This window comes from Bos mutus, chromosome 9 (assembly GCF_027580195.1).
Source record: "Bos mutus isolate GX-2022 chromosome 9, NWIPB_WYAK_1.1, whole genome shotgun sequence".
NCBI classification, from domain to species: domain Eukaryota; kingdom Metazoa; phylum Chordata; class Mammalia; order Artiodactyla; family Bovidae; genus Bos; species Bos mutus.
The window spans coordinates 102887136-102957820 of record NC_091625.1 but is presented as its reverse complement, the minus strand read 5'-3'; the positions used below and the strand labels follow the sequence as shown (position 1 = coordinate 102957820).

At 51.9% G+C, this 70685-nt stretch overlaps 1 protein-coding gene across 3 annotated transcripts; it reads left to right on the top strand.

Moving 5' to 3' along the window:
- Window positions 1-29675: 29675 nt before the first annotated feature.
- On the top strand, window positions 29676-58825 carry THBS2 (thrombospondin 2). 3 transcript variants are annotated; one of them, XM_070377064.1, is made up of 23 exons: window positions 29676-29863; window positions 31162-31332; window positions 32488-32562; window positions 34703-35259; window positions 36511-36595; window positions 39380-39576; window positions 41644-41784; window positions 42472-42568; window positions 43575-43739; window positions 43910-44086; window positions 44256-44429; window positions 44933-45060; window positions 45140-45292; window positions 45617-45835; window positions 46467-46574; window positions 47715-47874; window positions 49292-49410; window positions 50042-50276; window positions 51625-51852; window positions 52244-52515; window positions 53411-53508; window positions 54665-54804; window positions 57070-58825. In XM_070377064.1, exons 3-23 carry the CDS (start codon window positions 32511-32513, stop codon window positions 57075-57077), a joined length of 3513 nt encoding a protein of 1170 aa, XP_070233165.1. In that variant the 5' UTR covers window positions 29676-29863; window positions 31162-31332; window positions 32488-32510; the 3' UTR covers window positions 57078-58825. The 3 variants fall into 3 exon arrangements, with proteins under 3 accessions (XP_070233165.1, XP_070233164.1, XP_070233166.1); XM_070377063.1 differs by lacking the exon at window positions 31162-31332; XM_070377065.1 differs by lacking the exons at window positions 29676-29863; window positions 31162-31332; window positions 32488-32562 and adding an exon at window positions 33232-33243.
- The last annotated feature ends 11860 nt before the right edge of the window (window positions 58826-70685 follow it).

Below are 70685 nucleotides of genomic sequence, written 5' to 3'. Positions count from 1 at the left end.
AAGGATGCTGGTCACCTCCGGGGGGTCTGTGGTGACTCACCACCGGTCATCCTGCCCTGGAGCCGAAAGCCCGCCCTTGTCCCCTCGGCCTGTGGGACTGGTTTGTGGGGATGAGCCATTTGGTGAGAGCCATTTGGAGGCTTCTGGGCCGGCGCCTGAGAGAGCCGATTGCTGCCGGGAATGTAGCGAGCACATTGGTGCAGATCTGATCGGTGTCGTCAGCGACAGATGCTCTATTCTCCTTCAGGAATCTGGAGGGATGGAGGAGTCACATCGTGACTTCACGAATTATTTATGTGACTGAACGATTCACTACTGTGTACAGTCACGGACGACCAGTGACGGCAGAGGCTGCGTCTAGAGCTCTTTTACACTGAAGCCTTTGACCGTGGGCCTGAGAGCATGATGGGAAATTCTCTGGCCCTGCATCACACCCTTGAGACTTCCAGTGTGGCTCTGTGCCATTGCAAAGGGCACTTAGTTTCCAATAATAGAGTTTCTGATGATATACATTGAGAGCTCGTGTTTACTTTGCAAAGGTTCTGAGACTTCTTCTTTCATTTTAAATCAAGAAAATCCATCCAGGGATGTCAATTCTGGCTGTGAAACAACTGGGCCCTCGGCTAATAAACGGGTAGACGGTGGTTTGTCCTCCTGAGTAGGAACATGTGACTTCAAAACACAGAGAATGCTGAGTGTTCCTGTGTGTGCGTGCATGATTGAATGAACTATTCTCACCTAGATGGGAAGTGGAAGTGAGATTGTGAAGGAAAGGCGTGGACCAGCAAGTGATCCTGGAGCTGATCTTGGTGAGTGGGCGTCACCTCCTCAGTGCTGGAGGCTCACACTTCTGCTCTGAGGTTGATGAGGGGGCCGAAACCCAGAAATCGCAGGAGGGGAGACAAGCGTCACCTGACTCCACCAGCAGACTGGATGTCAGCCAGGGCAGGGCTTTCTGGTTGGCTTGGGGCTGCCGCAAGTGCCCTTGTCCAAAGCCTGAAAGGGCGTCTCTCTGTGCATGTGGATCCCACAGCCTGCTCCCCACCTGTGGGGTCTTACCACCTCCACTGGTGCACCTCTCAGGATGCCAGAGTGTGACCAGCCTGCCTGAAAGTGGTGCCAGAGGAGCAAGGTGGGAAGTGGGTTGGGGGCGAGGTGGACGTCAGCGAGCGCCCCACGGATGGAGGAGGAAGCCACTCCCGGATGTGGGATGCTCCGTGTCTCAGCTCTCGGGGTCCTGCCTGGAGGTCATGACAGATTCAGAGTCCTGGACTCTGACCCACCTGCCTCTCGAGAAGGGTAAGGACAGAGTCAAGGAGAAGAGTGTTCCCTTTCCCCACAGAGGGGTTGACAGGTCAGGTGACTGGACTTCTAACCATGTTCACACTCTGCTTCTCTGTCACCTGGCTCAGAGCCGCTCTGTCTGAGAGCTTGGGGTCACACACGATGGGAAGTGGGCCAGCTGTCTTGCGTCTTGCCTGGGTCCATCCTTCAAGGATCAGTGGCAGGATAAGGGTAAGGGTGACACAGAGCCAGCATTTGCTGTTAACTTTTGCTATTGGTTATTCCGTGTTATTGAAATACCATTCTGCACACACTTATTTTAAGTTGCACGTGATATGCTTCAGGCATCCTGTTGAGAAGGGGGTGCCTGAGGCTCCATCCTCGGTGGGCTGGACACAGCTGCACCCCACTTTCATCCTGGATGTGACCAAGTCCTCTTTTCCCATATTTAGGGGCCCGTGGAGGATTTTAACACTCTAACTAAAAGAAACAAGTAAAGAGAAGAAGCTCTCTCTTCTGATTATTAAATTCTCAACTCAACCCGTTTTCTGAGCCACCCAGACTCCATCCCTGTGTCTGTAGCATGGACCCGCTTTTCCACGAGGCCCATTTGACAGGAATTGATGGTGAAGATCTTCTCATGGATGCAGATTGTGACGAGAACAAAATCACAGGACTCAGCGTGGTATTAACAGGAGAAATTCTAGTGGCTGATGAAGTCACGGGAGACGCCAGCCCAGGAGGGTCAGCCTCGTTTCTGTGAGCCAACAACTGCCTGTGCTTGTTTGGAGACTGCGTTTAAACCACGTGTGACTGCACCACATGCCGCCCGATGTGCTTTAATATCAGCTAAATATTAATTACCATCAACTGAAAAATTAAGCATTAAACATTAACTACCATTAATTGAAAAACCTTATATGCCAAGTGTCTTCAGTTTTATATAAATTATTTTATATAATCCTCAACTCCATCAGCTTGAGTTATTGTTTTATATGTATCAATTTATTTAAATGCAGCTGAGGTGGTGTAACTTGCCTGAGGTCACCCTGCTGGTACAGAGGTCTAGGCGAACCTGCTTTCAGGGCTGCAGAATCTTAAACTTCCCAATGACACTCCTCTTGTGTGTTAATTAAGAAATAAAGAAAGACGCTTTGTCATTTGCAGCAACATGGACGGACTTGGAGGGTGTCCTGCTAAGAGGAGGGAGTCAGAAAGAGAAGGACAATACCGCACGGCATCACTTACGTGTGGGATCTAGATCTGCTAAGGAGGAGTCAGAAAGAGAAGGACAATACCGGTGTGGGATCCTTGGAGGGTGTCCTGCTAAGAGGAGGGAGTCAGAAAGAGAAGGACAATACCGCACGGCATCACTTACGTGTGGGATCTAGGACTTGGAGGGTGTCATGCTAAGAGGAGGGAGTCAGAAAGAGAAGGACAATACCGCACGGCATCACTTACGTGTGGGATCTAGGACTTGGAGGGTGTCCTGCTAAGAGGAGGGAGTCAGAAAGAGAAGGACAATACCGCACGGCGTCACTTACATGTGAGATCTAGGACTTGGAGGGTGTCCTGCTAAGAGGAGGGAGTCAGAAAGAGAAGGACAATCATGCTCACTTACGTGTGGGATCTAGGACTTGGAGGGTGTCATGCTAAGAGGAGGGAGTCAGAAAGAGAAGGACAATACCGCACGGTATCACTTACGTGTGGGATCTAAACAATAAAACAACGTGAACACAACAGAAAAGAGGCAGCCGTGAAGATCTAGGAAGACTCGTGGTGCCCAGTGAGCAGAGGGGAGGGCGGGAGCAGTAGAAGGCAGGAAATTAAGACGGACGCACTGCTGTGGATAAAATAAATAAGCTACAAGCGTGTATCATGCAGCAAGGGGATGTAAGCAACATGTTGGACTAACTGTAGATGGACGGTGGTTTTTAAAAATTGTGAATTACTGTATTGTACACCTATGCCTCATTTGAAAAATTCTTTTTTTTTAAAAAAGAAAAGGAAATAAAAAAAGAGAAATAAATTGTTTGGTACTTTTCTTGTTTATCTGGCATGAAAAATTTAGCAGGAAGTTATATACCTACTATCAGGCTGCTGATTAGGAAAGGAAATGTCTCAAAACTCAGAGACTGGCACCAGGCCCCTCACCTACAACATGCATTTTGAGATAACATTGGCACAAGGGGAGTCATCTCAGGCCATAAAACGATTGGCATGAATCTTGAAGAAGGCATAAAGATAGCTTAAGCATAAAGAACAAACAATGCTGAGATGTCTTATGGGAAATAATTATGCAAAGTGATGTCATTGCTGGTGACTTAAATGTCTGGTGTACGCCTATTTCTGGAGGGCTGACTCATTGGAATTGGTGAATCAGGGAGTGGGGTCACTGTTTTGATTTAGCTTCAAGGTCACGTGTGGTGCTGTGCTGTGTGTCTAGTCATGTCTGACCCTTTGTGACCCCATGAACTGTAGCCCACAGGGCTCCTCTGTCACTGGAATTTTATAGGCAAAAATACTAGAGTGGATTGCCACTCCCTCCTCCAGGGGTTCTTCCTGACTCAGGGATGGAACCCGTGTGTCTTGTGTCTCCTGCATTGGCAGAAGGATTCTTTACCAACTGTGCCACCTGGGAAGCCCCCTTGAGGTCACGTAGGAAGTTGGAAAAATAATCAGCTTGGAAAAAAAAGTCAAACCATATATTTTTATTGCCTCTCAAGTGAATGGAAGCCAGTGTGGGGGTAACAGGCAGGGCCCCCAAGCGGGGGAAATAGGCTGCAAGTGTCAGATGGTTTTTCCCTCTCTCTTAAGTAGCAGGAGGAAGCAAGCGACAAGTGCCAGATTTCTCCCCATCTCTATTCAAAATTAAAAGGAGGTTTCTTTTAAAATTCTGTGTTGCCATGATGACACCTGGTTCCACCTGAACTTAACTTTCTCAAACCTTGAGCTAACCAATGCATTTTTCTCATGGAAATGTTTTTCTTAAGCTATGTTAGTGAGACAATGTATTTGCTTAGAAATCTGCCTTTCTTCAAGATTCACGTCAATTGCTTTATGGCCTGGGACGACTCACGTTGTGCCAACGTTGAGGGCCCTGGTGCCAGTCTCTGAGTTTTGAGACATTTCCTTTTTCTAATTAGCAGCCTGCTAGTAGCCGGAGAAAGCAATGGCACCCCACTCCAGTACTCTTGCCTGGAAAATCCCATGGGCGGAGGAGCCTGGTAGGCTGCAGTCCATGGGATCTCGAAGAGTTGGACACGACTGAGCGACTTCACTTTCACTTTCCACTTTCATGCACTGGAGAAGGAAATGGTGACCCACTCCAGTGTTCTTGCCTGGAGAATCCCAGGGACAGGGGAGCCTGGTGGGCTTCCGTCTATGGGGTCGCACAGAGTCAGACACGACTGAAGCGACTTAGCTGCAGCAGCAGCAGTAGCCACATAACTTCCTGCTAAAAAATAGCAGGGAAACCCTTTCTGCCCCCTTCTGATCTCTATGTCGGAAGCCTTCTCTATCTCTTTTATACTTTGATGAAACTTTATTACACAAAAGCTCTGAGCGATCAAGACGCGTCACTGGCCCTGGATTGAATTCCTCTCCTCCAGAGGCCAAGAATCCTGGCATTGTTCACGGCTCAGCAACAACCTTTCACCAGGATGGTCTCACACTGAACTGGCTGGAGGACTAAGTCAGGGGTCAAGGTGTGGAGACCCTGGAAGGTGCCGTTCACAGCAGAGTGCAGAGGTGAAAAGCCACAGAGGCAGTGTCATCTGGGGCTTGCTTTATAGATTAAAGCGTTGGTTAAGGTGTACACACATAGTTAAATGTTGAATAATATGCTCCCCTTTTTGCCATCTGCTAAGAACTTAAAGGACGGGACACGCTCGCCTTGCAGGATTGATGAGGCTGGCTGCCCAGCACCTGGGGGGTTCCCGCCCTGAGATGCAGAGTCTGTCTTTCCAAGCTCAGGCTTATGGATGGACTGGATTCGGAGCCTGCTTACTGGAACCTTCAGAGCAGTGGGTGTAGCCCCTGGAAGCAGCAGGGTGAAGGAGGCCTGGAGATCAGGACCTGCCTGTGGTCGGTTCGGCAAAGGGCACCCGCCATCACCTCTCAGGGGGACTCTGAGGGCTGCTCTCCATTTCTGCCCAGACCAAGGGCGAGGCTCTGACCCCTAATAAGGGCAGTCCTGCATCACTCCCATGTGGCTGGGGGAGACCATCCAGCACCTGGTCCCCTCCTCCGCCCCACCAGGCTGCGGCCGCCTCTGCTCCTTTTCAGCTTCCTTCCCCAGTTCCCGCTCCTCTCACCCACTGGCTGTTTCCCCCAGGCTTTGGTCCTCTTTTCTCACCCCCCTCCCCAAGGGGGAGCCGACAGAGGTGGCCTCTGCAGCCCTGGCCTCTTTTCTGAGCCCCTACGCTCGTGTCTGAGGCCTGAGCCCCTCTGGAAGGACATCTAATTCAGCACCCCGTCCTCATTTATTTCCTGATTGAATCATCACTAGCCCGCCTATCAGCACGGTGAAGGTTCTGACCGTCTTGAGTGCTCAGACCTTGCCCAGCCTGTCCATCACCACACACAGCCTCCACGCCCCTGGCCTCTGCATCCCAGCCTCCCGGGCACCTCTGCTCCACCTCAAGGAGGCCTCCACAGCCTCCCGCCTGGACCACGGCCTGGGACGTGTCCTCTGGGTTTCTTCCCGACTGGTCAGCTCACGTGGTAGCCTGTCTAAATGCAGAACTTCTCAGGGGGCCAGTCTGGTTAAAAACCACTGATGACTCTCACCCTTTGTTGGAAGAAGAATAAACTGGCCCACATCCTGCAAAGGAGAATTTGGCCAACTTTGCAAAGTTACAAATTCACCCACCCATTGAGCCCATGTCCTGTGGCCACCCTGTCACTCGTGTGTGAAGGCCACCACTGGGGACAACCAGTGGGGACACACGTAACCACAGGCCTGGAAACGCCCGACAGGCCCGCAGGGACACTGGCTAAAGGAGGAGTCCCCCGGAGGTGGGGGTGCAGTCACTGCAGGGACGCAGCAGCCGCTTCCAGGCGCGTTCAGGAAGGCCTCAGGGATACATCCCCACAGACCCCTCTGTCCCCTGCTCTCCATCACCCGCGCCCGTGGCCTCCCCCACCTGCCAGCACCTGCTACTCCTGCTGGGGGTCCTCCCGGCCACTGGGCAGGACCAGCTGCGGGCAAAGGGCCGGCATGCCGGGCAGGACATCCCCCAGGCTGGCCCCGGGTGGCCGATGGAGAGGTGGGCCGAGCGGGCAGCTCCTTGCCCAAGTTCAAGACAGACTCTGAGGGACCACTTGCATCCTGGGGCTCCTGCAGAACCAGGCTTGGGCAGGCCCAGCTGGGCGGGCTGCACGGCCCGTGGTCAGGCAGGGCACTCAGTCAGAGGCCTCATAGCTGGTTGAAAGCTCAGCCGTTCCTCTCGTGATGATTTCCCCTTTGTGCAGCCAAGCCTGGCTCTGAGGAGCTCTGCGTGACCATGCGCCCGGCTGGCTGGGTTCTTCCCTGACCAGCCCCTCCCTGAGGCCCGTGGGGCCCACCCACACGTCACGATTTGAGCAACCTGGCCAACCTCGTGTGCACATTTGTGCTTGTGTGCTGTGCAAGTGTGTGACTGTGTGTGTTTGTTGGGTCACTCTGGGAGACACGCAGGACACCGGGGGCAGTGCCGTGTCCTGGAAGACGAGCCGGTGACGGGTGGGGAGCTTAGGAGGCAGACGGGGCGCGAAGAGAGAGGCTTCCTCTTCACAAAAACGTGGTTTGGGATTTGCTTTTAATTTTGTACCACATGCATTTGTTATGCTTGTGAAGCAAGCTGAAGACAATCAAAGCCGACAAGCAGAACGCAGAACCCCGATGTTGACATAACTGTGGCTGAGCTCCTCAGAGCTCGAGTCCTTTGATGTCTGGAAGGGCCGAATCCTGCAGTCTCCTCACTGCTTCCTGTTCACCTGTGTTCCAGGAACACGGGCTCTGTGGTCTGCTGAGACATGCCACGTGCCTCCTCGTCTTTCTCTTTGTAATTTCTCTCCTAGACGGCTCTCCTCTTGTCAGTAACCTGGAGTCCTGGGCATCTTTTAAGGACTGTTCTGGTTGTCATGTCTTTGGAGCCATCCTGACCTAACCCTGCAAAAATTAGTTGTTCTCCCTTGTCTAATTCCTTTTTTTTTTTAATTTGTTACTTTTTTTATATAATCTTTTTTAAGTTGATATATTGTCTTTTTATCTTTATTCAGTTCAAGAGACTTTTTTTGTTTGTTTTTTTGGCCACCGGCAGGCAGAATCTTATTAACAGTTCCCCGACCAGGGATTGAACCTGAACCCCTGCAGTGGAAACATGGAGTCTTAACCACTGGTGCCAGGGAAGTCCCACCCTTGTCTAGTTCTGAGCCACTTTCCCTCATAACTCTAGTACAACAGGTTTTCAATAATATACTTTAAAATGTAAATTTAAAAACAGCTGAAATTCTCAGTTTCTAACAGCATATCCTGACCACACTGTGCTTAGTCACTCAGCTGTATCTGACTCTTTGTGACCCCATGGACTGTAGCCCAACAGGCTCCTCTGTTCATGGGATTCTCCAGCAAGAATATGGAAGTGGGTTGCCATACCCTCCTCCAGGGGATCTCATGACCACAGTAGGTATTTATAACCAGTAAATGAACCCAATCTTAGGTTTTTACCTTCAGGGACTTGAATATATGGACCAGAAGTGGGGACCCTCCAGACCCATGTGATAGACGGAGATGCTGCTGCTCCTCGGGACCTGCGCTGGGAGGTTACGCCAGCGTACAGGGCGCCGCGCGGAGGACTGCGCTGGGAGGTTACGCCAGCGTACAGGGCGCCGCGAGGAGGACTGCGCTGGCTGTGCCGTTCCCAGTGTGAAGGTCATGGAGAAGGCGTGAACACGTCACAAAAGATGTTGATGATCTAAGACGCCATTGATGGCTTCTCCTGCTTATTTTGTGTATCACCATTTTGTATGTTTGTATTTTCTTTTACAAAAAAAGCACACTGTCTCTGCAAAGACCTATGTTCAGAGATTAACTTTGGTTTTGAAAAAATTAGATCAGAATAAATAAATGTAATCTGAACAACTTTCAGTCAGTGTTAACTGTTAAAATCAGTTTTGAAATATGGTCAGAATTACATATAAAAATATGAACAGCAAAATGACCAAAAAGAGATATCCTTAAATCTCTGGAATATGGAGACAACAAAGATTATCTCTGAATAGTGGGGAGGCAGTGATTCATCCATTTTAAATTATTTCTCCTATTTCCCCATTTTTCTATGGTACCCATTATGCAATGGAAAAATTCTAAAACCAGATAATTGAGACATTGTTCCAGGGGTTGCCTGCGGTAGCCCTAATCTTTTAAAAAAGGGTGATTTTTAGCAGCTTCTGAATATCCAGGTGTCTTGCAATATTTAGCCAATTGTGCTAGTCATTTTTCTAAGGTTTTCATACCTGATGGATCTAATTGCTTTGCGTCATCTGACTAACAATTCAGCTCAGTCTCCTTCATGCCTTTGCCCAGGGTCTGTGTGTGCTGACTAAGCAGTAGGGACAGAGGCCCTCTGGTCTATGAAGCTCCCACAGTGGAGTGGCCACTGTTCACCACTCTTCCCGACCAGACTGGAAATGTGAGTCTGGTTCTGCTATGTGGGCGGTGCGTTTCCCACCCTACTGACACTGGCTTGGCTGTGGGACTTGCTTTGGCCCCAGAATAAGAGCTCATCTGAACTAGACCATGGCTAGTTCAGATGAGCTCAAGGGGATGGTGTGTCCCTGGTGGGTGTGGGTCCCAGGAGATGGGAGAGAGTGGAGCAGATCCACACCCAGCCCCTTCCTGGTTCCAAACCCAGCTGGGCCCACCTGAGACCCAGCGGAGGATCTGTGCTGCGGTTGGTAAGCCACTGGGATTTCGAGGTTGACCAGCAACCCCTTCCTCACATGCCCCACACAGCTAAAAATAATAGTTATTTAACCAGACCTGTGTGTGTGTCTCAGTAGCTGAGTTGTGTCTGATACCTTGCAACCCCATGGACTGCAGCACACCAGGCTTCCCTGTCCTTCACCGTCTCCTGGAGTTTGCTCAAACTCATGTCCACTGAGAGGGCTAGTTGCCATCCAACCATCTCATCCTCTGTCATCCCCTTCTCCTGCTCTCAATCTTTCCCAGCATCCGGGTCTTTTCCAATGAGTTACCTCTTCACATCAGGTGGCCAAAGGATTGGAGCTTCAACTTTAGTTATCAATCCTTCCAATGAATGGGCTTCCCTGGTGGCTGAGATGGTAAAGAATCCACCTGCAATGTGGGAGACCCGTGTTCGATCCCTAAGTTGGGAAGATCCCCTGGAGACGGGAATGACCACCCACTTCGGTATTCTGACCTGGAGAATTCCATGGACTGTATAGTCCATGGGGTTGCAAAGAGTCAGACACAACTGAGCAACTTTCGCTTTCACTTTGTCCAGTGAATATTCAGGGTTGACTTCCTTTAGGATGGACAGGTTTGATCTTCTTGCAGTCCAAGGGACTCTCAGGAGTCTTCTCCATTACCACAATTGGAAAGCATCAGTTCTTTGGCACTTAGCCTTCTTAGAGTTATGAATAACCATCCTATCTTGTAATGATTTTTTGGAGTAAAATTAAACAGGATATTAGAAGACAGCAATCCAGCTTCTTTGACAGGCCTTGTAGAACTCACATTTCCCAGAGAAGCCATAACTGTCCCACCGTGCGGTTTCCCTGGAGAGTCCTCTGAGGCAGGAAGTGTGGGGACGCAGGCAGACCTCGCCCGCTAAACGGCAGTGTTGATTCAAACACTGAAAGTGACATTGCACTTATATACACACAATTAAAATTAAAGCTCTTTTAATTAAGAAATAGGCATCACGGTGTACTTGAGTTTGGTGAATTCCGGTGATGTTAATCACCTCCCACAATTTACGTGTTAGTGATTTAGGGTCAATATCAGGCAGACTGCCCACTGGTTGAATCTGTTGGTCACCACAGAAATGAGGCAGATAGATCATGCTGGTACTCAGGGAAAAGTATCTGCTTCTAACCTGAAAACACTGAGTAGAAAGCTAGGGGCCAGTCTGGTAAGAGTGAAGAAAACATTGCCACGATCACCTTCTGTTGCTACGTGCTGTGTTTTATTGTAAAATTCTGGGCAAATGCACAGAGTTGAGAAATCTGGAACGAAAAGAGAAAGGGCAGCTCACCTGCCACTGGTGTCATTTTAGTGATGAGGGTGTGAGCACCGGAGTGTGCATCAGTTATGGGGTCATCCAGGGCACTCGGGGTACCCCTCACCCCTCTGTGTTTTTCCCCACGTCTGGCCTGGCATCCATACATCTATGCGGGTGTGATCACAGGTTAGCCTCAGCCGACAACGAGAGCCTGCATGACCAGGCCTCAGAGAGAATCCTGGAAGGTAATGTGCTCACAGCAGTGAGTTGGGAGGGCGTAATAATAGGCAAAGGGAAGATTGCACTGCTGGAGGAAACCTTTATTCAACCAATGAGCCACGTCACCCGACTGATTGTAAAATGCACGTTGTGGAAAACCACAAGCACGCTCTAGATCGCGGTGTTGGATCGCGCTGAGTGTGCTGATGCAGCTGTCTGCGGACCCACTCTTCCGGCTCGGTGGTTCCCATGACAACGCCTTCCTGCTCGGTGGTTCCCACAGCAACGCCACGTGTGCCTCCCTCGCAGGACTCTACCTTTTAGATTCAGGCGATCCCACAGAGACGGTAAACTCCAAGCCCATCGAAGCAGTGATGCTTCCCCTGGCCCCGACCAACAACGAGAGTCACACCCTCACCATCACAGTCACCCCTGGGGATCAGACCTCGTCCAGAATTTAGTGCTAGATGTATTGTCTCATCAGTTCTAAGGGTGACCTGATGAGCTAGATACCATTATTTTGGCTATTTATAGTGAGGGAGCAGAGCCTCTGAGAGGTTACAATCCCACCCAGTAACGTCAGTCTGAAGGCAGAGTGCTCCCACTCGTCCTCACTGGGCTAAGCCTCACCAGGAGCAGTGGGGGGGGCAGGGCGGTGCAGATTTAAGACGGCATGTCCTCACTGTGTTCATAACCCCTGTCAGTTTGTTAAATGTTTGCAGGCTTCACTCCACGCAGGCTGGATTGCCAAGGTCAGGGAGATATCTGTGCTCTGTTTAAAGCTGAGAATGTATTTGTGGACTCAAAACTCTCTTACAAATCAGGCACACAGACTTGCTCTTTGGCAATGCACTCAGGGTATTAATGGGCTTCCCTTGTGGCTCAGCTGGTAAAGAATCCACCTGCAATGCGGGAGACCTGGGTTCGATCCCTGGGTTGGGAAGATCCCCTGGAGAAGGGAAAGGCCACCCCCTCCAGTATTCGGGCCTGGAGAATTCCACAGACTGTGTAGTCCTTGGGGTTGCAAAGAGTCGGATGTGACTGAGCGACTTTCACTTTCTTTTTCACAGTCATTAACATTTTACTGTTGGAAACTAAGTGTTGTGAACAGGTATCTCACCCCATTCAGATGTTTGTGAGCTTACTCATAACCATGCTAGCAGAGATGTCTAAATGTACAGTATACTAATTAGGGCGTTAGACACGATATGGTGACTTCAAGGGCATTGTGCCGAGTGAAGTAAGTCAGACAGAGGAAAACAAATCCTGTAGGGTCTCACTTATATATGGAATCTCAAAAAAAAAAAAAAAAAAAAAAATGAGGTCAGATTATCTGTGGTCACAGAGGAGTCTCAGGGAGTGAGGGGTGGGGGGACTCGACGACGGTGGGCGAGAGGGACACGGTTCCCCTTACATGAATGAGCACAGCCTGGGGACCATGGCAACACTGCTTCCTGTGTATGTGAAAACTCCTGAAGAAAGGGCACCTAAAATTTCTTATTACCAGGGAAGAAACTTTTTTTTTTCTTAATTTCCTTGAGATGACGGATACTAACGGAGCTTGCTGTGGTAATCATTTCCCAAAACATGTAAGTCAAGTCATTATGCTGGATACTTGAGACTTATTCAGAGATGTATGTCAACTGTATCTCAACAAAACGGAAAACAAAAAATAATTTGAAGCTTGAAATATGCATGAGTATCTAATGAGGGTTGATTATAATAAAAAGAAATAATAACAAAAACTATAACATTTAAAACACACCTACAGAGGATGAACTGCATTAAAAATGTGCAGAAACACTGGGAACACAGCATCTGACAAAATTTTAATATTGCACGTTTTTGTATACTTTCCCCTGTTGTTTCATAGAAAGGAATTCCTTTAAAACTGTAGAAAATGTGGTTTCACAGTTGTTGGTACAATTTTACAAATGTTGGTACTTTCAATCATTAATCTGCCATCAACTCAACAAATCATTTTTACTTAATGAATGTGCCACCAATGTTAACAAAAATAAATTTAAATATCAAAATTAAAAGTACTCTATCAGAAGTCCTGCACATAGAAGTAGTTTTTTAAAAAACTGATCTTCTTACTTATTTTGATTATGTAAGACAATAACAGAAGCTGTATTGCTACTGAGAATATTAAATTTTTATCACTACTCTCATAAGAAAGTAGTTTAGGTAGACAAATGCTGAGATCCTTTTGAGGTCGTTCTATGTAGAAAAATACATTTATATACTTAACATATAAGCAATTTCTATTATTTCAAAAATAAAAATTAAAAAGAATTATATTTCTTCCTAAAGAGCTTAATGGGCTTCCCTTGGTGGCTCAAATGGTAAAGAGTCCCAAAGACTTTGGCTTAGGCCTTATCTTGGATGAATATTTTTTAAAAATTTAGTTTACTGAAATATATTTGACTTACAATGTTTTGTTAATTTCTGCCATACAGCAAAGTGATTCACTGACACACGTATGTACATTCTTTTTCATGTTCTTTTCTGTTCTGTTTATCTCAGGATGTTGAGTACAGCTCCCTGTGCTACACGGTAAGGCCGTGTTGCTCGTCCGTTGTATACATCATGGTTTCCATCGCCAGCCCCAGACTCCTGTCCATCCTGCCCCCACCCCCGCCCCCGGGCAACCACACAAGGCTAACAAGGCTAATCTCTCTGTCTGTGAGTCCATTTCTGTTTCATCGATTGGATCATTTGTGTCATGGTTTACATTCCACATACAAGTGATATTGTACGATCTTTTCCATTAATATTTTACCAAATTTAATTTGGTAGAAGATGAGAAATTTAGTGAATTCAGTTCAGTTTAGTCACTCAGTCGTGTCCGACTCTTTGCAACCCTGTGAATTGCAGCACGCCAGGCCTCCCTGCCCATCACCAACTCCTGGAGTTTATTCAAACTCATGTCCATCGAGTCGGTGATGCCATCCAACCATCTCATCCTCTGTAGTCCCCTTCTCCTCCTGCCCTCAATCTTTCTCAGCATCAGGGTCTTTTCCAATGAGTCAGCTCTTCGCATCAGGTGGCCAAAGTATTGGAGTTTCAGCTTCAACGTCAGGCCTTCCAATGAATATTCAGGACTGATCTCCTTTAGGATGGACTGGTTGGATCTCCTTGCAGTCCAAGGGACTCTCAAGAGTCTCCTCCAGCACCACAGTTCAAATGCATTCATTCTTCAGTGCTCAGCCTTCTTTATAGTCCAACTCTCACATCCATACATGACCACTGGAAAAATCATAGCTTTGACTAGACAGATCTTCATTGGCAAAGTAACGTCTCTGCTTTTGAACATGCTGTCTAGGTTGGTCATAGCTTTCCTTCCTAGGAGCAAGCGTCTTAATTTCACGGCTGCATCACCATTGGATAATTATTGCCATTTAACTAAGTAACATCATGCAAATATACAATGAAACATGTTAGTGGAATAACTGTAAGTTCTTAAACATCAAAAGAGAAATATTTCTCCGAGTAGCTCTCTTCTCTGACCACATTGTCTCGCTCTCAGTCCAGCGATGCGCTGGTGAATGTTTGTCAACCAGTTTTCAGTAGAAATAGACACATAAACACTATTGTTTCCAAGACAAAGCACCTCCCAGCGTGGAGGACTACAGCCTGCTGGCTCCTGAAACCCTGACTGACTCATGAAATTCTGAAAATTTCACAACTGGCTTTCACAAGGTGGAACTGGCCAATTCTAGTATGTTGTTACTCAAGCTCTGCTACGTTCTAGACTGGTGAGTTATAATCACATATAATAAATTTCACGTATCTAAACCGTAAGATCTGATAATCTGCAACATTTATACACTCATGAAACCATCATCACACAAGGACAATACCCCTGACATCTTCTTCACTGACTCTTCCTCCTGCGTCTTTGCAGTCCCGTCCTTCTCTCCCCGCCGTCCACTTTCGCCGCCCCGGCCCGTCACTCCAGATTGTCACGGAGCGCCAGGTTAAGCGCCTGTTGCCGTTCGGCAGCTTCCCGGTGGCTGTCGGCTCTATCTGCCATCCACTGTGGACAGCTTCCCGCTGGCTGTCGGCTCTATCTGCCATCCACCGTGGGCAGCTTCCCGCTGGCAGTCGGCTCCATCTGCCCTCCACTGTGGACAGCCAGCGGGGCAGCATGCAGGCGGTGTGTGTACGCCAACGCTACTCTCGCAGTTTGACCCGCACTTTCCTTTCCCTGCTGCGCCCCGAGTCTGTTCTCCATGTCTGTGTCTCTCTTCCTCTCCTGAAAACAGGCTCATCAGTCTCTTTTTCTAGATTCTGTGTATATGTGTTAATATACGAAGTTTGTTTTTCTCTTTCTGACCAACTTATTTTTAATGAATGAGCAGCGTTTCACTGAACGGACATCCCACTTCCGCATTCAACCCCTCATCTGTCGGTGGACATAGGGTTGTTTGCAGTCTGAGGTTATTGCCTAGGGCTGTTATGAACATTCTTAAATAAGCAGAAATACGCTTTCCTTTATCCAGTCATGGACTAGTCAGGTCATAGGTCAGGTGAGAGCTTAACATTTGAATAAATGGACAAACTATTCCAAATTGTTCCCTAAAGTGGGACTTGACCTTCCCATCAGTAGTGTATGAAAGCTTGAGTTCAGTTTCCCGACACCTTACCGATATTCAGTATGGTCAAGTTTTTTAACTATTCTGACAGATATGTAGTAGAATCTTATTGGCATTTAAATTTTCATTAACCTGGAAACTAACAGAGTCGGGCATCTTTTAAACCATATATTTTTTGATGATATGTCTGCTCAAATCTTTTGAAATGTCCCCTCTCATCATTCAGAAGGGACATGAGTCCTTTATCATGTAACATTTGCAAGTATATTTCTTGCAGTCTGAGGCATATCTTTTCATTCTTTTAACAAGGTTTTTGATGGATGGATGGATGGATGGCTAGATTGAAAAGTAGGATTATTTAATTTTCATGAGGTCCAGTTATTGGTACTCTCATGGTTTGTGGTTTTGATGTTGTAGCAAATAAATCTCTGCTTCAAACAAAGTCACAAAGCTATTTTCTTACTTTCTTCTAGAATTTTTAGAGTTTTAGGTTTTATATTTAGGTCCATTATCCATTTTGGATTAATCTACATGGTACAAGATATAAATCAAGCATTTAATTTGTTTTTGTTTTGTTTGATTCTTGCACATGGATATTTAATTGGTCCAAGATCACTTGTTGGAAAGACTATTTTCTTCTACACTGTTTCCTGTAAAGTTTTTTGTCAAAAATCAGTTGTTCATATGTGTATAAGTGTACGTCAGAACTCTTTTTCTGTTCTATTGACTTAACTTTCTATTTTTCAATAGTACCATACTGTCTTTACTACTTTTATAATGAGATTTTAAATCAAGTAGTATAAGTCTTCTTCTTTTGCTTTTCAGAGCCATATTGTCTATTCCAGATTCTTTGCATTTCCAAGTGAATTTCATAATCAGTTTGCAAGTTTATACAAAAACACATGTCAAGATTTTAATTGAAATTGCATTGAGTCTGTGAATTTGGAAATAATTGCATCTTAAAAAATACTGAGTCCTCTGATAAATGAACATGGTACATCTTTCCATTTATTTAGGACTTCCTCAATTATTCTCAATGTTTTATAGCCATAAGTGGATAGCTATTGCCCTATTTTGTCCGACTAATCCTGTAGTATTTCATGTTTTTGCTGTTGCTGCATCTGAAAATTTAAATTTCTGGTGATTCATTGCTAACATACATAAATACAACAGAATTTTGTATATGGATTTTTATTTTCTGTAACCTCACAGAACTCACTGTTCCTAGCAGGTTTTTGTAGGTTCCACTGGATTTTTACACAGATGCCCATGCATGTAAACAAAGGGACAGTTTTGCTCCCACCTTTCTAGCCTCAGTACTCTTTTTCTTGCCTGGTTGCACTGGCTAGAATTTCCAGTGCAGTACTGAGTAGAAGTGAGTGACGAGAGGAGGCTTTCACACCTGAGGGGGAAGCATTCAGTCTTTTACCATTAAACTATAGGTTTTTATAGATGCCCTTTATCAGGCTGAGGAAGTGTTTTTATACTCTTATTTCTCTTTGTGTTTCTAGTTTATTTCTGGCAGATAGACTTTCTTTAGCATTTTGTATATTGAAGTCCATTGGTGATTAATTCTTCCCACTTTTGTATGTCTGAAAAAGTATTTGTTTTACTTTTGTTTATGAAAGATATTTTGGCTGAGTATAGAATTCTAGGATGACATTTTAATTTCAGTACTTTAAATGTTGGGGAGGCTTCCCTGATCGCTCAGTTGGTAAAGAATCTGCCTGCAATGCAGGAGAACCTGGTTCAATTCCGGGGCTGGGAAGATCCGCTGGAGAAGGGAAAAAGCTACCTACTCCAGCATTCTGGCCTGGAGGACTCCAGGACTATACAATCCATGGGCTGCAGAGCCGGACACGACGGAGCGACTCTCACTCTCATAGTGCTTTAGCATTTTACTGTGGGAAACCAGGTGTCTTGAACACATGTCTCATCCCGTTCCGATGTTTATAAGCCTGTTTATAATCAGGCCAAAAGAGATGTCTAAATGTGCAGTATGCTAAAGTAGGGCATTATAATTCATGGTGCTCTGTTAAATTTTCTAAATCCCTTGTTCTCTGTATGTTTTCTTATGGATAGTAACTTTGCTAGGTCTTCAAGTTCACTAATTCCTCTTTTTTCAAAAAAAATCAGCACACATCTGTTTCTCATCTCACACATTGTATTTTTCATGTCTACAAGTTCTATTAGGACGCATTTTACATTTTAACTGTATCTACTTAACTTTTTGAACATACAGAAGACAGTTATAAAAACTGTTTTTATTTTTGTACTGCCATAATCTTCTATTTTCTATCATCTGCATCAGTCCTTGGGCAGTTTTACTGGTGGCATTTTCTTCCTATTCTCAGTTCAGTTCAGTTCAGTCACTCAGACATGTCCGCATGGGACTCTTTGTGACCCCATGTATCGCAGCACGCCAGGCCTCCCTGTCCATCACCAACTCCCGGAGTTCACTCAGACTCACATCCATCCAGTCGGTGATGCCATCCAGCCATCTCATCCTCCGTCATCCCCTTCTCCTCCTGCCCCCAATCCCTCCCAGCATCAGAGTCTTTTCCAATGAGTCAACTCTTCACATGAGGTGGCCAAAGTATTGCAGTTTCAGCTTTAGCATCAGTCCTTCCAATGAACACCCAGGACTGATCTCCTTTAGGATGGACTGGTTGGATCTCCTTGCAGTCCAAGGGCCTCTCAAGAGTCTTCTCCAACACCACAGTTCAAAAGCATCAATTCTTCGGTGCTCAGCTTTCTTCACAGTCCAACTCTCACATCCACACATGACCACTGGAAAAACCATAGCCTTGACTAGACAGACCTTTGTTGGCAAAGTAATGTCTCTGATTTTGAATATGCTGTCTAGGTTGGTCATAACTTTCCTTCCAAGGAGTAAGCGTCTTTTAATTTCATGGCTGCAGTCACCATCTGCAGTGATTTTGGAGTCCAAAAAAATATAGTCAGCCACTATTTCCACTGTTTCCCCATCTATTTCCCATCAAGTGATGGGAACAGATGCCATGATCTTAGTTTTCTGAATGTTGAGTTTAAGCCAACTTTTTCACTTTCCTCTTTCACTTTCATCAAGAGGCTCTTTAGTTTCTCTTCACTTTTGGCCATAAGGGTGGTGTCATCTGCATATCTGAGGTTATTGATATTTCTCCTGGCAATCTTGATTCCAGCTTGTGCTTCTTCCAGTCCAGCGTTTCTCATGATGGACTCTGCACAGAAGTTAAATAAGCAGGGCGACAATATACAGCCTTGACGTCCTCCTTTTCCTATTTGGAACCAGTCTGTTGTTCCATGTCCAGTTCTAACTGTTGCTTCCTGACCTGCATACAAATTTCTCAAGATGCAGGTCAGGTGGTCTGGTATTCCCATCTCTTTCAGAATTTTCCAGTTTGTTGTGATCCACACAGTCAAAGGCTTTGGCATAGTCAATAAAGCAGAAATAGATGTTTCTCTGGAACTCTCTTGCTTTTTCCATGATCCAGCAGATGCTGGCAATTTGATATCTGGTTCCTGTGCTTTTTCCAAAACCAGCTTGAACATCTGGAATTTCACAGTTCATGTATTACTGAAGCCTGGATTCGAGAATTTTGAGCATTACTTTACTAGTGTGTGAGATGAGTGCAATTGTGTGGTAGTTTGAGCATTCTTTGGCATTGCCTTTCTTTGGGGTTGGAATGAAAACTGACCTTTTCCAGTCCTGTGGCCACTGCTGAGTTTTCCAAATTTGCTGGCATATTGAGTGCAGCACTTTCACAGCATCATCTTTCAGGATTTGAAATAGCTCTACTGGAATTCCATCACCTCCACTAGCTTTGTTCATAGTGATGCTTTCTAAGGCCCACTTGACTCCACATTCCAGGATGTCTGGCTCTAGGTGAGTGATCACACCATCGTGATTATCTGGGTCATGAAGATCTTTTTTGTACAGTTCTTCTGTGTATTCTTGCCACCTCTTCTGAAAATCTTCTGCTTCTGTTAGGTCCATACCATTTCTGTCCTTTATCAAGCCCATCTTTGCATGAAGTGTTCCCTTGGTATCTCTAATTTTCTTGAAGAGATCTCTAGTCTTTCCCATTCTGCTGTTTTCCTCTATTTCTTTGCATTTATCGCTGAGGAAGGCTTTCTTATCTCTCTTTGCTATTCTTTGGAACTCTGCATTCAGATGCTTATACCAGACTTCCCTGTCCTTCATCATCTCCCAGAGCTTGCTCAAACTTGTGTCCATCGAGTCAGTGACGCCATCCAACCATCTCATCCCCTGGCATCCCCTTCTCCTCCTGCCTCCAACCTTTCCCAGCATCAGGGTCTTTTCTAATCAGTCGGCTCTTCACATCGGTGGCCAGAGTGTTGGTGAGGATGTGGAGCCAGTTCAAGCCTTGCGCGCTGTTGGTGGAAACGTGCAATGGCACAGCTACTGCATAAACCAGAACGACAGTCCCTTCAAATTAGAAACGCAGTCACCATGCGCTCCAGGAACACGGCTCAGTGGTAAAGAATCTGCTGCCAAAGCAGGAGACAGCGGTTCAGTCCCTGGTTCGGGAAGATGCCCTGGAGAAGGAAATGTAGCACTCCAGGATTCTTGCCTGGGAAATCTCAGGGACAGAAAGCTGGTGGGCTACAGTCCATGGGGTTGCAAAGAGCTGGACACATGACTTAGTGACTGAGTACGCATGCCAGCAGTTCTGCTCACCATGGTTATGTCCTAGACAGAACAATTTAGGCAAAAAAGAGAAATACAAGTCATCCAAATCAGAGAGGAAGAAGCAAAATTATCTCTGGAGATGGCATGATCTTACACATGAAGAACCCTAAAGACTCCACATGTACACACAAAACTGTTGGAATTAATAAACAAATTTGGCGTATGTCAGGATATAAAATCAACACACGTCAATCAATATACAAGTCAGTTGTGCATATATACACTAAATAAGTTATTTGAAAAAGAAATTAAGAAAACAGTCTTATTTATAATAGACTCAAAAATAAAAATAGTGAAAATGAAATTGTATAGATAGGAATGTGAGCATGTTTTGAAGATTCTGAGAGACATCTTTAGATAAAAGCACTAAATATTAGGAGAAATGCAAAGAAAACACTGAGATTTGAGTTAAATTGTGTTACTTTCGTGCGATGCTCTTATACCGCAGCCCAAAATCTCGTTTGGTTTTCCTCATTTTTCCTTAGACTTTGGATCACCAACTTCACTTTGAATCAACAATTCAGTTTAAAAGATGTGCATTTCTGTACCTCAGGATTCTTCTCACTGTGACAGGTGCTTTATCAAGTTCATAGGACTTTAAATTAACTAAGAGCCTCTTCTGTGGACTTTGTGACTGCTCTTTTGAGTGGATAAAATAAGATACTTTATACAGATTTACAAGCAAAGAAAATTTCTATGTCTTTTTCTATTTTTCAATAGCTTCAAATGTTGAAAGTATGAAACTCTCAGGATAAGAAACAGTCTCAGGATGAAACATTTGAGTTAGAAGGATTTCTTTTTATACTCTCTTAATAACATCAGGTCACTTGATGCATTCTACTCACTGAGGGTCAAGATGATCCCTGAGGAGTGAGTCCATTCTAGATGTGTGTGTTCGTACACAGCTCATTACTAACCTGTACCTATTGTGAAATTCCACTCATCCAAGGACTCCTTTGGCTTTCTCTCCTTTTGGTTTTTAAGTTTTGTCCGTATAAGTTGTGACAGCTAATCTTTTGTGCCCTCTGTCCATGGGGGGCCCAGCCACTTGGCCATTGTTCCGTGAAGGTGTTTTTGGATGAGAGTAACATTCGAATCTGTAGGCCGAGTAAAGCAGGTTGTTGAAGGCCTGAATAGCCCAAAAGTGCTGACCCTCCGTGGATGTGAGGGAACTCTTTTCGCCTGACTGCCTTTGAACGGGGACACTGGCATCCCGACCTCCGTTCGGACTCGAGTGAAGCGTCAGTTCTTCCTGGGCCCCCGATGGGAAACACACCCTCCCTTCTCCTGGCACCAGGCCTTTGGACGAGGGCTGGACCTAAACGATCAGCTTTCTGGGGCCTCCAGCTCAATGGCTACAGAGCTCGTCAGCCTCCCTGATTGTGTGAGCCAGCTCCTTACCATCAATCTTTATATGTGTACAGCCTATTGGTTCCGTTTCTGCAGAGAGTTCTGACTAATGTATAAAGTTTGCCAAAGGCTTTTTGAAATGACTCAAAGCTGAGTAGAAGACGAAGGCCCTGAGCCCTTCTTTCGAGGTCACACAGCTTAGGACATCTTGCAAAATTTGTTCCTATCATTCACTTGCAAGGACATTGAAAAGAAAGAAGATACTGCTAAACTCTTTTCTGTGATTGCGCTTTGCAAAAGGTTACCCTTGCTCAATTTTGGGTGTCATATTTACATCTGTCATGCTAGCTGGGATCTTCTGTAACCACTGGATTCTTCTGCCCTTCCTTCCGGTCTGAATTCCACAGCAACAATGCACACACACACGTGTGCACACACCGAGCGAGCGGCAGGCACAAGGCCGCCGGGCCGGAAAATCTTCCTTTTTGGTCTCTTTGCTCCGATTCCTGCTCCTTAATTACAAAAACATTGTGCAAATGTCAGTCAGATGAATCTGTTTGCGAAAACCCATGGCCATGTGTGCGTTCTCCCAGGATACCACACAGAGTGACTCAGCACGAAGTCTTTTCACCCGAAAGACATCTTGAGCAAAATGCCCCAGAGGTGAAGCAAATTCAGGGAAAACCCCACAGAAACACCATGCTGACACAATACCCTCCGCTGACCGTGGGTGTGGACGGCCCAGGGCGACTGCCGCGGTCGTGTCCATCTGGGGTCCTGGGGGCCAGAGACCCTGGTTTCCTGTGTATCGTGGATCAGAGCTCAGATGTGTTTAGGGCTTAAGAGAAAGAAAAGCCCTAGCTGTCTGCGTGGAGTTGCTCGACTTCAATGTGCGTGCGAGATCCTTATTGGAAGAATTGAGGCGGATGATTCCTCCTCGAGGCCCTACTGCGGGTGGAGGCTGGTCTTCGGTGTTGAGAACAGGGGACCTGATGGGTGGGTTGGGCCCAGCTGGTGTTGGAGGCTCTGGGTGGAACGGAGCCAGCTGTCGCCACCTTCCAGGGGCCCCTCCGTAGACACCTGGAGTCCCGTGTGGAACCGGAGACAACGCTCCCTCCGGGCCCTGGGCTGGACCAGCCCCCACTGCCCTGGGGAAGAGGAGCCTCCTTCCCGGCGCCCAGTCACAGAGATGCCCCCGGACTTCTGCTCCTCGCCCCTCCCTCTCCGTGCTCCCTGCTAAATCACAGCCCACACATGCACCGCCTGTCAGGGCGGCTGAACGCCCCCGGGGTCCTGCTGGAGCCTTGGCTCCTCATTAAACACCTTCTGGCACTGACCACGGACTGATCCGGAGCCTGGGCTGGGAACATGTTGCTGATGGAGGGTTTCTGGGGCAAAAACAGCCTTCACACCACTGTACATTCTTCCCAATCCCCAGCAGCACAGGCAGAGACTCGGTTTTCAGGCTGCGGTCGAGTCTCCCCCGGGGTCAGCAAGGAATTCTGTGGGAAGAGGTCCTTTGAAGGCTGCTGTCCCTTCAGGCCTCAGCGTCACACCTAGAATAGTCCCAGAGACTGGCCTGCTCCAGGCACGTGGCGTTCACTGACGTGAACTGTCGACTTAGCAAACGAGCAAGACGCTCATTAGTGAACTTCTGCGGGGTAATCAGAAGTCCCTGAGGGACAAGGGGAGGAGCAGTGGAGTGTGGACGGAGCCACCAGGGGAGCCCCCGTCCCTCCTGCAGTCACGGCCCCCTTCGGCCAACCCCCTGGGGCCCTTCCCCCGGGCTGGGGTCACAGCCCTGTAGGCAGGAGGCCAACCCTCTGCTAACTCCCAGAGATCACAGGCCAGTGGGAGAGACACAAGCTCCAGGAATCCGAAGGTAAGCTTGAGTGAATGGGGTCCTGAGAGACACGGGACACAGGTCAGGCCAGGGAGGTGGAGGTCTTGGTCAGCTGGGCATGGAGACCTTGGAGCTGAGGTCTGAGCTCCTCCAGTGGAAAGAACCAGCCATCGGGCAGCCAACAGGAAACGGTTTCGCAGAAGAGGTAGCAAGTTCAAGGTCCCTAAAAAGAGCACTTGGGGCACAGAAAGGCGGAGGGAGGCCCAGAGGGTGTGGTAGGGGGAGCGGCAGCAAGGACCACGGGAGGAGGTAGGGGTGGAGGGTGTCTGCTGTGTCCCTGTGGTCACTCTAGGGGCTGGCAACAGGGGATGGCATGGTGGTCAGGGTGTGGCTGACCCTGCAGGCAGCTAACCAGGGCTTCCCAGGGGGCGCTCGTGGTAAAGACCCTGCCTGCCAATGCAGGAGATGTAAGAGACGTGGGTTCAATTCCTGGGTCAGGAAGGTCCCCTGGAGGAGGGCATGGCAACCCACTCCAGGATTCTTGCCTGGAGAATGCCCTGGACAGAGGAGTCCGGCAGGCTGCAGTCCCTGGGGTCACAAAGAGTCAGACGCGACTGAAGCGACTCAGCACACAGGCAGCTGACAGCTATCTCGCGTCTGGGGGCACCCAGCACTCCCTGGGAGAAGACAATGGTACCCCACTCCAGTACTCTTGCCTGGAAAATCCCATGGACGGAGGAGCCTGGTAGGCTGTGGTCCATGGGGTCGCTAAGAGTCGGACACAACTGAGTGACTTCACTTTCACTTTTCACTTTCATGCCTTGGAGAAGGAAATGGTAACTCCAGTACTCTTGCCGGGAGAATCCCAGGGTCGGCGGAGCCTGGTGGGCTGCCGTCTATGGGGTCGCACAGAGTCGGACACGACTGAAGCGACTTAGCAGCAGCAGCAGCACTCCCTGAGCCGTCCTGGGCTCCCAGGGTCCCCGGAGAAGGGACTCTGCGGTGTCTCACTTCACTGTCCTGCAGGCCGTGCGGAAGGCTGGCTCCTGGGGGCGGGCGAGGCCTTGGGGGCTGGGACCCCGCGTCCCAGGCGCAGGCAGAGGCTGGAGGAGGGGGCGGGACAGACGGGATGAGTGAGGCCAGGAGGCCAGCCTGGAGGAGGCCCCACACCAGGAGCTGATGTCAGCTGTGGGGGTGCTGGACACGGCGGAGGCGAGCGGCAGGCGACCCAGGCCAGGCGCCCCCACTGCTGGTGCCAGGTCCCTGCGACCCCGTGGTCGCCATGGGAACAGGAGTCTGCAGCCCGGGGGGCGGCCGTTCCCAAGAGCAGGGAAAGCACAGAGACCGGAGCTCCTAGGCACCCCCGCTGCCCAGCTGAGCCGGGGCCTCTGTGGTCACTGGGGTCGCTGGGCCCTCCGGCCTGGACCCGCAGAGCCGCGTCCCGCTCCCAAGCACCCCCCGAGTGTGGGGGCTCTAGAGAGGGCCCTGGTTTCACCCGCTGATGGCGGCAGGGCACAGAGCCCCAGGGCGGCTCAGAACCGGTTCTGACCCAGCGGGCTTTGTGAGTGCGCCCGTTTCACATGGGAGGGAGCTGGGGTCCAGGAGGGTCCCGGCTGGAGCCGGGCTTCCCGCTCTGGACGCCCCCTTTACTCCCCCCAGCATCTGCCGGCCTCACTCCCAGCCCGGCCCCCAGCGTTGCTGTGCGGCTACTCAGTCCCCGCCAGGACTGGAAATAACCCGCGACCTCATCCTGCCTGGCCTCCATCCACAGGAGCTGTTTAAAGGAATCTTCTCCTCCCGCGACCAACCCGGGCGCCCTGGAGTCGGAGTCGCAGGCTGCAGTTTCTCCTCTGCTGTCGGTCAGGGCAGAGCGAGTTCCCGGAACCCTCCGCCCACCGCGGGTGAGAAAGCCCGGCAGCGGGCGGAGGCCGAGAGCAAACAGATGTGGCCGCTTCGCATCCAGGGCTCCCAGCGCCTGCCTGGGCGGCCCTGCGCCCCGACGGCGCCGCCGCCCTCACCTCCACCCGCCAGGGACACAGAGCTGCGGGGGGCGGTGCTGCGCAGATGGGGACTGTCCGGGCGCCCTCACCTCCCCCTGGGATGGAGGGGTTCTGTGAACAGGGGAGGGTCCCAGGCATCCTCACCTCCACCCCCCAGGGACAAAGAGCTGCGAGGGCGGGGGGCGGTGCTGAGCAGATGGGGACGGTCCGGGCGCCCTCACCTCCCCCTTGGGAGGTGGGGTGGGGGCTCCGTGAAGACAGGGAGAGTCCGTGGGCCGCCCTCACCTCCCCCTGGGCTGGCGGGGATGGGCTCTGTGAACACGGGGAGGGTCCCGGGCGCCCTCACCTCCATCCCCCAGGGACACAGAGCGAGGTTGAGGGGGCTCTGTGAGGATGGGGCGGTCCCCGGGGCGCCCTCACCTCCTCCTGGGATGGGGGGCGGTGCTGTGAACAGGGGAGGGTCCCGGGCACCCTCACCTCCACCCCCCAGGGACACAGAGCCAGGGTGTGGGGGAGTGCGGGGTGGGGGGGGTGGTGTGAGACTCCCCAGGGCCCGCACTGGGCTGACCCTCCTCAATCCCATCCAAACCTTGCTGGCTCAGGGTTTTCGCGTCGGCTCCTCTGTAAGCCGTGGGTCCATCCTTTAGCTCAGAAGGTTCTCATGAGCGTCCAGAGCCCGGGCTCAGAGCAGACCCTGTTCCCAGGCCGCCGGCCCTTGGGTGCCGGAAACTCCCCCTCGCCTTTCTGGTGAATCCGCTGCCGCGTCCCCCTGCGTGCGTGCCCCGGGCAACACTCAGGTGCTTACTGTGAATGGAAGTGACTGCCCAACAGGCAAGCTGCCAGGAGTGATTGGGAATCTCAACCCTGTTTCCCTGTCGCGTAAACCCTCAGTTAGCTCTGGAGACAGGAAGACACCCTTTCCCCAGGCTTCTCAGCATCTGGAGTCACTGGCCGTGGCCCCTCGGCTGTTTGCTCCTTCCGTCCTTCCCCTCCTGCTCAGGGGCCAGATCTATCTACAGTCCACCGTCTGCAACTGGACACCTGCCTGAGGGGTGGGCTGGGGCTGGCATTGCCCTGGGCACTTGCGGGAGCCCAGCCCAGCCCCCAGCTGCGAGGATGCTCTAAATCAGCTGACCTTTGACTCTGCTGAGGAACCTGCCTGGACCCCTCTGTCCTCTGTCCCAGAGCCCCTGATTTCCAGTCAGGCACAGCCGTCCCTGGGCTGACGCTGTCCCCAGCCAGGCATGGTCACTGGCCGGTCAGTAGCAGGTCCTGCCGCCGCGGACACAGCTGGCCTCACTGCTCTCTCCCTGGGCTCCCAAACAGCTGTGAACATGGAAGTTTCTGGAGCCTGGTGGGCCTGTGCATTGGTCTCCTGGGGCTGCTGTAATGATGGGCCACACAAGGGGGCCTGAGACAGCCCAGGTGAATTCTCGCACCGTCTTGCCCCCTCTGGAGGCTCTGGGGGCGGCTCCTGGGGCTGTGTGACCTTGGGGGCCCCTAGGCTGCTGGCTGCACCCCTCCCCTAGCCACCTCGAACCTCCCAGGGTGTCCTGTGTCCCGGTGGTCCTCTTACTATGAGGACACAGGTCCCTGGACTTAGGTCGCCCTCCCCCAGTACAGCCTCACCTGCAGAGACCAGTCCCGGAACAGGGCCGAGCTCACCGGTTCCAGGTGGCCGGGCGCTGGGGATGTGACTTCCCCTCCAGCGGGCAGGCTCTGCGCTGCTCTGGCCTTTGCTTCCTCCTTCCAGCAGACACACCCCATTCCTCATCCCTGAAGCTGACATTCTGCTCCGGGGTCTGCCCTGCGTGACCTGGCCTTGCTTTGCGGTTCTGGGTCACATGTCCCTCTGTCCCGGGGTGGGTGGTCCTCTGGACATCCTGTGCCCACCCCTGCCTCTGATCCCCACCTCCCTGCAGGAGAGCTGCCCAGCCCAGCCCCAGCAGGGCCTCAGCATTCCTGCCATCTGTCACCTCCCGTTACCTCCCTGCCCCAGAAGGGCTGACCCCTCCTTCAATTCTGCTCACCTAGGCCTTTCCTGGGACACCCCTGACCTCAGATGCCCTCCCCAGAGGCCAAGATCTAGTCATGCATGTCCTGTCTCCTCAAGAAGCCTCCCCCGTGGAAGGAACATGTCCCTGGGGCCCCAGCAAGGCGGCCCTCTGACCTGTCCTGGGTGTGGTCTATCCTCCTCATCCACCCAGTGCTCCTGAGATGCTCAGCACAGCAGCAGTTTCTGTCCTAACGCTCGTGGGGTGGGTGGCTGCCAGTGGCTGAGCAGAGGAGTTGTCGTTAAGTTGCTCAGTTGTGTCCATCTCTGTGCGACCCCAGGGACTGTAGCCCATGAGGCTCCACTACCCATGGGATTCCCCAGGCAAGAATGCTGGAGTGGGCTGCCATTTCCTCCTCCAGGGGATCTTCCTGACCCAGGGATCGAACCCAGGTCTCCTGCATTGCAGGCAGACGCTTTACCCTCTGAGCCACCAGGGAAGCCCTGGAGCAGAGGAGTTCCTGTTAACTCGCTCAGTTGTGTCCAATTCTGTGCAACCCCAGGGACTGTAGCCCATCAGGCTCCACTGTCCATGGGATTCCCCAGGCAAGAATGCTGGAGTGGGCTGCCATTTCCTCCTCCAGGGGACCTTCCTCACCCAAGGATGGAAACTGCGTCTCCTGAGTCTCCTGCATGGCGGGTGGATTCTTTACGGCTGAGCCACCAGGGAAGCCTGACCAGATGGTACCTTCTGCCGGCAAGTGGGGTGTGAGGGCCAGAGGCCAACTTCTGGCCAAGGAAAAGCCAAACTGTGAGCAAAGTCAGGTCACCTGGCAAATCAACAGCCAGTCACTAATAAGGCTTTAAGGGAAACTGGGTTAGACGTTCTTCTCTGGAGTTTGCAATAACATCAGCTTAGGTACATCACGCTCAGAATTTTAAATCTAAGCCATGTGACTGTGCCACCGGTCAGCTGGCCCAGAGTAAGACATCGTACCTTGAGCAGGATGGTAAAAACCCGCCTGCAGTGCAGGAGACTGGGGTTCGATCCCTGGCTTGGGAAGATCCCCTGGAGAATCCCATGGACAAAGGAGCCTGGCGGGCTACAGTCCACTCACAAAGAGTCCACTCACAAAGAGTCAGACATGCCTAACACACACACACACACACACACACACACACATATGTTCTTTGAGTCAAGTTTCTTCCTTCTCTGCACATCAGAATTTGACATTGTCTACCTGGTGATAAGTGAACAGTTGCTGTAGACAAATGTTTTCAGAAACTACCAGCAGAGAGCAAGGTAACAAATGCTCCCTGCTCAGTTACAAGCCCCCTCTCCGACCCCACGCCCTGTGGATGCCTGGGCCGGACCTCGGCAGGGCTACACTGCATGCGCCTGTGGCCCCTCTGTGACCCCCACCCAGCAAGGACCCAGGTGAAGAAGCAGGCTCCTCAGCAACGTTACCGCTCAGATTCCAAGGTGGCTCAGAGCAAACCCCCTCTAACGCCCTTCAGTTGAGACTTCACTTGTCCATGGCTCTGCCCACCATGACCCGGCGCCTCCGGTGCCATCTGCCAGCCTGTGCAGGGGACCACTCCTCTGTGCAAGGCCCAGCCTGGCCTTTGGGGGCGCCTCATCCCCCCTCTCTCCATCTCCCCCCTCACCATCCACTCCCTCCTCTGGCTATGGTCCAGCCTGCCTGGGGGACGTGTGCACTCTGGCGAGGGGCAGGGAGCCCACTGCCGCCTGCTATTCTTACTTCCAGAGGCTTCCCCCTGTGTAACCTGCCCTTGGGACTGTCCGGCTAAGTGAGGCTGTGGAAGGTAATTACAGGTTGTTCCTGCTGCCGGGAAAGTCTGTGCAGGAGGTTCTCGGTCCCACAGAGGGTGTCCCCAGGGAGTGGCCACCCTGTGGGGTCCAGGCTGGGCATGAAGCAGGATTTGGATGAAAATAAATTCACCTGATCCTGTTTCTCAGTCATCCAACTGATACACTGAAGCCCTTTCAGATTAAATATCACACTTTCTGCACATGATAAATGAATTCATCCGTACAGCTTCCTCAATACGTATACTGACCATTTCCACCCACCGGTTCTTTTGCTTTTTGCTGATGGCCTTTTCCTCGGTTGAGAGAGACCGTTCTCACTTTGGGTAATGCGAACCAGATTGGAAGCCTACAACTTGCATTCTCTCTCTTCAGCAAAAAGGAGTGCTCCAGCCAATCTTGCTGGTTTTATTTATAGCATTGTATTTCCTGAGAGAAGGCAGGAAAAGTCCGTCTTCCCCGGCTCCTGCGGCTCCTCCCCCGTGGTCCCCCAGCTGCGGCCAGAGCAGGGGCGGGCCGCACGGGTGGGGGCGGAGGGGGCCGGACCGGACCGGTGCCAGGTGCCCCAGCAAATGCGGGATCAGAGGAGGAATTATGTCATCCCGCCGCGGAACGAGTCCAGCGCTTCCGCGTGCGTCTGACTGCCGGCCGCCGGACTCCGCGCATATAAGGGGCGGCCGCGGGATCCAAGCCCAGCTCCTCTGCAGAGCGGGGTTGGGTCTCCTCCTGCAGCCCTTCGTCCCTCGCCGACCCCCTCCCGGCTCTGAGCCAGTCATTCCTGCAGGGTTTCCACGCCAGGTAAGAGCGGCTTCTCCATTGACCAAATCGTTGCGCTGTAGTTTAACTTTTCAGAAAAGTCTTTTTTTTTTTTTTTTTTTAATTTTATTCTAAGAGGGGAGAAGGAGAAAGTGCAAACTAGTTTTGAAGCAGGCAGGGAGAATTGCCTGCTGACACCTAAGCAGAAACAGGTCTTCACCTCCGCCTCCTGCTGCTCAGTGGCAGAACTAGGGCAGGTGAGCTCCCTTTGGCGTCTTTTCTGCACGGAGGATGCTGTGATCCTGCCCGGATTGCCCATCGCCTGAGGACCCCTGGGGCTTTCCTGAAGGTACCTGCCTGGAATCCTGGGCAGAGGCTTCCGTTTCAGCCACTGAATAGGGTGCTTCCATAAAGTCTGTTACTGGGTGGGGAGGGGGCGGTCGTGAGGAAGAAACTAGTTGTTCCTGAGGATGTGAAAAAATGATGAGAAGTTATAAAGACGCATGCTAAATAGTTTTCATAGCTGAAAAGTGTTTCTGAAAGTTTTTAATGAATGGTATTTAGTAAGTCAGTGAAGACTGCCCTGACTGCCCAGGGACTCCAGCTGTTCTTACAAGTCTGGGGATAATTTGCAGATGAAAAGGCAGCGGGAATTAGCAAATTAGCCTAACTTCTGTGAAGGGAGGTCAGGCTCCTTTGCAGGGGGAGGCTGAGGGCAGTGAGGGGCTCTGTTGAATCACCTCGTTCTTGACCATTGGAAGGTCATATTTCTCAGTAAAGTTTGCGCTGATTGCTGGTATAAGAAGAACTGTAAAAGGTCTTTGCTGATCTTTGTGAAAGTTCTAATGTAATTAGGTGTAACGACATTCTGTTGCAGACAGCTTTCTTTTGGAAAAAACTATAACCTTAAGCCCTAACTGTGTGAAGCGAGGTGTGCAGCGTGGGCGCGTGTGTCCCCGCAGCGTGGCCTACGATAGCAGCGTGTCCTACGATAGCAGCGTGTCCTACGATAGCGTACGTGTTGCCTTTTAACAACGTGGGGCGAGAGAGGCTGGAGCCCCAGCTGCGCCCCTGGTGGTCTCTTTTCTGCTGGGCGACCCCTGAGGCGGGATGGGCCCCCAGGTCCTTTGGGCAGATGTCTGTCTCAGCACCAGAGGGTTTGCTTTTGTTCCTGACAGAGCTCCGTGTGCGTCCTCGGGACTGACGGGGAGCTGAGCCCTCAGGACGTGGGACTCTGTAATTCGGACGGAGCTTGTTGCCAGAGGCAGTGGTCCCGCTGTCTGTCTGTGGGAGACAGAGGACATGCCTGCCCCCCGCTTACTCTGAAATCACTTGTGCAGGACTTACGGAGTGCCAGTGCTGTTCTGAGTCCCTGAGGAGGGTTCACCGCGTGACTCAGTCCTCGGAAGAGTCCTGCTAACGGCAGCCTTTCCGTCTCTCCTACTGGGCTGCGCTTCAGAAGTCTTTACAAACACTGACTTGCTCGGCGGCTCATTTCCCACACTCACCCTGTGAGTGGCTGATTTAAATGCCCCGTCCTCATTCCACAGAAGGGCGCCTGAGACCGAGGACTCAGGGATGCTTCCCCAGGCAGCACGGTGATGCTGGCACCACAGCGCTGCAGGAGCCTTGCCCGCGGGGCCCGCCCGCCGGCTGGGGGGTGCAGGCGGAACACAGCCAAGCCCTGCACTTGCTGTGGACGGGCTGAAGGCAGGTGTCTGCAGCCTGCAGGGATGGGAGAGTCCTGCTTGGAGCTGCTCCCCAGGCGACGGTCCCCCTCTCAGGGAAAGCCGCTCCTTCTGGAGAGGCTCCTCCAGGGATTTCTTTCTCACTAAGAAGCTCAGGTCCCTTGAAGCCCTAAACAAGCAGGGTAGGGGTCTCGGATTGGTTTCACCTCTGTGGAATGCAGAGTGTTGCTGGAAGGGCCCTGGAGCCCATGCTCGGGGGAGGCAAGGAGGCTGAGGCCAAGACGCGGGGATGCGGAGCAGGGGTTAACCCTGGAGCGGGCTCCCGGCCAGGCTCTGACTTCTGGGCCAGTGTCTGCTGAGCCTGCCAACTGAGAATCCTGAAGAATGGAAAAACAGGCCTCAAGAAAATAGAAAAGCAAAGCAAAAATGATTACTAAGTAGAAGGCTATTTTCTTAGCAGTTATGATCCAGCCAACTAGGTTTACTTTTAACTCATGTACAGTTACTATTTATTCTCTTTAATTAAATCATGTGCAACTTTTTTGGGCTATTTATGCAAAATATCTTTGTAGGCTATTTTCCCTAGGCTGATATTTTTCTAAATTTGAAACTTCCTGGGTTTATGTTCTGGCTCTGGGCAAGCACTTAACTTGTTTGAGCCTCCACTTACCCATCTGTAAAATGGCTATGATAATGATCATATCTGTCTCCTAGGTCATTATGAGGATTAAATAATATGAATGCTTAGGACATCACTGGTACAGTGCTTGTTGACAAATGCTAGTCCAATGAATACCAACTTTAGTTACAAAAGCTCATTTGAAAAGCATATTTTCTATCTAGCTTTGCCCACAAATCCATTTGTTTCTGATTTTTATACACAAACTGTTTTTAAATGATCATATGAGTAAAACTTCCAATCCAAATTAGAAGCTGTGGTTATGTTTTCTTAAGTAATAGGGTCTGATTTATCTGCAGGGCTTTGGCTGGGAAGACGCAGGATGCTGTGGCCACTGCTGCTGCTGGCCCTGTGGGCCTGGCCCAGCGCTCAGGGTGAGTGTCGACCCCTGGGTGGACCCCCGGATGTTCTGGTCCAGCGCTCAGGGTGAGTGTGGACCCCCGGGTAGACCCCCGGGTGACCTGGCCTAGCGCTCAGGGTGAGTGTGGACCCCCGGGTAGACCCCCGGGTGTTCTGGGCCAGCGCTCAGGGTGAGTGTGGACCCCCGGGTGGACCCCCGGGTGTTCTGGTCCAGCGCTCAGGGTGAGTGTCGACCCCGGGTGGACCCCCGGGTGTTCTGGCCCAGCGCTCAGGGTGAGTGTGGACCCCGGGGTGTTCTGGCCCAGCGCTCAGGGTGAGTGTGGACCCCCGGGTAGACCCCCGGGTGTTCTGGGCCAGCGCTCAGGGTGAGTGTGGACCCCCGGGTGGACCCCCGGGTGTTCTGGTCCAGCGCTCAGGGTGAGTGTCGACCCCGGGTGGACCCCCGGGTGTTCTGGCCCAGCGCTCAGGGTGAGTGTGGACCCCGGGGTGTTCTGGCCCAGCGCTCAGGGTGAGTGTGGACCCCTGGGTGGATCCCCGGCTGTTCTGGTCCAGCGCTCAGGGTGAGTGTGGACCCCCGGGTAGACCCCCGGGTGACCTGGCCTACGCCAGGGTGACCCCGGGTGGACCTAGGTGTTCTGGTCAGGGTGAGTGTCGACCCCGGGTGGACCCCCGGGTGTTCTGGCCCAGCGCTCAGGGTGAGTGTGGACGCCCCTGGGTGACCTGGGCCCCCAAGATAAGGTTCACCTGCTGGATAAGGGTGGATAAAGCAGAGGCCTGGCTGGAGCACCTCACCCCTTAGGACCTTAACTTAGTTTAAAATAAATCTTCAACTCACTTTTGAGTCCATACAATAGGAAATTTATTTTGGGGAAATTGAGGTTATTAGAGAGAAATACCCTCCCACCTATAGATGCAGCCTTTTGCTGGGCACGTTTTGTCTTCTTTCTTTTTAAAATTGGATTAAAAAAAAAAAAAAACCGTTTATTTGGTTGTGCCACAAGGCATGTGGATGTCAGTTCCCCAACCAGGGATCAAACCTGTGGCTCGTTTTGGAAGTGCAGACGCTTAACACTGGACGTCCAGGGAAGTTGCTGCCTTTCTTCTGTATTCATACTGAAGTGTTTGGTGTTTTACAGCTTCTATCCTTCCCACATCTTTGCACTTAAAAACATATCTAAATATTTTTCATGTGTCTATTTTCTTAAAACACGATTTTTAATGACTGTAATAGTCCATGAGAAGGTACCCCTCTGTATTTTCAGGCCATTCCCACCTACATTGCACGTTTACATGACTGTAAATGACACCATGGGGAATACTGCTGTGAATACGTACATCCTTGCGTTTGTGATTACATATTAGGATGACTTACCAGAGTAAAATTGCAGAGTCAAAGTCTTTAACGATTTTCAGCATTTTTGACATATGGCCAAATAGCTGTACTGCAGGTAGGAAGAGGAACACTTCTGTCAACAACACCGTGTAATCTAGTGCTTCAATTTGCCAAGTATTAGATACAAGTTGTGCTTTGTTTACACTTTCTGTTCAGAAAATTATTGTGAATGATTTAAAGTGTTAGGATGTTGGTGAGGGCGGACAACCTCTTTCCAGTATTTGGACGGTGGTTAAAACCGTGCGTTTGTGGCCTTGAGGCCCATGGTCTCTCAGATGCTCTCCTGCAGTGTGAGCCCTGAGAGGCAGGATGTATTTCTGAGAAATACAGGGTCCCCACGGGAGGAGTTCAGCTCAGATTATGTCTCGAGGAAGGCGACATCGAAGGCAGCCGCCCCGAAGTGGCGCACCTGCCAGAGGCTTTCCTGGGCACTCGGGTGGGAGACGGAGGGTCTCGCCTGAGCCCCGCTCAGGTGGGGAGCAGAGACGGCAGCACAGCCCTTGTCAGGGAGGTGAAGAGTGGGGACCGGACCGCACTTCCTTTCTCCGTGAAGGCTCGTCTGCTGATCCGCACAGAGAGCCGCTCGCGGGCAAGCCGGGCCTGCGTTGGCGGCCGGGGAGGGCGGGTCAGGCAGCGCCCAGGAGAGGAAGGAGGGGCGGGCTCTCCGGCCTCGCAGGGGCCGCGTGCCAGCCCGCGTGGCGCCCGAGAGGAGGGCCCTGTGCCCCGGCGCCCCTGACCTCCGTGCCCTGCTCCCCGAGCAGCAGGAGACCAGGACGAGGACACCGCCTTCGACCTCTTCAGCATCAGCAACATCAACCGCAAGACCATCGGGGCCAAGCAGTTCCGGGGCCCAGACCCCAGCGTGCCCGCCTACCGCTTCGTCCGCTTTGACTACATCCCGCCGGTGAGCGCGGAGCACCTGGGCCGGATCGCCGAGGCCATGCGGCGCAAGGAGGGCTTCTTCCTGACGGCCAGCATGAAGCAGGACCGCCGGTCCCGGGGCACCCTGCTGGCACTGGAGGGCCCGGGCGCCACGCACAGGCAGTTCGAGATCGTGTCCAACGGCCCCGCGGACACCCTGGACCTCACCTACTGGGTGGACGGCACCCAGCACGTCATCTCCCTGGAGGACGTGGGCCTGGCTGACTCCCAGTGGAAGAACGTCACTGTGCAGGTGACCGGAGAGACCTACAGCCTGTACGTGGGCTGCGACCTGATGGACAGCTTCGCGCTGGACGAGCCCTTCTACGAGCACCTGCAGACCGAGAGGAGCCGGATGTACGTGGCCAAGGGCGCAGCCCGCGAGAGCCACTTCCGGGTAGGTCCAGCAGACACTCCCACCCGACCTGGCCGGGAGGGGCCGGATCCTGGGGGGGTGCACACGGGCAGGCTTGAGCGCAAGGAGCACCCGCGCACACCGGCTGGCACGTGCACACACCTTATGCATGCACACACTACACACTGCACACACACGCACCTGCACATACTATACACATGCACAGTGCACACTGCACACATGGACACATGCACACACGTGCACACACTGTACACATGCACACTGCCTGCACGCACACATGTGCAGACACTGTACAATGTGCACACGTGCACACACCACACTGCACACACACGCACACATGCACATCTGCACACTGCACACACGCACACATGCACACAGGCACTCTCACGTGCACACACACACACTCTGACCCAGAAACCAACAGAGCAGTGGACACAGGCACCTTTCTTAGCTGCACAAATGGTCACCGATCTCCTGACTGAACATTGATCTGATCATCAAGACATCAAATCTGTTCAGCTGTCTCCCAGGGTCCCCAGATTCCAGTTCAGTCCTGACATGACAGGCTGGCAGTAGAGAAAATTAACCATGTTTCCTAAGGAAAGGGCTGTTGATTTATGAGGGAGTGGTTCCACATTCATCTCAGATAAAATACGTTTGCAAGAGGATTTTTTCTGAATGCAAGTATTTAGAAACTGCAGCAGAGGGTTAGGGACTGTTCTCCTCCAGGTGTGTGTGCGTTTTGGAAATAAATGTACATGTTCAGACTCAGCTATTTCAGTAAGAGGCCTAGAGATGCCCCATGTGGTATCTGGTGGTCGCCAGGAAGCCCTCAGCCCAGTGAGACGAGACCCTCACTGTCTCTGGGTGGACTGCCTGCTCTCATAGGTGAGGTATGTTTTGTGGACAGGCAGAGCAGTGCATGTTCCTGCAACCCATGGCCATGTGTGGGAGCCCTGGTCATCCTCAAGGTTCCCAACCGAGTGTGGGCCTCCATGGTCTGTTCCCTAAACCTGTCTGCACCATCCCTCTCAAGCCCCTTCTCTCAAATGCTCTCCCTTCTTGAGTCAAACCCACATCTGCCTCTGGCCTCAAACGAATCTTTGAACTAAGATACACAGATAACCAATTAACAAGATTTCAGATCTGCGGAGAACAGAAGAAAGCATTCTCTGCTTTAAATTGCATCCTGTATCTTTGAGATGTCGCTTAGTGTGTCCTCAGATGTCTCCTGTTTACCCACTTGGGTTTCTCTCCTTGTACGTGTCTCAGGGTTTGCTGCAGAACGTCTACTTAGTCTTTGAAAACTCTGTGGAGGATCTTCTGAGCAAGAAAGGTTGTCAGCAGAGCCAGGGAGGTAGGTGCCTGGGTCCCTCTGTGGTGGGTCCTCCTCCTGTGGGGAGGGCCATGGAAGGTAAGGGGATGTGTTGGAATACGGTGCCATCCTGGCCTCACCCAGGTGGCTGGTCAACTTGGATGTGTTGACATCTGAAAACAGTACATTGCTTGAAGGATTAACTGTGCATGCATTTCAATTATTCAGTATAATCCATTTTACATGCCAAAAACATCCCTGGCATTTTAACATGATTTTAAATATATGCAACGATGCCAGTCTACTGATGTATGCAGATCTTCTTCATAAGATGACTCCACAACTCTTTGTCAAGCTTGGTTTATGGGAAGTTTTATACTAGTCACAGCTGGTGATACTGCCTTATTATGAAAATGGACCACTTGAACCTTTGACGTAATCCCACGTTATCTGTTAATTACGTTTTGAATTTATATCCAACCATAATTTGTCAACCTTGTCTTGAGTATTTGATATTTGAAGGTCACTATGCTGGGCTTTTTGAATGCAACATATCATTTCATCTTCAAAACCCCCTGAGTTGGGCTCACCTGCTTTCCTCATTTTACAAATAAAGAGGGTGGGGACCAAGAGGGCCTGTTAACTGCCCCCCACCCGGGCTGAGCCCCACAGAGGAGGCTCTCATCTGCCACATGACCCCATTTTCTGATTCACTTTGTTAAAAGGCTTCTTTACATCAACTGTACACAAATATAAATTGTCACTTTATGGATCCACGTGGAAGGATATGGGGTTTGATGTCTGTAACATAGCTTTGCGACCCAGCCCTTGACCCCAGAGTGGGAACTCAGGGCTGAGAATTCAGAGCCCAGGACCTGATCACTGGCTCTGGGGCGTGTGTGCAGCTCGGATGTGTGAGTCCTTCCGTCCGCGGCTGTCTACCTTTCAATCAGTGCATCTTTCAGCTGTTGGTCAGTTGAGTTCAAGGAGGGAAGGAGTTTCAACTGTGATGCTTGGCAGCTTGTGCACCTGGTGGGGCTTTATGATGATCCCACACTTGCTTTCAGCCCCCAGACTCCCCGAGCACTATGGCCGTGACCTTCCACCTGTACTGCCAGCTCCAGCTGAAATGCGGATTGAGGTCCCTCTGGATTAGGTCACAGTCTTTCTGAGGGGTGGTCATAAAAAAGCAAAAGTTTCGAAAAAGCTAAGACAGAGTGAACTGACGTCCGAGAGGACACACGGGAAGAGACGGTGGTCCCAGGACGCAGATGGAGGGAGCCTTGCGTGTCTCCGATCCGAGCTGGGCATCCTTGGGGGCAGTCGCCTGGTGTGCCGGGAATGTCTGGGTGACAGAGGGAGGGAAAGGGAGCACTGACTTTCAGCAAGGGGGCAGGGGTGGGGTAGACGTGGCCCTCAGCCCGGTCTCAGCCCCTCTTGCTGTAGGCTGGGGCGTCCTCTCCTGAGGACGGACTCTGCTCATCTTGCGTGAGGCGGTCCTCGGACTTTGGGGCACTTTTGTTGCCCTATTTTTATTCTTCTGTGTACGACTAGTGATTAATACGCTTATGGCTATATGTGGCTTTCTGGAAAAGGAAATGGCACCCCACTCCAGTACTCTTGCCTGGAAAATCCCATGGACTGAGGAGCCTGGTGGGCTGCAGTCCATGGGGTCGCGAAGAGGCAGACACAACTGAGCGACTTCACTTTCACTTTTCACTTTCATGCATTGGGGAAGGAAATGGCAACCCACTCCAGTGTTCTTGCCTGGAGGATCCCAGGGGCGGGGGAGCCTGGTGGGCTGCAGTCTATGGGGTCGCACAGAGTCGGACACGACTGAAGTGACTTAGCAGCAGCAGCAGCAGAGCGATCAACACACACGCACGTGGCTTGGGGTCTGGTGAGTCTGAGGGAGGCTCTCAAGATCCATGTGAGTTGCAACAAGGATTTACAACCACGTAGTAAACACCCAGTCATAGAGTGCTTGACAGAATTTAACACTGACAAGTCGTAACTCAGTCACGGCGTGTCTCAGACAAGACATGAGCAACTGCAGAGATGACATGGCCTCGGCGACTGTGTCCCAGACGGCTGGCTCCACGGGGAGGCCACGCCTGGTTCAGGACTTTCCCAAATCATTTTTGTCATTAGCGGTGTAGCTATGTGTCCTGTGTTTGGGGACTTCCGAGGCCTGTACCATCTCTGGGCAGTGGGTTCCTAGTCCATAGTCTGAGTTCTGCACTTCAGGGGTCTTCCGAGGCCAGCGGAGAATTGACAAAATTACTCATTTAGCAAGAAAAAAATTTACCTTAATGCAGAACAAGTAGCCAAAAGAAATGGTGTTTAGGATGAAAAAAATGGATTAATTGAGGAGTTGAGAGGGGTTTTCAGAATGTATAGAAATTATAGGATCAGAAACAGATTTGGGGTTTGGGACAAAAATAAGGAATTTATTTAGATAATAAGTTATATAAATAGCTATATAAAAAGAAGAAAAACAGGAGGCTGGTGCCTCTAACCAGTTTGAACATGAGGCAGATGTGTGTCTCTGATGCTTTTGCATTTTTTACCTGAGCTGAACTTCTGCTCTGTGGGTGGCAGTGTCTGAGGCCTGGTCCCCATGGTGTTGTGAGGGGCAGAGTCCTGTGGTGGGGGCAGGGCTGTGGCGGGGACACGGCTGTGATGGGGGCGGGGCTGTGGTGGGGGCGGGGCTGTGGCGGGAACCAGCAGCCAGTTCTCAGGCTCCTGGGAGCCATGCAGCACGAGCGCTCTGAGCAGCACCCGTCGCGCCAGCCGGACTGTGACGGTCCCATGTCCTTCCTGCAGCTGAAACCAATGCCATCAGTGAGAACACAGAGACGCTGCACCTGAGCCCCATGGTCACCATGGAGCACGTGGGCCCGAGTGCAGAGAAGAGCCCAGAGGTGTGTGAGCACTCCTGTGAGGAGCTGGGCAGCATGATCCGAGAGCTCTCGGGGCTGCACGTCATCGTGAACCAGCTCCACGAGAACCTGCGCAAAGTGGTGGGTGCCTAGCCAACGACGCCCCTCTGACCAGGACTAACCGCCAGTAATCATGGGTAACTTCCACTAACCACAACTAACCTCCACTAACCATAACCAACCATGACTGATCTCTGCTAACCATGAGTGACCACCACTAACCATGACTAACCACCACTAACCACGAGTAACTGCCACTATGACTAATCTCTGCTAACCATAAGTGACCACCACTAACCACTAGTAACCACTACTAACCACAACTACCACTAACCATAAGTAACTGCCACTATGACTAACCAGGACTAATCTCTGCTAACCACGAGTGACCACCATTAACCACAAATAACCTCTACTAACCATGACTAACCACGACTAACCGCCACTAACCACAACTAACCGCCACTAACCATGAGTAACTGGCACTAACCATGACTAATCTCTGCTAACCATGAGTGACCACCACTATTAGTAACCTCCACTAACCACAACTAACCACTAACCATGAGTAACTGGCACTAACCATGACTAATCTCTGTTAACCATGAGTGACCACCACTAACCATTAGTAACCTCCACTAACCACAACTAACCACCACTAACCATGAGTAACTGCCACTAACCACCACCAACTAAGACTAACCATGAGTAACCACCATTAACCACAAATAACCTCCACTAACCATGACTAACCACACTAACCACTAGTAACCACCACTAACCATGAGTAACTGCCACTATGACTAACCACCAAGACTAACCATGAGTAACCACCATTAACCACAAATAACCTCCACTAACCATGACTAACCACAATAACCACTAGTAACCACCACAAACCACAACTAACCACCATTAACCACGAGTAACTGCCACTATGACTAACCACCACTAACCAAGACTAATGATGACTAACCTCTGCTAACCATGAGTAACCACAACTAACTACAAGTAATCTCCACTAAATGACAACCTCCACTAACCACTACTAGCCACAACTAGCCACCACTTACCATGAGTAACCACTAACCACAACTAACCATGACTAACCTCTACTAACCACCACTAATCCAATGAACCTTTACAAACTTCCACTAACTACAAGTCTCCACTAACCATGAGTAACTACCATGAACCACAACTAAGCGCCACAAACTATGACTAACCACCACTAACCATGTGTAACCACCACTAACGTTTACTAACCACCACCAAGCAAGACTAACCATGACTAATCTCTGCTAACCACGAGTAACCACCATTAACCACAAATAACCTCCACAAACTATGACTAACCACAGTAACCACGACTAACCAGCACTAACCACAACTAGCCACTACTCACCATGAGTAATCACTGACCACAACTATGACTCTACGGGCGAGACGCGGGTTCAGTCCCTGGGTCGGAAAGATCTCCTGGAGAAGGAAATGGCAATCCACTCCAGCATTTTTGCCTGGGAAATCCCACGGATGGAGGAGTCTGGTAGGCTGCAGTCCATGGGGTCGCAAAGAGTTGGACACAGCTGAGCGATTTCACAACCATGACAACCTCCACTAACCACAACTAACTACCACTAACCACAACTAGCCACCACTCACCATGAGTAACCACTAACCACAACTATGACTAGCCTCTACTAACTTTCACTGATCCAACTAACTTTTACTAACTTCCACTAACTACAACTAATCTCCACTGACAATGAGTAACCACCGCTAACCACAACTAACCTCCACATATCATGACTAACCACCACTAACCATGTGTAACGTGAGTAACCATCACTAACGTTTACTAACCACCACTAGCCTTTGCTAACCGGAAGTAACCAGCCAGCTCCCTGGACAGAGCCCCAGGTATCTGGTTAGAATGCCGTGAGGAGACTGTGGTAGAAAACGTGCTCACCGGCTACATGGCCTCCTTTGCGAAGCCTCGAACTCAAGGAGATTCATCTCCCAGGAAGCAGGAAGCCCGGATTCAGAGGGCAACCTGTTTAAAGATGGAGTTTGGTGTGGGCGGTGGCTGAGGGTGAAGGCTGCACAGCCCCGCGCGTGCACACTGACGTCCTTTCCTCCCCCTTCCAGTCAAATGACAACCAGTTTCTCTGGGAGCTCATCGGCGGGCCGCCCAAGACCAGGAACGTGTCCGCCTGCTGGCAGGACGGCCGGTTCTTTGCCGAGAATGAGACCTGGGTGGTGGACAGCTGTACCAAGTGCACGTGCAAGGTGAGCCGGACGCGCAGCCCCCGGGGCCGCCCCGGCCTGGGCGCTGACCCCCGGCCCTGCGGGGCCCCCCGACCCCCGGCCCTACAGGGCCCCTGCTAGCCGTGAGCCGGATGTGCAGCCCCTGGGGCAGCCTCGGCCTGGGCGCTGGACCCCCGACCCTGCGTGGCCCCTGCTAGCCCCGCTGACTGCAGGCGCCTTGCGGATGGAGGCCACCCCGAAGGAGTCAGCCCGTGGGTCTGCAGGAGAACCAGGAGGGCCTGGCCAGGGTCGCCCAGTGGTGGGGGACAGGGGGCAGGGCTGGCAGTGCCCCTCCTGTGTCTGATGCCGCTCGGTCCTTCGAGGGCCTCGGGTCCAGCACAGACCCCTGGGGGAGTGTCAGTGCCCACAGCTCGGCAGGCCGTTTGGTTTCCTTGTTCACCCACTCAGTCTCCCCAGGCAGCCTGGACACTGAACATCGCCCGTCCCACCTGTCCCACTGCTGGGCGTGGAGGGCCCCGGGCTTGGTGCTCCGTGTGGGGGTCCCGGGGGGGCACAGTCCAGGGAGCCGCTCCAGCTGAGGGGGGAAATGTCCCCGCGTCTGTGTAACAAGCGGACCCTCCAGATCCTTCCGCTCCGGCTCTTGATCAGCGTTTCTGTTTCTGAACGCATGTAACACAAACACAAGGAAAATGTCGCTTTTCCTCGTAGAAATTTAAGACTGTTTGCCACCAAATCAGCTGCCCGCCCGCGACGTGTGCGGACCCCTGGTTCGTGGAGGGCGAGTGCTGCCCGTCCTGCGTCCATGGTGAGTGCCCGGCGGGTGGGCTGCAGCCTCCGGGCTCCAGGCTCAGCCGTGTCCGTGCGCGTCGTGTGCCGGCTGGTCCCGCGGGAAGCCTGGGGCTTCGGCTGCGGTCCTCGGGGCCAGGGCTCCCGGAGCCTCACATCAACGGGGCCTCCAGGTCCTCTGGAAGCCCCCAGACGCTCACGGCTCCCCGACGGCCTAGTGCCCTCCCTCTGGAAGCCCCCAGATGCTGCTGGCTCCCCGACGGCTTGGTGCCCCTACCTCAGCTGGCCCCCTGCCTTTGGCCCCCAGCCCGGCAGCAGCCAAGCCTCCAAGGCTCCCCGCCCCCTCCCATGTCACCAGCAGCCTTGACTGGACTGGTTGCTTTCTCTGATATGTGCTCTGCGTGTCCTGGTCTGGGGGTCTGCAGGTTGCTGGCCTGGGCGGGGGCTGGGAGCCCCTGGCGATGGGCAGGGCTCTACCTCTCCATGAAAATGTAGCGTTTCTGGGCTTCAGGGTGATGATGCCCGTGACCCAGGGTGAGTTTTACGATGAAAATGCAGCACGAGGTATACAAACGTGCATGGCAGGCACTGGTGTTTCTCGGCAGGAAATTTCCTTTTTATTTAACTTGTTCCCATTTAGAGTATTTGGAACTAATTTTAGCGTCCTGTCATTTCAACCCCAAATTGAAGTTTCACTGCTGCATGTAAACCAGCAAACAGCTGTTAGAGTGGAAATAGCTCACGTCCTGGTGGCCCCAGTGACAGCTCTATTGCAGAGTTGGCGTCTCCTCTGAGAGGCCCTCAGGGTCTCCCACGGACCCCTCCCTGCCAGAGGTCACTGGGTGTCCGGGCAAGCTCCTCGTGCGCCCCCTTCCCTTTCTTGGGGTCCGCTCCCGCACTTCGACCCTGGGACAGACGTGTCTGCGCACCTCCTGCGTCCACCTAGGGACTCTGCTCGGACTCCAGAGCTGGCCTCCCGTGCAGTGGGCCCCTGGGGTCTGACGGACAGTGGTATCCCCGTGCAGACGGCGAGGAAGGCTGGTCCCCGTGGGCGGAGTGGACGGAGTGCTCAGCCACCTGCGGGTCGGGCACCCAGCAGCGGGGCCGCTCCTGTGACGTCACCAGCAACACCTGCCTGGGGCCGTCCATCCAGACACGGGCCTGCAGCCTGGGCAGGTGCGACCACCGCAGTGAGTGTCAGGCGCGCCCCGGGTCCTGGGGGTCCCGGGGGCCTTCCCCCCGGTCCGGGCCTCCTGCTGCCGGGGCTCTTCCCTGCCTGGTTGGTGGGAAACTCCTGGGAGGGCCCAGCCTGCTCTCTGCTGAGCCCTCTGAGCTCCGATGTGCTTGCCCCCTGCGCTAGTCCGGCAGGACGGCGGCTGGAGCCACTGGTCGCCGTGGTCCTCCTGCTCAGTGACCTGCGGCGTCGGCAACGTCACCCGTATCCGCCTCTGCAACTCGCCAGTGCCGCAGATGGGGGGCCGGAGCTGCAAGGGCAGCGGCCGTGAGACCAAGGCCTGCCAGGGCCCGCCCTGCCCGGGTGAGTGGACACGGAGCGGCCCGGCCCCGGGCCAGCTTTCCACAGGACGCGGGCTGAGCCGGCTGGGCGCCCGAAGCCCCTTGTGTGGCTGGTGTCTTCGTTCAGAGACCCAACTGAGAACGAGTGCAGATCCCGTCCCCGCATGACCTTGCTGTCCTCCCGCCCCCAGTGGATGGCCGGTGGAGCCCCTGGTCCCCGTGGTCGGCCTGCACAGTCACCTGTGCTGGAGGGATCCGTGAGCGGACACGCGTCTGCAACAGCCCCGAGCCCCAGCACGGGGGCAAGGACTGCGTGGGGGACGTCAAGGAGCAGCAGATGTGTAACAGGAAGAGCTGCCCCATAGGTGGGTGTACGGGGTGGGGATCTGCCCGGCAGGTGGGTGTGCCTGGCGGGTGGGTGTGCAGGCACTCCACTCCATCCAGGACGCCCAGCAGGTGGGTGTGCCCAGTAGGTGGGTGTGCCTGCCAGGTGGGTGTGCCCAATGGGTGGGTGTGCAGTGTGTGGAGCCCCCCGGCACGTGGGTGTGCGGGGTGGGGAGCCACCTGGCACGTGGGTGTGCCTGGTGGGTGGGTGTGCCCAGCAGGTGGGTGTGCAGGCACACCACCCCATCCAGGATGCCCAGCAGATGGGTGTGCCCATCAGGTGGGTGTGCCCGTCAGGTGGGTGTGCCCATCAGATGGGTGTGCCCATCAGATGGGTGTGCGGCGTGGCTCCTTGGCCCTCTGCCTCTCGGCCCCCAGGCACCTGCTGTGGGCCTGGACGCTTCTGCCGCAGGCATCTCTGAGGCCACCACTGGGTGCTGCTCCTGGACGGCCGCGAGCCTCACTGTCTCCTCCCTCCCTGCAGACGGCTGCCTGTCCAACCCCTGCTTCCCTGGAGCTGAGTGCAGCAGCTTCCCCGACGGCTCCTGGTCCTGCGGCTCCTGCCCGGGGGGCTTCCTGGGCAACGGCACCCACTGCGAGGACCTGGACGAGGTGGGTGCCCTTCCCCAGGCTGCGGGGCAGCCCACGGGGTCTGGGGCCCAGGCTCATGTCCACCCTGTCGGTCCCACAGTGCGCCGTGGTCACAGACGTGTGCTTCGCAACCAGCAAGGCACACCGCTGTGTCAACACCAACCCCGGCTACCACTGCCTGCCCTGCCCGCCGCGCTACAAGGGGAACCAGCCCTTTGGTGTCGGCCTGGAGGCGGCCAGGACTGAGAAGCAGGTGAGCCGCTGTCTTAGAGGCTTGAGGACCATCAGGTGGGCTGGGACGGAGAGGGGCGGGCAGCATGCGGAGGGACCGCTTACTCTGCGGGGAGCAGGGCCCGGGGGGCTGAGTGTCCGCACAGCATCCCGAGGGCCCAGGTGAGGAGCTGCGGCCTTGCTGTGACCCCTGGCATCACCAAGGCTGGGGCGGGCTGTGCCCCTGCTCTGGCACCACTGAAAGCTCAGGCCCTTCCGGGGAGCGCAGCCCTGGGGGTCTGGACAGACCTGGGCTCCCAGGTCCCCCCATCAGGGTCAGGGTCAGCGTGCGCCCTCGCCTCCCCAGGTGTGTGAGCCCGAGAACCCCTGCAAGGACAAGACCCACAGCTGCCACCGGCACGCCGAGTGCATCTACCTGGGCCACTTCAGCGACCCCATGTACAAGTGCGAGTGCCAGACGGGCTACGCGGGTGACGGGCTCATCTGCGGGGAGGACTCAGACCTGGACGGCTGGCCCAACAAGAACCTGGTGTGCGCCACCAACGCCACGTACCACTGCGTCAAGGTGTGGGTGCCCTGCAGCCGCGTGCCTGCCCCAGACGCCGACGGGGACTGCGGAGGGGCGGGGAACACCAGGCCACCCACCGGCACCCCCCCAAGGCATCTGCCCGGGGCTTTCTGCAAATTCCAGGGGTCTTTCTGGAGAAGTAGCTCATTGTTGGAATTGGTAGAGGACAGAGCGCCTGATACACGTTTATTGACCGAAATCAGAGAGGGTTGAAGTCAGTGAATAGGGGCGATGGGTGGTGCTGGCCCTCGGCTCCTGGCCCACCCCTGCAGTGGAATGACCCTGGGCAGCCCCTTGGCCGGTCAGAGGTCGTCACTGGTGCCCGGAGCTTTGAGGGAGGAGCCAGGTGGGGCCTGGTCCCGTCCTGTGTTTTCCTTCTGTCCGGTTCCCGTGGTCTGGGCTCTTCACCGGGATCCAGGGCTCCAGACACAGGCTTCCTTTCTCTCCTCACGGGCGGTGCTGACGTCAGGCCTCAGGCAGCCCCCGGGGGGACACGCAGAGCCCTGCCTGGCCGTGAGGTCTCCGCGGTGCGGCTTCCTCAAGCTCCACCAGCTGTGCCCTTCCGGCTTCCTCCTGAGGGCATGGGGCTCGGGGATGTTTTCATAACATCTGCTTCCTCCTCTCACAGGATAACTGCCCCCTCCTGCCCAACTCAGGGCAGGAAGACTTCGACAAGGACGGCATCGGGGATGCCTGCGACGACGACGACGACAACGACGGCGTCACGGACGAGAAGGTGGGGGGCTCCGAGCGCCCGGGGTGCTCGGAAGGTCACTGTGAACCACCGGGACTTCTCTCCCCATGAGGCTGAGAGTCACCGGGAGAATCCTGTGGTTTCCACCGCACGTTAGCCAGCCAGGCGTGCAGCCACGTGGGCTGCTCTACTTAGAACGCTTTCGATAGCTTACTTTTACTTATCCATCCTCCTTCTGGGGCAGCGGTGCGAGTGATGCAGGGCTGTCTCTTCAAGGAGAGATGCTATCACTCACTGCCTTGATAGCAGAATCTTATTGTTCAGTTGCTCAGTCATGTCCGACTCTGCGACCCCATGGACTGCAGCACACCGGGCCTCCCTGTCCATCACCAACTCCTGGACCTTGCTCAAAGTCATGTCCATTGAGTCAGTGATGCCGTCAAACCATCTCATCCTCTGCCGTCCCCTTCTCCTCCTGCCTTCAATCTTTCCCAGCATCAGGGTCTTTTCCAATGAGTCAGTTCTTCACGTCAGGTGGCCAAAGGACTGGAGCTTCAGCTTCAGCATCAGTCCTTCCAATGACTATTCAGGGCTGATTTCCTTTTGGATGGACTGGTTGGATCTCCTTGCAGTCCAAGGGACTCTCCATTTCCCGAAAGTGTTGTAGCAGACATATGTGATCTAACGTATTCATTCATGATTCAGACACAGACACAGAGCAGCTAAGTTTTGTTTGCGGGTTCACTTCCATTGATGCATTAACTCTTTGGATCTTTCATTCCCTCAACATCGACATGTCTATCGTCACCATCTATGTGTCTGTCCTCACCGTGATATACATACTGTATCACCTTTACCATGCTGCTGCTAAGTCGCTTCAGTCGTGTCGGACTCTGTGCGACCCCATAGACGGCAGCCCACCACGCTCCCCCATCCCTGGGATTCTCCAAGCAAGAACACTGGAGTGGGAATCTCAAAATTTTTCATATGGATGGACTGTGTAAATAATTATAAAATGACTTGATGTCAAGAAATTGTAGGTAGAGCTTCCTGGCTGTATTTCTACCCTGGTTATCTTGATCTGCTTTAAATACACGACTTGGAGGTGCCCAGTCCTGTTATGAGTAACCCAGCAAGCGTCTCTACGCTGTTGCTGGAATTCTTCCCTCGATTTTTTTCTAGGACAACTGCCAGCTTCTCTTCAACCCCCGTCAGTTCGACTACGACAAAGACGAGGTCGGGGACCGGTGCGACAACTGCCCGTATGTTCACAACCCGGCCCAGATCGACACGGACAACAACGGGGAGGGTGACGCCTGCTCCGTGGACATCGACGGGGACGGTGAGTGGGCCCGCCCGCGGCTGCAGACGCCGCAGGCTCTGTGCTGGCTGGGGGAGCTCCGCCCCATGTTAACTAGCACACGACGTCCGAGTCATGTCTCCGCTCACGAGACCATCCCCCTCCAGCCCCTCTTCCCCGGGGCCTCGGACCCCCCGTGGGAAACAGCGCACCTGCAGCTTCCTTTCCCGACCATGTCCTGCCAGCCCTGGTGTCTTCTCTCATGCCCACTGTTCACAGCCCCAGGAGCCCAGCACCCTGCCCTGAACAAACCAAGCTTCTGAGAAGGGTCTCCCGGACCCCCTGTGTTTCCCCAGCGATCTGCTTCCAGGCGTCACTGAGCTGTCCATTGCAAAGACCCCGCCAGGGCTTCACCTTAGACACTGGAAACTTCTGATGGCATCAAGCCTTTTAAGTGGTGCCTGTGGGCCTGACCCGGCACCCACCCCCAGCACGGCCTCGCCCTGAGCACCTGCAGCCCGGTCAGCAGCCTGCCAGACTCACACCTACTCCCCCGACTGCCTGCCCCCAACTGTGCTGTCTCCAGGCTGCTCTCTTGCTGCCACTTGGCATCTCACTGACCGGCTTCTATCAGCGCAGGATGGCGTCTGCCCAGGCTGCTCTAGAGGGCTTTTCCTGGAGATGAGGCATCTCTTCCTGTCCTCCATCTGTGACGTCCAAGCCCTGTATGCGTCAGGGTCCTTCCCCTGACTCTCCCCACCTCCCGGGAACCCCCATCTCCCAGGACCCCCACCTGCCAGTACCCCTGCCTGCCAGGACTCCCTACCTCCCAGGACCCCCCACCTCTCAGGACCCCCTACCTCCTAGGAACCCCCACTTCCCAGGACCCCTCATCACCTCTCAGGACCCCCCACCCAATACCTCCCCCAACCTGCCAGGACCCCCTCACCTCCTGGGATCCCCCACATGTCAGGTTAATTCATAGTTTTCATAACTTGGATGAAATTCATGGTCTACTTTCAGATTTCTGGGTATAAGGTACTGCATCTGAGCCCCATCAGTGTCTGTCCTGGTTGGTTTCCTAGTAATGTAGGAAATGGGTGAGTTCGTGGAGCCCAGGTGGCTGGCCAGTCCCCAGCAGCTCAATGTAGATTTTCTGAGTGGATGTTGGGGCAAACAGTCAGCGTGAAGATGCAGATATTTACTCTGCAGTGACTCGCGTGCTGACCCTCGGTGTGCCTCACCATCCAGAGACCTCCAAGAGTTGGTTCTGCTTTAAACTAAGGGTATTTTCCTTTTAATGGGAAATCTGCCATGAATCTAATAATCTTCGCATTTTATGATTTCTTAGATTTCTTTTTTATTAAACCAAAGTTTGGCTGTATGTTGTTTAATGCAGTAAGCCAAGCAGTGCCCCTTCTCTAAACCCCGTGCACCCTGTTCTCCCTGCATCCCACAGATGTCTTCAATGAGCGAGACAACTGTCCCTATGTCTACAACACCGACCAGCGGGACACCGACGGGGACGGCGTGGGTGACCACTGTGACAACTGTCCGCTGGTGCACAACCCCGACCAGGTAAGGGGCGGGGCGACTGATCAGGGCGTCGCGAGGTGCAGGGGTCGAGGGGTCATCACAGACTGCGTGGCCTGCTGGTTTTCCACGCGCTCTGCCTGGACGTGACAGACAGGCTGCTCAATCGTTTTAACTGAAAACGCTGACTGAACTCGAGCCCAAGCATGACTGCATCTCACTGGCCCCCATCCAGACAGTAGGTGCCTCTGCCCCGCTGTGCGTGGGAGCAAGTCTCCCAGTCAGCTCGGTGTTTCCCTGAAGCAGGCAGTGGAATTGGCTGCTTTTCCAGGTTGGCCTCTGGAAGCCACAGTGGGAATGGAACGTGCTGATGTAGTTCATAGAGCATGCTGGAGAAAGGACATTGTCAGAAAGGACCTGATTCCATGGCAGCTAATGCTTTCCAGTCCCCCTTAAGGAGAGCGAGCCCCTGTAGGGGGTGGGTTAGATGCAGAGACGCCTGGACCCCAGTGCCCGTTCTGATGTTGGTGGGTTGTCTCAGGAGGCCGTCTCCTCTCTGCGGTCATGGCTCGCGTTGGGTGAGGTGGGCCAGGCTGCATGCGCTCTGCGACTTCAACCAGCATCTGTTTCGCTGGGCGGAGGCTCAGTGCCGCTGTCCCCGATCTCTGCCTCCCAGACCGACGTGGACAACGACCTCGTGGGAGACCAGTGTGACAACAACGAGGACATCGACGAAGACGGCCACCAGAACAACCAGGACAACTGCCCCTACATCCCCAACGCCAACCAGGCCGACCATGACCGCGACGGCCAGGGCGACGCCTGCGACTCGGACGACGACAACGATGGGGTCCCCGACGACAGGGACAACTGCCGGCTGGTCGCCAACCCCGACCAGGAGGACTCAGATGGTAGGTGACCCCCGCAGGGCAGTGGGGCCGCAGGGACGTGAGGTGTTGGACGAAAAGAGCTCTTCAGCCCTAGTGGTCCCCGGGGAGAGGGTCTGGAGGGCCCGGAGCCCAGGGCGGCTCAGGGTCTCAGGTGACGCAGCAGGGGCACAGCAGAGGACCAGGTGTCCTCTGGCGTCTGCTGGAGGCTGACCCAAGTGCTGGCGGAGGGCACGCAGCTGCCCTGGACGAGACGGAGGTGGGGGCAGGGAGGATGGAGCCCACTGACCCAGAGGCACATGGAGACTCACTGGCTGAAGGGCAGCTCCAAGGACACCCGGCCGCGAGCAGCACAGAGCTCCTTCTTGACAAGAGGACTGGCGGCTTCTGTCCCCACAGCTGGGCCTGCGGGAGGGCTTGGCTGGTGCCGGGGGTGGTTGGGGTGGAGGCGAGGCCGGTGCTCAGGGATGTCTTCAGGGCTGTGGACACTCCCGCCAGCTAGAGCACAGGCCTGTCTCCCAGAGCGCAGAATGTGTGCCTCTGAGGGGAATGGAGGGACCCTGTGCCTCTGAGGGGAACTGAGGGGCCATCTGCTTCTGAGCGGAACTGAGGGGCCGTGTGCCTCTGAGCAGAACTGAGGGGCCATCTGCTTCTGAGCGGAACTGAGGGGCCGTGTGCCTCTGAGGGGAACTGAGGACCGTGTGAGGGATGTGACGGAAACTTGGTTGAACTCGGTATCTTTTCTCCCTCTAAGGCAGCAGGCGCTCCGACAGGGTGATTTAGTGAGTGGTCATCTGGATTGTCACCGTTAGCATGGACTGCATACCCATGAGATCTCAGCAGGCATCTCTCCATAAGCCAGGCTGGTCCGTGGCCCCCAGCCCCACCCCTGGGAAAACTGACAAGATGCCCCCCAAAAGCGGAAGTCCATTTCTCCCCAGGGAGACCATTTTTCATCAGAGAGTTCTGCCCTCAAGGCCAAGCAGATTGCGGGCGGGGCAACTGAGGTAGTAGCAAAGGTTCTGAAGACATTCAGAGGGAAAAGTTGGAAATTCAGCTTGACTTCCCCTGGCAAGGTTCAGGTTTTGTATCCCAATTTCAAGTTCAGAATGAAAAGAAATGGCTCTCACGGGAGCTCACATATGGCAAGCTTCACTGCAGTGTTATCAGAGCGACGTTTTGAGAAGAGAGTCCAGGCTCCTCCTCAGGGTGTTGGGGCAAAACGTCAGCAATTGCAGGCGCTGATCCAGAAAGCACTGCCAAGCCCTTGGCCTCAGAGTTTCAGAGACTCATGTACTAAGTCTTCTCAGACCCAGAGAGGCAGACGGCGAGCCCTTACTTTGCTTTTCCCTCTGCTCTTCCTTGGCGACAGGCGACGGGCGTGGGGACGCTTGTAAAGACGACTTCGACAACGACAGTATTCCTGATATTGACGACGTGTGTCCCGAGAACAACGCCATCAGCGAGACAGACTTCCGGAACTTCCAGATGGTCCACTTGGACCCCAAGGGCACCACTCAGATTGATCCCAACTGGGTCATTCGCCATCAAGGCAAAGAGCTGGTGCAGACAGCCAACTCCGACCCTGGCATCGCTGTTGGTGAGCCTCAGCATGTGCGCCGTGGAGCACGCAAGCTTGCCTTTTCAGACTGAGGGGACGGAGCAGTGGGTCTCTCTGGTAGCTCCCACCCTCCCTTGGTTTGCCAACCATCTTCCTAAGTATTTGTGATGGAAGAGCTCGGGGAAGGGCGTCTTTGCCTCTCCAGTCTCTGAGATCTCATATTCAGCAGGCCCTTTTATTTTACGGGTTCTGTGTTTATTACCTAAGGCAGTGAAGGCCTCCCGTAACTTTAGAAAGATTAAGTTCCCTCAGTGCCCTAACCGCCCAGGAACAGGGCTGCGGTTGGATGGAAGGGAAGAGCCCTCTCTGCCGGTGTCCAGGGGTCCCCTAGAAGGCTGTTTCTGACGACAGATGTTCCCTGCGGCCTCAGGTTTCGACGAGTTCGGGTCTGTCGACTTCAGCGGCACGTTCTACGTGAACACGGACCGTGACGACGACTACGCGGGCTTTGTCTTCGGCTACCAGTCCAGCAGCCGCTTCTACGTGGTGATGTGGAAGCAGGTGACGCAGACCTACTGGGAGGACCAGCCCACCCGGGCCTACGGCTACTCGGGGGTGTCCCTCAAGGTGGTGAACTCCACCACGGGCACGGGTGAGCACCTGAGGAACGCCCTGTGGCACACGGGCAACACAGAGGGACAGGTGAGCACGGCTCCTCCCGGCGGGCGGCTGCCCCGGCCCTCGCGAGAGCAGTCCCGGCCCCTCGCGAGAGCTGCCCGGCCCCTCGCGAGAGCAGCCCCGGCCCCTCGCGAGAGCTGCCCCGGCCCCTCGCGAGAGCAGTCCCGGCCCCTCGCGAGAGCAGCCCCGGCCCTCGCGAGAGCAGTCCCGGCCCCTCGCGAGAGCTGCCCCGGCCCCTCGCGAGCAGTCCCGCCCTCGCGAGCTGCAGCCGAGAGCAGTCCGGCCCCTCAGCCCGAGAAAAAAACAGCCCCGGCTCTGTTTATGTTCATTTCACCTCAGCCAGTCAGGGTGAGCCACTCGGTCGCAGCCGACCCTTTGCGACCCCAGGGACTGTAGCCCACCTAGCTCCTCTGTCCATGGGATTCTCCAGGCAAGAACACTGGAGTGGGTGTCACTCCTTTCTCCAGAGGATCTTTCTGAGCCAAGGCTCGAACCCAAGTCTCCTGCATTGCAGGCAGACTCTTTACCATCTGAGCCACCAGGGAAGCTCAGGTAATTACAATACTCTCGCTTATTAAAGATGCCGTGCCTGGTGCTTTTATAAACACCACTGGAGAACCTCTTGCACGTGAAGCATAGGTCTGTGCCCTATAGAAAAGGGCTCCAAAGTCTCGGTCCTGCATTGGGAAAGCAGAGACCCAGAGCTCAGCCCGGTGGCTCCTCACACTGAACGGCACAGCCCCGGTCAGCGGGCTTTGCTTACGCTAAGGTTCACGCTATGGGATTCGTCAGAGGGAGACCTGGCCACCCGCGCGCGGGTGTTTCTCGTCCCAGGGATGTTCTGTGTCCCTTTTGGTGCTCTAAAGCCACACTTAAGGCTCAGGGAGCCAGTTGTTCTTAGAGTGATGCTCTCCCTCAGGTTCGCACTCTATGGCACGACCCCAAGAATATCGGCTGGAAGGACTACACTGCCTACCGGTGGCATCTGACCCACAGGCCTAAGACAGGCTACATAAGGTAGGGGGAGGGAGGCTTGCTGCCCGCTGCATTTCTGCCCAGCACTTGTCCATTTCAGAAATGTCTTTCCACTGCACGGCGTCCCCAGATGAATCAGCTGAAGGGATTCTGCCCTGTGTGCTGCTCCCTGGATTTTCCCACTTTAAATGCTTCTCTTTCCTGTCCAGCATCTTCTGCACATCACTTTAAAAAAAAAAGAAAGAAAGTAAAAAGCCAAAACAAAACTATTGAAGAGGAGACCAAACTTGTTGTAATAAGCCAGAAGGGGGTAAGCATCTCCCTTATAGGAGGGAAAGTGCAGTTGAAGTGCTGTGTCTTTGTGGATTAGCACGTGATTCCTTTGCACAGGCTCCTGCTTATTTCTGATTTGTGAACAGCTGAGTCCAAGACTCATCTCCAACAAAACTTTGACAAAGCAGTCCAGCAGAATCTCGTCCTCTCGGCATGACAGCATTTTTAATCAGTTTTGATTAAAGCACAGTGACTTAAATTAAAGCTTTTTGCAGAGTTGGACTTAGTGCACAGGCCGGTCTGATGCTCCACCAGGAGTGTGCGTGCGTGTGCTCTGTGACAACAGACAGATCTGAGAAGGGGCGGTGCAGGTTGGCTGCAGGGACTGTTCCGGGGGGAGTCCCTGCTTCTCCACTCGTGAGCCCCTCCCCTACCAGGGAGCTTCAGAGCCTCTGTGCACGTGGGGTAGAGCCTGTGCTTACGTGTCAGTCAGCATACGGTTCTTGAGGAGGCAGGTGGGCACAAGGCTTTCATGCAGTATGAAGGCCAGAAGCCTGCTGCCAGGGCGAGGGTTAGAGTTAGGGTCAGGGTCGGTGTTAGAGTCAGGGTTAGGGTTAGCGTTAAGGTCAAGTTAGGGTCAGGGTCATGGTTAGGGTTAGAGCTAAGGTCAGGGTAGGATTGGAGTTGAGATCAGGGTTAGGCTGAGGGAAGGGCCTCCTGACTCCACTACAGTATTCCTGGCTCTTCAAGGCAAAGGCAGCTTGGAAGCTTGGGCGGGTGATTGTCAGTGAGTCACGAGGAGGAAGGTCTGGGTGTTGCTGTTGCTCTTGGCGAGCCTTGTGAGGAGAAAGCTGACCTCCTGCCCTCTGGTGAATGTGTTTCACAGTTTTGACCTTCTCTTTCCGTCTCCTTGTTTTGTTTTCAGAGTCTTAGTACATGAAGGAAAACAAGTCATGGCGGACTCAGGACCCATCTATGACCAAACCTACGCTGGTGGGCGGCTGGGTCTGTTTGTCTTCTCTCAAGAGATGGTCTACTTCTCGGACCTCAAATATGAATGCAGAGGTGAGTGTGAGAACAAGGTTCCCTGGGGCCCTGTGTGTCACAGAGCACGGGGAAGGAATGCACATTTTGCTTTTCATTTTGCAAAAGCTGCACGTCAGGGAAATAAACTGGTGGCCCGCCCAGCAGATGTTTGGTTTGGTCAGCTTGACTTTGTCAGTTTGTTTGTTTTGAATTCCGTACGAATGTCTTTAGTAGGACAAACGCTTTTGTTATTCACAGGCTTTACCTACCCACTGTACTCCACCCCATAGCTTCCTGCACCATCTACACCTTCTGGGCCCCTTTGGCATGTTAGATTGCAGCCCCTGATAGAGAGGAAGGAAGGAAGAAGAAAAGGAAAGGTCGAGAGAAAGAAGTAAAGAGAGGGCAAGAAAGAAAGGAAGGAAGACACAGAGACAGAGAGAGGGAGGGAGGGACAGTGGAAGGCAGGAAGGAGGGAGGAGGTGGAGGGAGGGTCTCTCTGAGTGTCTCCCTAGGCGTATATTCAAGTCAAGTGTGATAGAGCTGGAAGGGAGCTTGGCTTCTACGTGGTCTAAACCTGTGCTTTCATGTAGATATGAATGTATCTTCTACAGTTGAGGTAAGAGTCAGAGATGCTTTTCACAAATCACACAGCAAGAGTGTTGATATGTCTTCTTGATTCTGGTGGAGTGTTCTCTTCCTTACATTAGGTTTCATTTGAGAGACTTCACATTTCCTTCCATATGTTCATCCATCCATCCATACATACATCCATCATTGCATCTATGCTTCTATCCATCTATCCATCCATCCATCCATCTATCCACCCATGCATCCATCCATCACCATCCACCCATACACCCATCCATCCATCCATCTATCCATCATGCATGCATCCATCCATCTATCCCCATCCTTCCATCCATCCATCCATCCATCCATCTATCCCCGTCCTTCCATCCATCCATCCATCTATCCCCATCCTTCCATCCACCCACCCATCCATCCATCCATCCATCTATCCCCATCCATTCATCCACCCATCTATGCTTCTATCCATCCATCCATCACCATCCACCCATCCACCCATCCATCCATCCATCTATCCATCATCTATCCATCCATCCATTCATCCATCTATCCATCCATCCACCCATCTATGCTTCTATCCATCTATCCATTCATCCATCCATCCATCTATTCATCCATCCATCCATCCATCTATCCATCCATCACGATCCACCCATCCACCCATTCATCCATCTATCCATTCATCCATCCATCCATCCATCCATATATCCCCATCTATCCATCCACCCATCTATGCTTCTATCCATCTATCCATTCATCCATCCATCCATCCATTCATCCATCCATCTATCCATCCATCTATCCCCATCCTTCCATCCACCCATCCATCCATCCATCTATCCCCATCCTTCCATCCACCCATCTATCCATCCATCCATCTATCCCCATCCATTCATCCACCCATCTATGCTTCTATCCATCCATCCATCACCATCCACTCATCCACCCATCCACCCATCCATCCATCCATCTATCCATCATCTATCCATCCATCCATTCATCCATCTATCCATCCATCTATCCCCATCCATCCACCCATCTATGCTTCTATCCATCTATCCATTCATCCATCCATCCATCCATCTATCCATCCATCCATCCATCTATCCATCCATCCATCCATCACGATCCACCCATCCACCCATTCATCCATCTATCCATCCATCCATCCATATATCCCCATCTATCCATCCACCCATCTATGCTTCTATCCATCTATCCATTCATCCATCCATCCATCCATTCATCCATCCATCTATCCATCCATCTATCCCTATCCATCCATCCACCCATCTATGCTTCTGTCCATCTATCCATTCATCCATCCATCCATCCATCCATCTATCCATCACCATCCACCCATCCACCCATTCATCCATCCATCTATCCATCATTCATCCATCCATCCATCTATCCATCCATCAACCCATCCATCACCATCCACCCATACACCCATACACCCATCCATCTATCCATCATCCATCCATCTGTCCATCCACCCATCCACCCACCCCCATCCATCCATCCATCCCCATCCGTCCATCCACATCTGTCCATCTTTCCATCCATTCATTCAATCATTCATGCATCCATGCATATTGTGGATGTCTTTTTTAAAAAATAGAAATAATGATATTTTAGGTTATAGTTAAGCAAATCAAACAAAACAAAACTCATGGTCCAGTCTCCAAATTCTGTCCCTATGTTTTGCAGATGTCTAAGCAAGATTTGCTGTGTTTCCAGCAAAGTACTGTAGATGCTGTTACCCAGACACCTCAGTCCATCCCAGTGCTTCCAGCTACTCTCTCTAGCAGACCTCCTATCCCTGACCCTAACCTGAGTGGTTCTTCACCTGCTGTCCTCAACCCAAGCCCAAGTGCCTTCAGAGGATAAATAATAATGGAACTGAAAGATGAACGTCCAACCCACTACAGGAAAAGCAGTTTGAGAATCCACGAGACTTCATGTGGAGTGAAAATTGAGCATGATATTGCATTGTTTTTCTTTTCTTCTGTGTTTAAAAAGAATGACGTTTACATATGAAATGTAAGTACTTTTTGTATTTATGTGTATATGGAGTTGAAGGGAATATTGTGTATAAGCCATTATGATAAATTAAGCAGGAAAAATATTGCCACACTACTTTCAGTGCTTAAAGTTGGGTGTGAGAGCACCCATATATTGTTAGGTAAATTATAAAGAAGGGTCAACTCAAGTTTGAAGTAATTCCATCATCAGAAAGAGGTCAGGAGATAGCAGTCACATATGTGGGATGTCAGGTAACTAACTGGAACATCAGAAATACCCATGGGAATAAGTGAATACCCTCTCCCCGACTCTCTTGTCCCACAATGGAAGCCCTCAGAGATGTAGTCTCATCAAAGAAGGACCATCCTTGTGAGACAGCTCTGCTGTGGGTCTAGATGTGGGTCTGGCAAAGCCCTGCTGACCTGGTGGTTTAGCAGAGGAGGCGCCATCATTGTGGTGGCCCTTCCAGCCACGGTGGACCTGGGAGAACTCACGGCCAGTTGGCCCTTGGTTCCAAGGTCTGGTCCCCAGAATCCTTGCTGGGGCTCCTTCCCATCTCTGCTGCTGTAGAAGAGCCAGTGGAGAAGCGGTTGGCACATGCGTTTCTGCATCTAATCCCTCGTCGAGGCTTTGACACTGTGGGCAAGTTGCTTTTACCCAACTTGGTAACACATTCCATTAAGGTTCCAGTTATAAATGTTGTGTTAATATTTATTAAGTGAGTATAGAATGCAGTTCTGTTCACCAGTAACTTATTTAAATATGCCAAGTAGTGCGTACGTAGTATAATTTCTAGAAGCCAACATATAACTAGCGTATAATATAAAGATACAGTTATAGCAAGAAATCTTCTGTCAAAATACAAGGCTTTATAATGTCATATTGCCGTGATCAAGCATGCTGCAGAATGTGATAGAATAAACAAATAATAATGAAGAGTTTATAATGGAACCTTAATATATACTGTTGCCAGTGACTTTAATTCCATATATATACATTTTTTTTCACTATTTTCTATCTGCTGTACGTAAGACTTTAAAGACTTTGAATGCTGAGGATAAACTGACACACCCCTTACTCACACAGCAGTATTCACAGGCTTGATTTGTTTTTCGCTTTAAGTTGCATGACGTTTCTGCAGGAAATATTAGTTAATCTCACTCCACGCACGTAGGGGCTCAGGAAGAAGACTTGTCTCGTCAGCCTGACGTGGCAGACGGCCTCTCTTGCGGTTGACAGCGAGCTAACGCCTCTGTCACGGAGAGAGAGGACCGGGACCTGTCTCCCTTGCTCGTGCCATCTGATAAACTTACACTTGTTGCTTCTTTGAGGCTAATTGCCTTCTTGCTGTGCTGCACTTTTTACGTTTTTCGGTGGAGCTGTCTTCCCAAGACAACGGAGTGTTGGGAGATGCCATTAAATGTCCCCGTGGTGAAGAGTGTGCAGGTCTCTGTGTCGCTGTGTTCGGTGGTACGGGATGATGATGTGAATATTTAGAATGTACCATATTTTTTTTTTGTAAATTATTTATGTTTTTTTTTTTAAACAAACTTTTGGTACAGATGGATGAAACTTCTTTTGTTTTGCCAAAGACTGTAAATATTAATTTATTTGTTTCTCATGGTCAGATTTTCACCACTGAACCCTGCATTTAGCTAGAGCCTCATTTTTATACTTCAAAGGTTCATAACAGGAAATAAATTGTAAAAAGGTTTTCTATAAATCAATCTCTCTCCCTTTTTTAAAGAGCTAGCAGGGCTCCTGCCGGGGTTCAGTGGACGGACCCCAACAGGACGAGCAGAGCTCTGTGTCAGGCCTTCTGAGGCCGAGATGCAGTCGGGGGTCTTCGCAGAGCAGGAGGCTGTTGAAGGCAGGTCTCACCGTGGTTGGTGGAGCCACCCGGGTCACTCAGGACGTAACCCTAGGGAGTCCATCCTCTGTTGCCTCTCGCTGTCCCACTGGGGACCGAGCGGTGTGGTGAGTGTCGGCCCCACTGGGACGACTCTGGGGAGAGGGGCAACCCACGGGGCCCCTCGTCATACGAACGGTGCTTCCCTGGACCAGTCTGGTTGCAAACCAGAGCGAGAAGCCACAGGAGGCTCAGCGGGTGCGTGTGCAATCATGGCGTTGTCTGGATAAGCCGGTCGCTAGGTGACGGGAAGAGGTCACGGGCAGCCTAGGCGTCTCTGGCTGCCCCACTGCCCCCGGGACTTCTGAGCAGTACCGCGGCCTCAGTTAGGGGGGAACCGTGAGGGCTGTAGGGGGAGATGGACAGAGGGACAGCATGTTTGAAGCCTCGGGTGCAGGAAAGGCCTCCCGAGGGTACGGGTGGAGGCGAAGATCCAGCTTGATTTGGGTGGTGAACAGGTGGGTGTGTGCACATGGAGGAGGACGAGGCCAGACCCGGGGAAGGGCCTCGAGAGGCTCAGGGGAGCTGAGGCACGAGGCGATGAGGAGGGCTGGACGCGGGTACCCTGATGACCGGGGGACGCTGGCGTGCGTTCCGCCTGTGGAACGGAAAGCGGACAGGGGACGTGCTGAGGGTGCTGAGAAGTTGGGTGATGAAGCAAGACGCAGTTCCTCACGTTCCGATTTGGGGGAATGTTTATGGAAAGGCAAGTTTCTGGCAGACCCGCCCCTGTCAGCATGCGGTGGTCCCAGGACTGGTTTCGTGTCTCTGACCTGTGGGGGAGGCAGTGGCGCCATGGGGGACGGGTCTGTGGAGTCTCTTCCTTTTATGTGAGGCTCTAACACTCGGGGTGATGCTGTGCTCCGTCACTGTCCCTGAAGAAAAGACCCTCCCCACCCCCCAAACCGTGCCTTCACGCAGTGCTCAGTGGGCGGCGTCGGAGGAACTGGAGGTGATTCTAACGTGGGGGTGGGTCCAGCCTGAGGGGAGGGAGTGTGGGGGTCCGAGGCCGGGTCCCCCACGGCACCTCCAACAGGCCCCGAGGCCACTGACGGGAAGGGGTCTGAGGCCTCGGTCGTGGCTGAGGGTCCTTGTGGAGTCACAGCCCGCCTGGCTGGGGGTGGAAGGCCCCGGGGTCTCTGTGGGTCTGAGCTGCTCGAGCGGCTTGTGCTCAGTTCGTCTGTTGCACAAAGTGGTGTTTTGGCCACGGGAGCTGGCGGTCGAGGGCTCAGGGACCCCTGGGGGCTGCTGCCTGACAGCTCCGCCACCCTGGTCACAGAATCAGGCTTTGCTCCTCTAAAACTCCTCATCTGGATGCCAAGGACCACAGCCCTGGGGTCCCGGGGGAGGAAGGGGGGAAGGTGGGGACCGTCCATGCCTGGCCAAGCCTGGGCCTCTGGTCCCAGGGGAGCGACTTGGCAGAGGGCAAGGGTCCGGAGATGACAGTGCCTCCGGCCAGCCGACGGCGACCCCGGCTTTGGGGAAAGCTGTGGAACTCCTACCGAAACGTCTGGGCCCTGAGCCGCTGCCAAGTGCCAACCCATCGCCTTGTCTGACCCTGGCTGATCTCAGCCCATGCTGTCCCCGCCGTCCAGAGTCCCCTGGCACAGCCACCCAGGGATGGACATGGAGGCAGCTCTGAGCCCCGTGGGGGCCCCGTGGGTCCCAGTGGCCAGAGCAGGTGACCTGTGACCATAGGCTCCAGCGTGACTTTCAGGTCATATCTCTCAGCTGTAACAAGGCCTGGAAACTTGGACCGTTTTCAGCTGTTGCTTTTCCATAGAGTGACTTTTTGACCCCCAGGCACACCGAGTACATTATGAGAAGTGAGACTTTGACATTTCCAGCAAAGACACACACTCTGCATCGTTAGCAACAGCTCAGGCAGAAGCATCCCAGCGAACAAGCTTAGATCAAGTGCCCAAGTGTGGACAGGACCGGGTGGTCAGCTTGAAGAACAGCCACCCACAGAGCCTCAGACCCTGGCCGTTGGCTCGGGCCCCAGACTCCAGGCTCCCAGGAGGTCAGCCTTTTCTTGGCCAGATGGGGTCTCTAATGGATGAGCCTCGGGATAAGAGGACAGCCTGCCTGCAGGACGGCCATGCACCTCCAGAGGGTGGATTCTGAAACACGTAGAGTAGGAGGAGGAGAAAGTGTCCATAAAACCTGAGCGTACCTCCTTTTATGTGCTGCGTATTTACTTTCAAATAATTTATTATTTATATAACTGTGCTTTGCTGTTCAGTGGGTTTATTTTCAGCATCAGTCTTTCCAATGAATATTCAGGACTGATGTCCTTTAGGATGGACTGGTTGGATCTCCTTGCAGTCCAAGGGACTCTCAAGAGTCTTCTCCAGCACCACAGTTCAAAAGCATCAGTTCTTTGGCGCTCAGCTTTCTTTATAAATCAGTTGTAGTTTAGTGTAAAGAAAAAGAATGGTTTTTCTTATGGTTTAAGATATATATTACAATTGGTAAATAAGACATTTATGTATATACAAAATATATTCACATAAACAGCATAGAATATATAATATAATAAAATAATCATATATATTTAGCATCATATGCTTGTGCATACACACACACATGCCTCTGAATATATGATATAATAAGATACTTAATCAAATATTTTGCAAAAGGCAAAGGAGAAAAGGAAAGATACACCCATCTGAATGCAGAGTTCCAAAGAATAGCAAGGAGAGATAAGAAAGGCTTCCTCAGTGATCAATGAAAAGAAATAGAGGAAAACAATAGAATGGGAAAGACTAGAGATCTCTTCAAGAATTAGAGATACCAAGGGAACATTTCATGCAAAGATGGGCACAATAAAGGACAGAAATGGTATGAACCTAACAGAAGCAGAAGATACTCAGAAGAGGTGGCAAGAATACACAGAAGAACTGTACAAAAAAGAGCTTCATGACCCAGATAATCATGATGGTGTGATTACCAACCTAGAGCCAGACATCCTGGAATGTGAAGTCAAATGGGCCTTAGGAAGCATCACTATGAGCAAAGCTAGTGGAGGTGATGGAATTCCAGTTGAGCTATTTCAAATCCTGAAAGATGATGCTATGAAAGTGCTGCACTCAATGTGCCAGCAAATCTGGAAAACTCAGCAGTGGCCACAGGACTGGAAAAGGTCAGTTTTCATTCCAATCCCAAAGAAAGGCAATGCCAAAGAATGCTCAAACTACCGCACAATTGCACTCATCTCACATGCTAGTAAAGTAATGCTCAAAATTCTCCAAGCCAGGCTTCAGCAGTATGTGAACCATGAACTCACATGTTCAAACTGAATTTAGAAAAGGCAGAGGAACCAGAGATAAAATTGCAAACATTTGCAGGATCATGGAAAAAGCAAGAGAGTTCCAGAAAAAATATCTGTTTCTGCTTAACTAACTATGCCAAAGCCGTTGACTGTGTGGATCACAATAAACTCCGGAAAATTCTTCAAGAAGTGGGAATACCACCTGGCCATTGAGAAATCTGTATGCAGTTCAGGAAGCAAAAGTTAGAACTGGACATGGACCAACAGACTGGTTCCAATAGGGAAAGGAGTACATCAAGGCTGTATATTGTCACCCTGCTTATTTAACTGCTATGCAGAGTAGATCATGAGAAATGAGAACTGCTGGGGTGGATGAAGCACAAGCTGGAATCAAGATTTCCAGGAGAAATATCAGTAACCTCAGATAGGCAGATGACACCACCCTTATGGCAGAAAGTGAAGAAGAACTAAAGAGCCTCTTGATGAAAGTGAAAGGAGAGAGTGAAAAAGTTGGCTTAAAACTCAGCATTTAGAAAACTAAGATCATGCCATCTGGTCCCTTCACTTCATGGGAAATAGATGGGGAAACAGTGGAAACAGTGGCAGACTTTATTTTGGGGGGCTCTGAAATTACTGCAGATGGTGATTGCAGCCATGAAATTAAAAGATGCTTACTCCTTGGAAGAAAAGTTATGACCAACCTAGACAGCATATTAAAAAGTAGAGACATTACTTTCCCAACAAAGGTCTGTCTAGTCAAAGCTATGGTTTTTCCAGTGGTCATGTGTGGATGTGAGAGTTGGACTCACATATAAAGAAAGCTGAGCACCGAAGAATTGATGCTTTTGAACTGTGGTGTTGGAGAAGACTCTTGAGAGTCCCTTGGACTGCAGGGAGATCCAACCAGTCCATCCTAAAGAAAATCAGTCCTGAATATTCATTGAAAAGACTGATGCTGAAGCTGAAGCTCCAATACTTTGGCCACATGATGCAAAGAACTGACTCATTGGCAAAGACCTTGATGCTGGGAAAGATTGAAGGCAAGAGGAGAAGGGGACGACAGAGGATGACAATGTTGGATGGCATCACCGACCCAATGGACATGAGTTTGAGTAAACTCTGGGAGTTGGTGATGGGCAGGGAGGCCTGGCGTGCTGTAGTCCGTGGCATCGGACACGACTGAGCAACTGAACTGAACTGAACTGAATCATATAGATTTAGCATCATATGCTCGTGTGCACAGACATGAACACGCCTCATGAATATATGATATAAGAGACGTAATCATGTGTATTTAGCATTATATGCTCGTGCGTGCACATGTACACACGCCTCAGGAAGGCACAGTCTCTCTGTCAGGACTCCTTTCTTTAGAATCTTCCCTCTTGTACACAAGACTCAACGGCACTTCAGCTGAAGGTTTCAGTTGCTGGGAAGCATGAATTAGATTAGCATCAGGAGCGCTCTAGTAGATTTTGGAGTTTCTTGTTATGTTTGGGGAGCAGTAGATTTCCCAGGCAGCTCAGTGGTAAAGACTCACCTGCCAAGCAGGATATGGGTTCAATCCCTGGGTTAGGAAGATCTCCTGGTGAAGGAAATGGCAACTCACTCCAGTATTCTTGCCTGGGAAACTCTATGGAGAGAGGAACCTGGCGGGCTACAGTCCATGGGGTCGCAAAGACTCAGACACAACTTAATGAGTAAACAGCAACAATAAAGCTTCCCCACCGGCGGTGAGATGAGCCAGTTCCAGACCAGGACTGGCAACCCCAGGTCAATCAAAGCTCAGTCCTAAATAACTGGGCAAAGAGACTGCCAACATGGCTCACCCTAGCAGCTTCTTAGAACGAAGTCATATAGCTGCTGATCCTCTTGGGCTGTTGCATGCTGTTTAATAGAGGATATAATAGAAAACTCTAAAATCTGTTTCTGGAATGCCATGGTATTTTATCATAATTTCTCTTTCTAATTTCCAAGCTCTTTCTTTTCTAATGACACGTTTTGGGGGATTTAAAGAAACATGGCTGCACACCTTCAGCTTAAACTGTGTTGTATGCCAGTTATACCTCCATAAAGGAAAAAGGCGAATTCAGAGAAGCTGAAGGGTACATGATCAACACACAAAATCACTTTGTGCTTCTATCCACCAGCAGGATATAATATGAAAATAAAATTAAGAAAACAATTTCATTTGCAATAGAATTCAAAACAAAATGCCTAGAAGTAAATTCAGCCAAAAGGCAAAACACTTACATAATAAAAGTGAAAAACATTATGAAAAAAAATAAGAAAAGCCTAAATAAATGGCAAGACAGCTTGTATTTATAGACTGGAGGATTTAACATTGTTAGAATTATGATACTACACAATGCAAACAACATTCAGTTCAATCTCTATCAAAATTCCAGTAAGTTTTTGCAGAAATGGAAAAGATGATCCTCAACTTCATATGGGATTACAGGAGTTCTGAATAATTGCAACACAAGACTGAAAGAAAAGGACAAAATTGGAGGCCTCACACTTCCTGGTTCCCAATTCTACAGCAACGGCACAGTGTTCGAAACAGTGTGATGATGACTTCAGGACGGACACGCGACCAGCACGCTGGGGCTGAGTCCAGAGGCAGGCCCAGGCACTCATGGCCGACTGGTGCTCAACAGGGTCCCAGGACTGTTCAGTAAGGAAGGACAGTATCCTCAACAAGTGGGCGTTCATGTGCCAAAGAACAATGTTGACTCCTGCTTCACTCCATATGGAAAAATTAACTTAGTTAATTAGTTCCTACATATAAGAACTAAAACTATAAAAGTCTCAGACAAAACATAAATCTTCGTGACCTTGGATTTGGGAATGGCCTCTTAAGCATGACACCAAAAGCGTGAGCATTAAGGGGAGAAAAAAACATAAATTGGACTCAATCAAATTAAAAAAGCATTTCTGTATCAGAGAACACTACTGGAAAAGTAAAAAGACAAACTATTGAATGGGAGAAAATATTTAGAAATTGTAGATCTCATGAGGATCTTGTGTCCAGAGTAGATAAGAACTCTTATAACCCCAAAACAAAAGCAAAAAAAAAAAAAAAAAACCTAGAAAAATGGGCAATGGTTTTGAATAGGTATTTCTCTAAAGACATAAAAATGGTCATCAACTTTTTCTCATTAACCACTAGAGAAACCACGATGAGGTTCACTTCATACCCACTAAAACGATAATTTAAGAAAAGAGAAGTGTTGGTGAAAATGGGGCCAATGATGGAACCAGAGCGCTTTGCTGCGGGGGATAAAACGTGGATCATCTGCTCTGGACGGCAGTTTGGCTGTTCCTCAAAAAGTGAGACATAGAGACATCATCTGACCCAACAATTCCACTCCTGGGTATAAACCCCAGAAGACTGAAGACAGGAACTCACACAAGTGCGTGTCACACATGTTCTTAGCAACACTACCCACAGCAGTCAGAGCCTGGAAACGCCCGAATGTGCATCACAGATGGATGGATTCCAGACTGGAATGTTGTTCAGCCTTAAAACTGATGCTCTGATACCTGCTACAGCATGCATGCGTGTGGGCTAAGTCACTTCAGTCGTGTCTGACTCTGCGACCCCACGGACTGTAGCTCACCAGCCTCCGCTGTCCATGGGATTCTCCAGGCAAGAATACTGATGTGGGCTGCCATGTCCTTCTCTGGGGGATCTTCCCCAGCCGGGGACAGAACCCGAGTCTCTTACGTCTCCCGCACTGGCAGGTGGCTTCTTTACCACCAGTGCCACCTGGGATAGACCCAGGGAAGTTTATGCTGAATGAAGTACGCCAGACACAAAGGGTACATACATACTATATGACTCCATATATTTAGAATATCCAGAATGGGTGAGTCCATAGAGACATAAAGCAGACTGGTGAAAACCGGAGTTTCTTTCATGGAGATAAAAATGTTCTGAAATGAAATGTAGGCGATCAGGTCACACCATTGTGAATGCACTGAATGCTGTTGCAATGCACACCTGAATATGGTTAACGTCACGTGGCATGAATTTCACCTTAATGTCGGAAAGGGAACTATATGACCATGACTAGCACACGCTCAGTTAATGGACTGGTCAGACTAAGAACTCTAATGCTTTGTTTTGTGTGAGAAAAGGCTTAAGAGAAGTGTGCAGAAGAGAACGGCCTGAGGCCACCCTCGCCCTCTGCCCTCTGCCCTCTGCCCTCTCTGGGCTCTTGCTCTTTCTTTCTGGCCCCTTTTCCTCCAGACCTGAGTCAAGTCACCAGCAGGGGGTGAGCCACCAGCTTTGTCTGCATCACCTATGGTTATTTGTCTTGGGAGGAAAATCATTGACTCAAATTTAAATCATCTCTGGATAAAACTCCTAAAAGAATTGGCAACAAGCTCGGAGTGTCTGGAGAAGACGCCCGAGTTCTGGGGTCCCTACAGCACATGAAGACACGTGGATGTGCTCAGGCGGGCCTCCCAGGGGCTGTGCTGAGCAGGGACTTGGCATCAACCTTTGCTAACAGGACCTCTTTACAACAGGAACAGCCCTTGAGACCTCAGCAGGACTTAGGCCGGGCGGGGAAGCCTGGAGAAGGTGCAGCGGGGCTCCAGGTGCGTTCCCACGGCCGCGCTGTCCTGCCTCTGAGTAGAAGGCGGGACCCTTGGAAAAGTCAGTCCTGATGGGCCGGCCTGGGCTGGGCGAGGCTGTCCTCACGGAGGGGAGCCTTCCCGAGCCTTAACCTCGAAGGAGGTGCTGACAAGTTTAGGAAACACCCAAATGCTAATGGAATGTCCTGGGTGTAACCTTCCAAAGGAATGCAGTTTTGAAGTCTACGCGTGTCCCCTGCAGGTTAATTTGCTGAAAGCAGATCGTGCGATGGGAGAAGGAACTGTTAGCCTTGGGGCTGAGACAGAAGGGCGGCCGAGAGGGAGACCCCGGCCACCTGTGCAGGACAGGCATCCTGTGACCTGTGATGGCCAGAGGGCTCTGTTCCTGGAGGCTGGATGGTCGTGATGCGATGCTATCAGCGTCAGAAGGTTTCAGCTTTTGTGATCATGAGTTTAGTTTCTGTGTCGGTTCCCCAGTAACCAAGGAGACTTTGTGATTGAACTTCATCTCAGCTTGGTTGCCCCCAAAGAGGAGCACGGCTGTGGGCTTGGGATCAGGTCCCTTACCTTGGGACTCCAGGAGCTGGGAAGTGGCCGAGGGGATTAGTGTGTCCATCACTAAGAGGTCACTGCTCAGCGCATGATTCAAGCTCAAGGGTCTTCGAGCCCATTTGAGGAAGCAGAAGGCCCCTCTGAAAGAAAGAAGTCCAGAGCCCCAAACCCCCGATCACCCCACGACGGGGCTGCTCACCCCATGGGCTGAGAGAAGAAGAGGATGTAAGGAGGGATTTGGGAGGTGGTTGGAGCTTGAGGGTGGAAGGTCGGAGCTCGGGCTGGGGGGTTGGGGGGTGGGTGGGGCTCAGGAACAAGGGGATCCAGCTTTGGGCTGCATGCGTGGATGTGCGCAGATGCTCCTGCAAAGGGGGCGGCCCCAGCCATGAGGCTCTGCCTGCAGGACAATGCGAGCCTGTGTATTTACACCATTCTTTCCAGAAGCAGCTGGTTTGCCACCAAAGAGCTCGGAGTGGACGCAGAAGCCCAGGGACGTGACCGGGGGCTGCCAGTGTCCTGTGGGGTCCAAGCTGCGTTTCATCACTTTCCTCCAAAAGGCTGACTCTGACCTCCCCAGCTAAAAAGAGTCTTCTGAAAGGCTCACTCACCATTTGAGTTCAAAACATTTATTTCATGTTACACACCAGGATTTCCTGGAGCACACAAAATCTGCTTCTGAAAAGCGTTCTCCAGTTCCTGGAAGAGACCTTGCATTACTGGTAGAGGAAGATTAACTGCCAGATGAAGGGAATAGGAATTGATTTCAGGCACAGAACAGATGCCACAAACGTCCACGTGTCCACATCAAAGTGAAGGTGTTAGTCACTCAGTCATGTCTGACTCTTTGCCACCCTGTGGACTGTAAGCCTGCCAGGCTCCTCTGTCCATGGAAATCCCCAGGCAAGAACCCTGGAGTGGGTTGCCGAGCTCTCCTCCAGGGGATCTTCCCAACTCAGGAGTTGAACCTGGCTCTCCTATTTGCAGGCGGATTCTTTACCATCTGAGCCACCAGGAAAGCACCCACATCAAAGGCCTGTTTTTTCCTCTCTTCCTCCCTCAGGCCACATTCCAGCCTGAACCTCTGATGGCACTGACTGCCGTTGCAGCATAAGGATGCCAGGGGTTTTATTTAGGAGCTCAAGACCTTTGGCAAAGCACAGTGAAAGTGGGAAAAGCTGAAATCAGCTCGGTGGTTCCCGCCAGCCCTGGCAGCCAGCTCTCGCTCTGCAGTATCTTCCCAGCATCTCCTCGAAGAGACCCGTCAGGTGGTCCCCCAGGGAGGAGGAGGCAGAAGCAGAGGTCAGCTGGCCCCAGACTCCCCCGCAGTAAGGCCCCGAAACCGAGGTCAGCACAGGGTCCCTCTTACTAGAGCTGGGCATGCAGGTTCTTTGTGAGAGGAGTGGGGTCGGGGCAGTCCATGATGGGACCTGGGGGAGGAGAGAAGCCGGGTGGTCAGCGTAGTCCACATGCCCTCAAGGCGCATCCGTGGATATGGAGGAAGATGGCCGTGTGAAGGAAGGGGGTCTGCAGGGCGCTGCGGAGCTGGAGGCGTGAAGAGCGGAGATGCTCTGCTCCGGTCCAGGATGGGAGCCGGCCTGAGCATGGTTTTGATGGGAGACAGAGCTGCTCTTCTGCGCGGGGCGATGAGTGAGCCTGGGGCCATGGACGCTTGATAAAACTATGGTGGGGGGTAGGAATGCAAGGACCTTCCGAGACTTGGGCATCATCAAACGGGTGTCATCTCCCAGACGGCAGTGTCTTCCTGCTCGAATCTCCGCTTTAAGTAAGAGCGCTAGAGGGCAGAGTCCACGGAACCTTGAGTTCAAGCAGGGCAGAGGAGGTTCCAGCGTGTCTTCAAGTGTGTGGAGAGTCGCACACCAGGGCTCATGTGGGTCCTCGGGCAGTGCGGGGTTGGAGGGGAGGATGCTTCACAGCTCCTGAGACTCTCGCTTCCCCAGTCCCTCTCCACACTCACTCAGCATGCTCAGCAGTAAAATGAAGAAAGAGAAATTGCCATCAAAATATATTCTAGCTGGAAAAGCAACATGTGAAACACGATTCAATTGTAAAAAGAAAAACTAGACATTTTGATAACATATTTTCTCAGTTTATTTTGACAACCAATGAGCTGGTCCGGGAGGGAGGAGCTCCTCTTCTGCAGATGAAAAGAAGGTGGTGAGCAGCCGCATACTCTCAGAAAGCAGGTCTGTGCGGGTTCTGGGGTTCCTGGCTTTGAGCCTGAGACTCTTGGGCTATTATTTTATAATCTTTTACTTTAAAAATGACTTGCATGCATGAACGAAAGTCACCTTTTGTGAAAGGCAGACATTGTTTATAATAAGCAGCAGAGGTTTGGGGCCCAAGCTTTAGGTGTGGTATCTCCGAGCTCCGTGGCTTTGGTTAAACCATCCGGTTTCTCAGCTGTGAAGGAGGAAGAGACCCTCTGAACATCAGAGGGGCCCCAAGCAATGCTGGGGTCCACTGACTCCCGTCTCCCTCCCCTGAGCCTCTTCATGTGCCCCGAGCCCCACCCTCAGGGAGCTGTGTCAGCAGGTATGAAGTGTTCATCTTCTCCCAGTGTTCTGTGAATTATCTTAGTTTTTAAATGGAAGTAGTCTTCAACATTTTAAGCCTGGAGTTCTTGCTCAAGAAAAGCTAAAAACCCAGAAATAGCTACTACATTGCTTGCCAAAGCATGACTTAAAAAATATTTCTATGAAAAAAAAAAAAGTCTGTGGTTCTCTTAATGGCTGATGAGACTATATCCAGCTTTTACTTTATTGTGAAATGGCAAGTTTCAACATTTACCTTCAATAAATAGCATGCCTTTTGTCAGATACCAGATTCCAAGCTTCCCAGAAAAGTGCAATTATGGTGATTCAAGGAGAGGAGCCCAGATTCCTGGGTCCAGTGGCCTCCAGCTGCCACAGTGCCTGCAGAAGCCCAGCCACCAGCCGCGGT

Bases quoted from the DNA above. Each gene is read 5' to 3' on its own strand.
- THBS2 (XM_070377063.1), top strand. From the start codon at position 32,511: ATGCTGTGGCCACTGCTGCTGCTGGCCCTGTGGGCCTGGCCCAGCGCT. The intron at 44,430-44,932 runs GTGGGTGTACGG...CCCTCCCTGCAG, and splicing joins CAGGAAGAGCTGCCCCATAG to ACGGCTGCCTGTCCAACCCC. The intron at 49,411-50,041 runs GTAAGGGGCGGG...TCTGCCTCCCAG, and splicing joins TGGTGCACAACCCCGACCAG to ACCGACGTGGACAACGACCT.